The sequence below is a fragment of the Mesocricetus auratus genome, unplaced genomic scaffold (assembly GCF_017639785.1).
Source record: "Mesocricetus auratus isolate SY011 unplaced genomic scaffold, BCM_Maur_2.0 Super-Scaffold_100018, whole genome shotgun sequence".
NCBI lineage: Eukaryota > Metazoa > Chordata > Mammalia > Rodentia > Cricetidae > Mesocricetus > Mesocricetus auratus.
Genome location: NW_024429199.1, coordinates 30,037,481 through 30,109,569, shown reverse-complemented (window position 1 = coordinate 30,109,569; position 72,089 = coordinate 30,037,481).

Here is a 72,089-nt window from a genome sequence, read left to right as displayed (position 1 = left end):
GTGATTTTATCCCTTTCCCCTTCTCCGGGTAAACAGGTATGCCCCTCTTAGCATCTTCCTTGTTTCCTAGCTTCTCTGGAGGTGTGGGTTGTGGCTGGTAATCCTTTGCTCTGTGTCTAGAATCCATATATGAGTGAGCACATACCATGTTTGTCTTTCTGTGACTGGATTACCTCAATCAGGATGATTTCTTCTAGTTCCATCCATTTGCCTGTGAATTTCAAGATTTCGTTGTTTTTAGATTTTCTTGTTTGTTGTTTTATTTTTTGTTTTCCCTGATGAGTAGTATTCCATTGTCCCAATGTACCACACTTTCTTCATCCATTCTTCAGTTGAGAGGCATCTAGGTTGCTTCCAGGTGGTGGCTATTACAAATAATTCTGCTACAGAGATAGTTGAACAGATGTCCTTGTTCTATGAATGTGTATCCTTTGGGTATATGTCTAAGAGTGGACTTGCTGGATCTGGATGTTGACTCCCATTTTCCTGAGAAACCATCATACTGATTTGCACATTCCCTATGGAGGGATACTCTTTTAGCCTAGATACATAGGGGAGGTCCTAGTCCCTACCCCAAATTACTTGACAGACTTTGATGATCCCTCATGGAAGACCTCACCCTCCCTGGAGAGTGGATGCCAGATGGGATGGAGGGTTGGTGGGGGGCATGGGAGGATGGCAGAGGTAATTGGGATTGATGTGTAAAATAAAGAAATTTAAAAAAGGAAAGGATTCTAGAAAGAATACTTAATGGCTAAAGTGTCCCTCACAAAAAGAAAGACTAGGTTTCTTTTTCCCACAAGCCACATACAGATTAGATGGGTATGGGCTCCTCCTTTAATTCCAGTGCACAGAAGACAAAAATAGAGGATCATCAGAAAAAAGCCATCACTAGACCAACTACTTCAGTGAGCTCTGGGTTCTACTGATAGACCAAGACTTAATGAATAAGCTGACAAGTAATCTAGAAAGATTCCTGACATTAACCTTGGCCTCCACAGGAAAGCCGACATGCATACATGCACACATACCACATACATATATACATGAGAATATAAAAGTAAAAGTTAAGGAAAGAGTTAAAGCAAGAAATTACTTTATTTTTTTTACATATTTACAGATATTTTGAAAATCAAGTTTCTGTTTCTTATCTTGTAGAACTGATATTTGAAAACTACTTTTGAATGCATAATTTATTTAGATTGCATTATCCCTATGCATATAGCAACTATTAAAAAATGTAGAGTCAAGTCATCAACAAAACTCTGTCCTAGAAGTAAGTTTTGGTGAGTCATTCACATTTAGCTATGTTTTATTCCTTTGTCTAAGCCTCATCAAATGCAAATGTCAATAAAGCTTTGTTAGGAGATGGCACCTTATGTTCAGTCAATAAATAGAAGGGTCATTCACAACAACACGAAAATAAAAGCAAATAAAACCAAATGATTATCTTTGTGTAAAAGTGATGACATCATTAGCTAAAGATAATTCACATCGAAGTTAGGAGATACTTGTCTTCTTTTTGCTGTTAAAGAGCTTTGGTTTCATTTAGAGACAAATTTCCTGCAGTTTTAAAACAAAATACTCTAAAATAATTAAAGCAACTTAATAATGAAATCTGATATAAACTCATTAATTGTAAATTCTGTATTTACAGTATGGTAATCTGCGTGTTTTGACTCTGGGGTCCAATTTGATTCCTTTTCAATGGCTTCACTTCATTACCCTGTGCTCCTTGTTTAGCAATTTATTGGAGGAGACCTTTACCAAACATCAAGTTCAGGGAAACAGGCAAGAGTAATTAAATTTACTGTGTTGAAAACATCAATTTTTCACTGTTATTTTAAGATCACCAAACGTTTGTTACTTTTGTTAAATACAGAATCACTCTTTATACAGCACCCATATCTCTTAAGCACCTGCAGAGCACAAGAACATTGTTGAGTTTACTGTTGAGTTCCTGCAACACCTTCTACTACTGCATTTCTTTTCTTTTTAACATAATCAAAAGACATGCAAAGGTGTTATCTCAGTCTTTAAACAGTAATCGAATTCTGCTTCCAAGTTTTGACAAATAAAAGCTAAAGGAGTTTGTGTTGCATTAAGCTTTTTAAATAGCCACAATATTACTAATAATGATCATTTAATCTGATTTTTGAACCATTTTCACTTAAGGAAATTCTCTCTTCTAAGAAGTTCTTTCTAAGGTGTTCTGTGTTTGAGTCGAGTTCAATGCAGATTGATGTCATCTGCCTGTACTCTGGGTAACTCTCAGGAGAGCAATCAAACAGAAAGCTAATTTTCCATATTGAAAAGAGTTGAAATGTGCTATCTATGACTTAGCTGTCAACGCATTATGGTAGAATCGTGTAATGGTATAACCATCTTGTAGCCCCCTGGGTTATTTTATAAGAAAACTCAATTGATCCCATATAAGAAAACAAAGATTGAAATTAGTCGTGTGCTTACCTTAGAAAAAGAAATTTTACTATAAGTGTAAGATGGGTTTTACTAGAGAACTACAAGTGTATTGAAATTTATACCATCACCAATAATTCTAGAATAACATGGAATAACAATGTGTTCACTGAAAATCCTTTGATAATGAGCTACTCTAAATTGATTATATATATGAAGAATCTGTATGCATCGGCTTTTATTTGTAAAAAGAATGATGAGACACAATTACTTCAGAATTATAATTTTCTTTCATGTAATCTATCATATACAGGGTACATATTTTCAACTGCTTTATTAGCTGATCAACACATTATTTCTTCTCAAAGTTTCAGTTCTGCTTATGTTTAGGACCCTAACTTTCACATTCCATCTGTAGTCTGCAAAATTTTACTCCCTAAAGCCAACAGATACAACATGATTATCCCTCTCTGGGACTGAAAGCCCCACATGGATAATGTTGCCTTACTCAAGATACAGAATAGAAATGGTCAAATGTTCATCTTCTAGCTTCAGTCATTGTAGGGGAGGGACCTTCCTGTACTTTCCTGGAGCCAAATTTTGAATCTCAATTAAAGAAAATACCTATCAAGGATGTCAGACAATGAAACGGAAGCAAGTGCCTCAAAGGGCAGGGTTGAACAAAGTAGGTATTGTGCTTTGGGGGCATGTTCTTCTGACATGTATAAACTAACCGGTGCTGAGCTAGGCTAAAATGAAGGATGATGAACCAGGTTACATTAGTCAAGTACAGTCTTCAGATTCCTAACTCTGTGGTGATCACAGATGATATAGAGCAAAGATAAATAAATATTCAAAATCTTGGCCTGGGGAGATGATTCAGTAGTAAGTGTGTGTAGTAACCACATAGGGTGCCAGAATTAATCTCCACACCTGTGTTGTGAATCTCACTGCCTTATGTAGCTCCAATCAAGGGTGGAGTGACACCTCTCTCCTCTAGAGGGACCTGCACCCATGTGCACATGCCCACACAGGCACAAACCTAAAACAATAAAAATGAATATTTAAAATATCTACAGGTTATATTTGAATGCTTATAGCCACCGTCACTGAATTCATTACTAAATTAGAAACTGTATATGCGCATACCAGTCTCATAAGAAGACTCAGACAGTTGAAAAAGAATGCTACTTTCCCAGTAAAAACTGTAAGGGATGCATCTGTGCCCTTTACTTAAGTGTTCTTTATTAACTATTCTCCACTAAGACTAATCTATCTGTGCTATACAGACAGTATTGACAGAATCAAAGGAAGTCTGAGACAGAGAAAGTGGAGGTAGAAGAAAACAAAAGAAAACAAAAACACCTTTTCCAAAACAAAACAAAAACCAAACAAACAACTACCTCTTACCATTTCTTCTCAAGTCTTAGTCTGCTGTTCAATAACAGAATGACTGACATGTCATTCCTTGGTATAAAACAACCTTGTCAAATGCACAATCAAGGTTTTAGATATACCCAGATGATTATGACTACTGTCATACTCAAGTTTAGTACATTTTTACCACCATAAAAAAGAGACCTCGCATCTTATCTTTATCTAGTCCCCCATTTAGCATGTTTTTTACATGACAATTATCACTTCCAGCCCCTTTTGTGACCAAATAGTATTGGTGTATGGGCATATCATAACTATATATTTGTTCTTGAATGATGGACATTTGTGCTATTTCGACTTTTTTTCTGTTATGATAATGCTACACATGAATATTAATGACTTTTAAAAATATTTTTATTTTATTCATGTTTGTTTGTCTCCATATATGTCTGTGTACTATATATGTTCTTCATGCCCACAGAAGCAAGAGACAGCACTGGATCAACTGGAACTAGAGATATAGAAGGATGTGAACTGTTATAAGGTACTAGGAACTGAACTAAGGTTCTCTACTATATACTAAGATCTCTTAATTGCTGATCCATCTCTCCATCTCCTCCACAGATTTATGCAGTACATCTTGGAATTTTGAGCATTTTTCTGAGTTCCTCTTCTTCCTCATAATTTTGGTACCCAGGGAATAATTTTCAATCCTGTTCCATGTAATGAAATTTACATCCTATGTTTTCTTCTAAAAGTTTATAGTTCTAGTTCTCAATTTTACTTGACATATTTTGAACTAATTTTATGTAGAATATGAGAGCTGCATATAGAATACAAGAGAACAATTTCCTTGTTCAGCATGTAAAAATTCAGCTGTCCTATCACTAATTGTTTTTCTGTTTATACAGTGTGAACTGAAGTTCCCAGAAAGAAAGATTCACATCTAAATTAGGTTGTTAAAGTGCCCATCCATCTCAACTCTGTGGAGTTAGGAATGCTATAGGTCCAAAGCTAAATAGTCCATATTTGCCTTCACATTGCTGGTCTTGGGTTTGGTTGTAACATCCACAACTACTACTTTGCTATATACACATATATGATATTCCCAGAAATATACTTCTAACATTACTTTTAAAAATATTTTAATTCTGTAACTTTAAGAAGTCACATAATCGGTTCCACATTGGAATATATTATAGGGCAACCTTAGTCCATGCTGTAGGTCACTAACACTTGGCTCAAGTATAAACTATTTCCCATGTACTTTGAGGTGAGAGCTTTGTTTGGTGTCAACACTAGGATGAGGAAAGCATACTCTATCTTTGGCCACAGGCTCTCCTTGCTTCACTTTTAACAATTAATCTAGAGAAATCATTTATTTATTGTGTAATTTTTTATTTACCCAGTTTTAGAAAATGTAAGCATCATATTTAGAATATTCACTGATTTCACAGACAAAGGGTTTCCAGATTCTCCTTGTATAACCATTCTGGTAACAATACTGTGTTTCTATCCCTAAGTTTGATGTCTCAAACTGTTGTTGTCACAAACTGTGAGTACTCAGATGTTCCAAAGCACTGGTAGTTGACATACGATCACCTTGGACAATCTCCCTATTCCTTGATTTAGCCATCATATGCAGAGGGAAATAATCACATTAATGTTAGACTATGATAACAACTTACATGATTCAGACAATTTTTAAAGCCAGTATCTGATAATTAGAAAATAACGTTTTAGGAACTAGGGGGCCAGCTCGACAGTTAAGAGTACTTATGACATGCAAATATAAACATATGCACTTAGAACAATATTATACATCAAAATAAATAAATAAAAATTATAAAAGAGAAAAACATTTTAGTTGTAGATTTTCTTGGGCAACAGACAGAGAATACTAACATAAGCTTATACTTTCTGATTAAAAATATTTAGTGACTTCTATGGTATATCCTTTGCCCTCCAATTTGTAGAAATGTCCTTTTTAGTTGTTCTTAATCTATCTTCTCTCTTCTTTTCCCTCAAGATTTGACTGTGCAACATCTTTATGCTCACACAGCTTGTCCTGTGTTCTTAGGGGTAATTACTGAAGGAACATCTGTATCTTGTCTTTTTTATATCCCTTCATTGGACCAACTTAATTACACGGACTGTTGTATTCAAGAAAATATACTGATGGATCATTTTCCCAGTTGAGTTCCACAACTATTGAAAAGAGTCTTATCCCTCACTTTCATTTCCTCAAATGATTGACTCCAGTGCTGAGTTTAGCATGGCTTCTAAAATGAAAATGTGTTAATGATTTCAGGGAAATGTAAAATAGGAAAATTTGCAAACATTCAGCACACTGCCAAGGGAATGTAATACCGCCAGTAGTGTAACTTGATGAATTATTTCAGATGTTTGGGGTTTCTTTTGGTAGTTTAATGTACTATAGTAGAATATTATATATATTTTAAGTTATTTGTAAGATACAGAAGTCTTCAAAAATAAATCTTTTTCTAAGACATGTATGCTGAAGTGTGCTTCTAGTGTGTTTTCAGAGAAGGAATTCCTTTCACCCTATCAGGTCTCTTGCTCATCACTTTATCTTCAATTTGCTGTCTTTGAAAACATACAAGCAACCACAATTTCTACCATATGTTTTCTATTGTCCTACTTTTGATATTTTTGTGTAATATTCATTTTGGATTCATTTTTTATTTTAATTAATTAATTAATTAATTTTGTTTTTTTCGAGACAGGCTATCTCTGTATTGTTTTGGAGCCTGTCCTGGAACTTGCTCGGTAGACCAGGCTTGGTCTCAAACTCACAGAGATCAACCTGCCTCAGCCTTCCGAGTGCTGGAATTAAAGGCGTGTGCCACCACCACCCGGCATTAATTAATTAATTAATTTTTTAAAAAATTTAAATTAGAAACAAGTTTGCTTCACATGTCAATCCCAGGTCCCTCGCTCTTTCCCTCACCTCCTTTCATGCCCTCCCACCAACTCCCTCCCAAACCCCCTCCCCCTGTCCCCACTCCTTTCCCCAGGGAGGGTGAGGCCCTCCATGGGGGTGTCCATAGTCTGTTATTTCATCCAAGGCCCCATAGATTGCCTAGGACTCCTCACTGACACCCACATTCAGGGGGTCTGGATCAGTCCCATGCTGGATTCCCCGCTATCCGTCTGGGGTTCAAGAGCTCCCCCTTGTTCAGATCAGCTGTTTCTGTGGATTAAATAAGCCCAGTCTTGACCCCTATGCTCATCAGTCCTCCCTCTCTGTCTCTGGGTTTAGCTGTGGCTGTCTGCCTCTGTTTCCATCAGTCATTGGTTGAAGGTTCAGTTTCCCAGACTCTCTAGCTGTGTGATTGTAGGCTATCACTCCCCTGATCCATTTCTAAAATTCATATATGAGTGAGTACATACCATGTTTGACTGGGTTACCTAACTCAGGATGGTTTCTTCTAGTGCCATCCATTTGCCTGAAAATTTAAAGATTCCATTGTTTTTCTCTGCTGAATAATACTAGGATTCATTTTTATAATACTGAAGTCTTGATCAGGAATTGCAACTGAGCTGAGTAGTTTTACAATTCATCCATTATTGTTCAATTTTTTTTGTTTGCTATCTGGGCATGCCAGGTCAGTTTGATAGCACTGAGAATCATTGCCAACCTCCATTTTATTTTGTCCATTTTTTCTCCCTCCCTCCCTCCCTCCCTTCTTTCCTTCCTTTTCTGAGGCATGTCTCTCTAAGTGTCTCAGGCTAGTCTTTACAGAATTCTGCTTCCTCTGACCTTTAACTTGTGATACTCTTGTATCATTCTCCCCATATATCTTGGATTTGCTCATCAAAATGAGACCCAGCCATGCATTCACAAGCTAGGAAAATCAATTTGGAAGTGTTGTATGCAGGTTGATTTCCTGTAACATAGAATAAACAAATCTTCGATGCAAAGATTAAGCAAGATTTAGAGTATCTGAACGATTTACAAAGGCACTAGCAGAGGTGCTGGAGCCATAGCAACAGATCCAAATAAAGCTCCTAACATTCTCAGGCCATATACTTTAGATAAATATTCCCTATAGTCAACATTGTGTTATGTATTAAAATAGACTCACTAAAGGATGAACATCATAAAATTATGTGGGATTCCAGTTACAAAGTTTATATGTGATAATAAGATCTACGGAATGAAAATTGAAGCTTAGTTTTATTTATTATTATTATTAGACAAAGTCTCATGTATCACAGAGTAATCTCATACTTGCAATGTATCTGAGGATAGCCTTGAATTTCTGCTTTGGTCCTCCTGATTTTTATATACCAAACACTGGGATAACAAACATACTGGCAGTGTACCTTGTTAATACACGAATGGATATAAGATATAATATTGCAATGTATTTCCCCTAAATTCTATAAATGTTAAAGTGTTTATTATTCAGGAAAGTGGATTATAATAGTAAATTGTGACTAGGTATTTCTTTTGGTTAAAGATATCAAAATACTATAATATAGATATTTTTAAGTTTGTAAGCAAAGGAATTGCTTGTATTGTACACTGTATAAATAAGAGCCATAGAGGAGCATACTACATAAACCACCCACTTTACAGTCTGGTTGTCATTTACTAATATTCACAGAAAATCATTCATTTTACCTCCTTATTGGTTTATTGATGAGTACTTTAGTTTTAATTTCATATTTACCACAGCAAAGTTTTATTACCAAATATATTTTCCTTGGAATATATGAAATACTTGTAGACAAATATTAAACATAAATCATGTAAGAAAACATTAACTGTGTTTAGGACATATTTTGCCTCTAATGACTATTTAAATATATTAGCCTATGGGCTTTCAAGTCACCTCTTCCTTGCTGTCAGGAAATAACTAACCTCAGCTTCTTTAATTACTGTCTTAAGCTGCATAAATATTTACAAAGATATAAAAATTAAATATATTTCCATTTGGGAAGTCTGAATGCCCTGTTTCCATGGAAACAGTGTTTGAGTCTAAAGCTCTATATAATGTGTAAGCAATAACCAGTAGGAAAGTTCCATTAATCAGCAGTAGCTCATTTTCCATAGTTCATCTTCTTGCTCCTTGACTACTTCCTGCATGAGAGAATTACAAAAGCTTTAAAAAAAACTTTGCATTGTGCATATCCTCTGGTGTCCATTCTTCATGTCAAAACTCCAGACAGCTCTTCAAATCATAAAACATTTTGTAGAACAAGGAAGCTTTTTCCTATTGATATTATATACAAGATTTCTTGTCTTACAGTAGTGTGACTAAACATATAAGAAGAAATTTTCTATGTCAATAAGCCTATTTTGTAGATGTTTTTATTCATATATATAATAAAGTAATTTACATGAAGGAATATATCAACAATTATTCATGGATATTGTTAATATTTAAACAATGATTTTTTCTGCATAGATCATATAATTAAAGAAAAAATAATTTTATATGTAGCATTGACCAACTGTCATACTTTCATGTGCATATTTTTTTGTTTAGCTGTATGGAGGACTTAAGTCTCAGGTGGGAAGATATAGCACTGTGTCATAAATCCATTTTAATATCTATTAGAAACTTTCCTAAGAAAGTTCCATTTAGTGGTGTTCTAGTAAGACAACTGAATACTACGTCAGGTTGGTAAGCCACTGTTACAAACACTGGGTTTTAAACTCAAAATAATGGTATCAGCAAAAGGGGGCATAGAAAACCTTAAGTTATATAAAGGTCCCTATAAGACTGAGAAGCAGGGAATGAGATTTTGCAATTGAAAGGTGTGATTGACTGTCTCTAGATGGAGAGTCTAGTGCTGTTAAGAAGAGTTCTGGAAGAGAACCTGATATTTCATGTAATGGTCTGTAAATTCATAATGATTCCATTCATTTGTGTTATTTTGTAATTATTTGTTATGTTGCCTATGCATGTTATGTATACATGTGTGATATTTTAAGAAAAGTTTGAATTTCATTTAAGAAAAAGCATTTTATATAAGCAACTTATAGGGAAAACTCTAACCTGAGTCAATTACTGAAAACTTGAATAAAGAGTAATTATGTACAGTTGGGATGCATATTGGTGTAAAAACAAAAACAAACAAAAAATTGTATGCATCAATCCTTCATTTACAGTTGGATTGATACAAATAAATTTACTTCAGCATGGAAAAGAAGCATTGTGATATAATTAAAAGATGGAAATACTTTAATACTTTGATTACAGAAATCTTGTTCCTATAGATAAGTATATGACAAATGACATTATTCTGATCATGTTACTAAACCCTGTAGGCCTGTAGGAAACACAGAGCATAGGCTCATAGACAGTTTTTTTTCTTTTGCTTTTGATACTCACGTGCTTTCAAGAGACCCAGTCTTTAATGTCTCTAAAATCAAAAGCACAAGCTTGTCATAATCCACACCAGATTGTCTTAATGTTTCACATCAGGTTGTAACACTTATGTTATATCCCAAAGGTTCCATTGGTCACCAAAATTCACTGATGGTTACTACAAATATATTTTACTCTAAAAATGTTATTACCATAACTTGTTTTTGCCATATATCCAGTTATCTACTTAAATATGTTAAGTAGATAAATTATCTTTGTCCTCCAAAAAGCTCTCTCCTATTTCACATAGCTCTGTCTGGAAAAACAGATGCAAAGGATGCTATAAGCCACACACCCACACACACACACACACACACACACACACACACACACACACACACACACACACACCACCCCCCTGCCGTGGAATCAGAGGGTGAAGTGATGCTAGCTGAAGATGCTCAGAGCTGAAGGATAGTGAGAAGAAAATGAGCAGGAGGCTAGGAGGCTGCCTTCTCAGGAGTGCAGTAGACATGTAGTTCCCTGTGAAGAAGAACTGCTACACTGAAAGGTAAAGTTAGATGGATTGAAGGAGATTAGGGGCCCTGTAACTTTCCAAAGAGAAATAATTGTCTAAATTCAACAGCAAACTTGGTAAGAAGCATAATATGAGCCAACACTGGTTTCTCTGCTCTATTGATTGCACTTCTTCAAAGTGCTGGAATGTTATTCAGTATATTCTCTGTATACAGTGTGGAGAAGTTACAAAACAAAATAAATATTAAAACAAACAAAAAACTGGAAGACAAATGGGAAAGCAATTTCCGGAGACTTTGACTTTTTTAAAGAAATACTCCAAAGATTTCCTTTTAATCTGGCAATACTTCTGAGAAAACTGTGTTTGAATATAAACATATAAACTTTTTAACTATTTCTGAGTAACATGCCCTACAAATTGATTTGTTTGCAGAAGAATAATCACTGCCAGTCCATTACCAACACAGGTTCATAGGACCAGACCAGAAACACTCCATAGTAAACAAAGCTCCTTTTCAATATTTGTGCATGTGGCTATTCTTTAAAGAAAGGAAAAAAACAAAAAAGGAATTGCTTGTGTCATGTAAGAACCAATATCATCTATCAGTCATAGCAAGAATATACTAAAAGAGTATGACACACATGTAAGTTTTTTAAAGAAACACAATAGTTCTCAAAATTCAGAACCTGAAACCTTCAGAAAGATCATTGCAACCTTATACAAGCTTTAGTCTCCAAAGTAACTGTATTCTCCAAACTATCTACGTAATATTAGATTATGCACCCTTTAAACCAGAGAAATAGACCCAAAATATGTAATCCTCACCATTTCAAAATGCTGCAATGTACACTTCTCATAAACATTCTTGTATTTTAGTTAGAGTTTAAATATCTACACACGATGGTTAGCTAACCCCCCTCCAAAATCTCATTATTCCTTGGGTTATCTCTCTGAGACAAAATTAATGTGGCCATTGTGATGCTTAATTTAGATTGCCAACTTGATTAGATTATCCACTGTGTGATTGTGATGGTCTACTTGGAAGGAATTGAATCCAAACTAATGTTCTTCTTGGGAAGTGGTCAAAGATAGAATAGATGACCTAAATTTGAGCATGTGGTCACTAAGGGCATTTCCTTAAGTGTTTCTCCTCCACTGTTGGATGTAGGCCCATTCCTCTGCTTTCTTAATGTCATGGGCGAGCATATCTCCTTCTCAAACTCCATCATTTCCTCTTCTATGCAAACATATTTGGGTAAACATTTTACTTACCCTCTGGAACAGTGATCCCCTCAATTAACTCCTTTGTGTTGAATAACAGTGTCATAGGCTATACGATATGCTCTACCAAACCAGAAGTATACACTATCAATAATTTAATGGAAGTTTGTCATCTTCTTATCTACAAAGTTATTTGAAGTAGTAAGTCTTGGGACATATCTGTGGGTATATACTAAAATACAATATGGATATTTGTGTATTTACATGTAACATATATGCATATCTATGTATACACATACATGTATACAAACAGACACACATACATATAGAGACATATATTACATACACACACACACATATATATATGCATATGAGAGAGAGAGATTTTTCACAAGCAGCATAGTAGTATAATAAAACCCAACAGAAAATAAATTGTATTCATCACCAGTCATGGAGTCTATAAATGACTACTATTTCTCTGATGATGTAATGGACCAAATCTTCCTCTGTACTCTGATGGTTATAAGGAATCCCTAGCATTCTTGGGCCATAAATTAATCTCTCTAGCTCCAGGAATGTCTCCATGTGGATGTCATTGAATGACTCCACATTTTGTTCTTGTTACAAACAAATGTGGGTTTGACCCCAGTGGTTGTAGTATCCTAACTCTGCCATGGCTCGCTTTGCCCAAAAACATGTTCAAAATCCATTACAGATGAGGGAAAATCCAAAGTTCCTGGTCTAAGAAATTAAGATATCTTTTTTTTTTGAGGGATGCAATCCACCCTACATTGACGACACCACACACCGACCTAAGCAAGATTCCTATACTACTCTCTACTTAGTATCTGTCACTGTCTAATCTAAATTCCTTTAGCAAATAAAACCTGATAATCTTATGTAGAGTATTGTAATAATTTCTTTTAAAGTACAAACTTATGGTATACCTCAAACATGTGCTGACCTCAAAACATCAATATTATTGTTCCCACATGCTTTGGTACCCTAGCTTTAAAATCTGGACGTGAATTTTCTATTTTGGAGTTAATGTTTCTCTGTCTTTTCTTCTTCCCTCTCCATCTGGCTTTCCCCCATCATTTATGAATGATCTTAACTTTCCATATATTATACAACTGGGAATATATATCATGAAAGGAAGAGGTAGGAAGGGCATAAAAACTAGATTTTTTTAAACATTGGTAGAGTAAGTTTTAAAATATTAGCTTATGTCATTATGTCTGATACTTGGAATAAATTCTGTTTGTCCCTGTGTTTTATTTGTGTTTCATGTGACTGAGAACACTCTGTTTTATGCCAGCGGTTTAATTGCAGCTACAGTGGCAGAGTGTCTTATTACTTTTGTAAATTTACCCACAGGTTAGGAAGCAATAAGCCTTCCTAATAAATACAGTTTACGGATATATAAAAGTTCCTGCATTGTATTTAATTCTCAAGAGGAGCCACAGATACTCTGAAACCATAAGATGACATATCATTTTTGGATTCTGAATTGTTTCTTTGATGCAACATCAAAGAATGAAAACTGGTTCATCAGAGAATGAAAACTGACACTTACATTTTAGAGAGAGTTATCAATTAGGAAAGCCTGATGCCTTATATGGCTTTTTAAGGAAAACAAAAACAAAAGAAAACTTGAATTGTCATTACCTTTGCTCTAGATATACTCAATTGTTAGTTTTGGTTGTTTTAAACTTTCCTGGCCCTGAGGTATAATTTTAGTTAACATATTTATTTCCTCAAATTTCACATTTAAATATGATTAACACAGTAAAGTAGATTTATTCAGTCATTCACTGTGTTGCCTCATAACTTAATACAATATTTCACGGGTATCATTTATCATACATTATTGCAATCACTCATTTATATAACTGCCTCTGTCTGAAAACTGTGAGGACCTTGAAAGTGGGACATTTCATTTATCTCCATAATCACTACCTGCAATGGTAACATATGGCAGCCATTAAAATAACTGTCTTGGATTAAAAGAAAAACCTGAAATTGAAAATAAACTGGAATAATTCTTAATAATTAGGCAATGTTCATACATCCAATAAAAACTAAACAGGTGATTAAGTGACAATAAATGTTGTTGGAGAAAAGCATTAAATGTATATAAATTGAGACTTGCTACCCATTGAAAGCCAACCATCTGTCTTTGTGAAACTCTGCTTTGTTCAATTTGATGTGAATGATGCCAAGAAATATTCATGGATTTAGAGAAATTGAGAGTTTGTGAATTCTTTTAAGGACTACTATGTTTATAATGAGCAATATATATGAAGAGATGCACCTAGAATGTTTATCCTAAGAATTAGCTTGCACAATTATGGAGGCTAAGAATCCTCACAGTCTGATGTCTCAAATCAGGACCTCAGGAAAACCATGGAAGTCTGAAAATTATGAGTCATACCAGTAAATCCAGGTCAAATGTCACAGAGTGACTTCCAGCTCATCAGGCCTAAAGCAAAGATGCAAATCTTATCCCCCCCACATTCCATTTCCTAACAGGACCCCAATAATCAGACTGGTCATTCACCATGACACGAGGAAAACTTTTTCACTAAGGATTTTAATGATTTATTAAATGTATCATCAAATTCTAATCTCACCTGGAAGAGCTCTTATAGACCAAGAAATAATGTTTAATTTTGTATCCCGAACACCACCTAAACTGATACAGGAAGCAACCATAAATATTAAATAAAACACAATGACATCACCCTCTTTAGTCTTTCTTTCTGGATTACACAGAAATTTTGATTCAGTCTTAAAACTTTGGCTGCAAAATGTAGTGAGTCACTCTATCCTGCAGTCTGATTGGATTTCAGTGTTGAGTTGGCCAGAACATAATGTTAAATAAGGCATAGTTCTCCTTGGTTACTTTTGAAGATCAAGTTAAACAGAGTATAGCTTACCTCAATTATTTCATTTTCTCTTCCTCATAAGGTTGTATGTTGTGTCAATCAAGAAATATGCTGTATTTGTTATGTTCTCTATGGAATATATAATAACCCTGTTTATACATATGTAGTCTTAAAATACCTTATTGAAATAGATTATTATGGTTTAAAAAGTTTTTAAAACTATATAGAAAAAATATCAAATCAAAATAATTAAAAGATAGGTATTCATGGTTCCAAATAACTTGGTTAAACTTCTTAAGACACTTTAGTGTCCTTGTATTGACAGTTGTCTTCTGTTATGTGACTCTTCCTCAGATAGTCCTCAATCCGTGGCTGTCAACCCCTTTGCAAATAAAATGACCCATCTGAAAACATAGATATTTACATTACCATTCATAACAGTACCAAAATTACAGTAATAAACTGGTAACAAAAGTAATAACATGAGCAACTCTTTTGAATGGCCACAGCAATAGGAAGGGTGAGAACCACTGTCCAAAAAAGACTTGAGCAAATTTCTGTTCACACCAGTTAGGACATCGACAACAGACCAAATAAATTAGTCTATCAAAATTCATCTTGGCAAAGCAATAAGTTTGCTTGTGCTGCAAACAGTGGTATGGAGATGGAATTAGTTAGAGGAGTATAGATAATAGCTATATTAACAAAAAGTTAAACATTGTGATGATTCATCAGAACTGAATCCCCAGGACTCTCTGCAAGAAAGGTAGATTGACAGGCCAGTTAAGTGTCTGTGGAGAGCTGCGGCCACGCAGCGCCCTAAAGATGGTGCTGGCTTCTGCCTTCCACCATCCTGATGGTGAGCGCTCTCAGTGATAAACAACTCCTTATTTGGCCTGCTCCCATCCTGCCGGGGTCACGCCATGATCATCAGACTGCTTATGCATTCTACTGAGCCTATGACTTGCGCACACGTGGCTGCTCAGGGTTGGCTGGCCTCGGCTATTTAGGGAGCAGGAGGGGTTTCTCCCATGGCTGCCTCCACATTGTTCATAAGGTCCTGAATAAACCGCTTGTGAGAAGGATTCCTGAGTTGCATCTTCCTTGCTGGTCAAGGTGGTCATGACAATTGGTGGCCCCTACGGGGACGCTCGTACGAAGACATGAATTCAGAACTCACAGTGGTCAGGGGTGCACTGGTAAGTCCCCAGGTAAGGCAGGGATCCGCGAAAAGAGCGGGATTATTGTTCTCACCCGTAGAGAAGGGGAGAACGGTCAGCAGAGCCACATCAAAGAGGATGGGAAAGCAAAGTAGTAGAGCCTCGTCAAAGCGGACAGAGTAAAAGTGAAACAAAGGGTATTATTTTTCTTGGCCCTTTGGGTGGTATTTTTTGGGTTTTCTTTTTCACTGTTTGTTGCAAGGATTGTACTAGGGCAGATCGGTCCAAAAATCAATCTTATTAAAGCATGGGTAATTCCACACCCCACCCAATTTTTCTGGCACTCAACGAGTTGCTGCGATCAAAGAATCTTAGACTAAAAAAGGGACTGCGACAAGAGCGGGGTAAAAAAAGGACTGCGAAAAGAGCGGTTGGTTTGCTCTTCTCTGTATGTAAAGGGAGAGCAGGACAACGGTTTGTGGAGCAGCGAACTGAAAGTAAAAACATTGTTAGTTTGGCTATGGGCGCTTCTCAGTCGCACCCAATTTTTTGGCTCTGAATGAGCTGCTTCGTTCTAAGAATTTAAGATTTTTACAAGTTAGGGAGAGATCTTGATTTTGCATGGGACCCAGGAACAATATGGAAAATACACAAAAAGTCTGGATACTGTATGCTATTGTGTTTTTCAATTTTTTGATTGCTCAGGAAAAATCCACTCTCTCCTAATGGGGACTGAAGAACTACAAACACATTCTTAAGACCAACACAACACTAAACACACTAGCTGCTCCATAGTCATTCCATTGCTTTGAAATCTTGGAACCATGGGTGTCGATCGATACCCACAGAAAAGGTGGGACCTCACAGTGGATGTCCCAAAAGAAGCCACTGCTTTCGTAGATGCTCCTTGAGTGGAAGCCTGGCTCATGGGTCCTCTGAAGTCACGACAGGAAGAGATGTGCTAGGTAGCTACGTGGGCAGGAGAAGAAATAGAAACAAATTCCCAGAGGATGTTTTTGGCCATTTCAATGTTGTTGTGGGCAATGACCAAAGCTCTCTAAATGTCCTGGTAAGAGTAGCCCTGACTCATGAGACGCTCAATCTCACTCGAGAGCTGTGGTGAGGGGGCCGTGGAAGCAGGGTTAGCAGTGGCACCTCCACCTTGTTGACAGCTACTTGCTTTTCGTTCAGAGTTGATTCTCTGAGGGAATGGTTTAGGGGGCCGCTCAGGAACTTGGGAACTCTCATTGAAGTTTCTTGTAGGATCACCATCCAGAGATAACCAGCCAAAGGAGGAGCTGGCATTAGAGATGTTGGACAGAGTCCGGCAAGCCAGTGCAGCCGGCACAGGTGGCTTAGGCACATTGTAGCCATCATCCTCATTTTCTGATTCCTCAGGGCCAGTGCTGGTGTGGGCTGTAGCCAAATTCCCTTCCCCTAAAGTACTGTTTTCCGTTACAGATAGTGCTTGGGACTGAACCTGGGTCCTCTGAAAGGACAATGGCTCTTAGTTGCAAAGATATTAACACGGGAAAGAAAGTGAAATCTTAGTGGGTCATTTCTGTCTGATCATTAATCAGCGCATAGATTTAGTGCAGGAACAGATTGATACTCTATGACAGTTAGCCCAACTGGGATGTGAATGGAGAAGGCTGGACTGTGTGTTACTTCGGTAAAAGATTGTCTCCGTTTTTGCTACAGAATTGGACGTCTGATTTTGAAGACACCATGAGAGAACTCCGGATGGCTATTGTGCATGTGAATTCCACTCGAGTTGACCTGTCCCTTGCTGACGGCCTGACGTCCTGGTTAAACTCCGCCATTGAGCACCTAAAGGAGTGGGCGTGAATAGGGTCCCTACTTGGCCTGATGGCCATAGCCTCCCTGGTATGCCTGTGGTGCTTCTGTAATGTTCAGTCTAATCAGCGCCGTAATGCAATGATGGTCATGCAAGCATTCGCTGCCATTGAAGAAGGTCAGTCCCCCTCAGCCTGCACCCCGACCGGAGAAAATTAGTTTTTAAAGGGTGCAAGGCTAAGAGCACTGCACGAGGGTTTGCTTGTAAGCAGTTAACCTACCCTTGGAAGACATGCCCGATTGCATGAAGGTTGTACCCAAGATCCTTCCCCTGGGAAAACAGATACAGGATGGGTCAGGGCCACCACAGGTGTAGAGTCTGTAGGTATCCCTGTACATTATCCCAGCTTTGCACACCAGGAATCGGGCCTCTATCTTCACCCACCATATTCATATATAAAACAAAAAGAGGGAACTGTGGAGAGCTGCGCCACACAGCGCCCTAAAGATGGCGCCGGCTTCTGCCTTCCACCATCCCGACAGTGAGTGCTCTCAGTGATAAACAACTCCTTATTTGGCCTGCTCCCATCCTGCCGGGGTCACGCCATGATCATCAGACTGCTTATGCATTCTACTGAGCCTATGACTTGCGCACACGTGGCTGCTCAGGGTTGGCTGGCCTCGGCTATTTAGGGAGCAGGAGGGGTTTCTCCCATGGCTGCCTCCACATTGTTCATCAAGGTCCTGAATAAACCGCTTGTGAGAAGGATTCCTGAGTTGCATCTTCCTTGCTGGTCGAGGTGGTCGTGACACGTGTCTTCTAATGTTAGATCAGAGTGTCAGAGAGTCTCCTCTCCCCAGTAATTGTTTACAGCTTATAGAGGCTAAGGCAGATGCCTTATAAATCTTGTATCTTTAAGGAACTTCCTTAGATTTGTGAATTGTTCATTTCCTTAGTCTCATGAGCCTCCCTACTCAATTCAGTTGAAATTAATTCACAATCCACCATATTATATGATGTTTCCTTATATCTATTTATGTCTTTTGCTCTATCTAGTCTAGCCACAAATTAACATTTCATTAATCTTTCATGAGAAAACTAAAACATGACTTCCATTTTGCCTAGCTATCACACATATTTTACCCACATTGGTCTGGAATTGCTAGAATTCTTTAAATTCCCAGTCCATAATATCTTTGAATGCTATGGCATAAAATTCAACCTTTCCATAATTTCCTATGAGTGAAAAGGTTAAAAAAATTGTCATCACCTTTGAATTAATGGAGCTTCCAATTATATTATTTTTGATCAGTTCAGAAAGTGACTACCACAGAAATGCATACCACTCAAATGTTTGTTTCATTAATAATAAAGAAATGTTACTTGGTATTACTACTAGACATTCTAATAGATTTCCCAGAATTAGGAACATCATTAAAACTACTAATATGTAAAATAATACTAAAATTAGGAAGGCAAGTTCCTTATTGTCCTTTTCAGATAGCAAGCATGGCCAGTACCGGGAATGAAGATAAAACAAGAGAAGCACTTCTTCAAGCATTATAGTGTACATCATTGGTTATTCTTATGTTGATTTGTTTACCTGTAATTTAATAGCACAGGAGGGTTTTCATTTCTAGTAGAGTTATCCCATCTTCATAGGATTAAGAGCAAAACTATTGCAACAAAGTGAAGGAATTCTGCCTCTATGACTTGGCTAATAACACTGGAGTGGTTGGTGAAATAAAGGATCATCAGTAGGCATTTCATTTTTCTCATGGATCATAGAACAGGACACAGATAAAATGTATCATTTTGGCAGAAAATAAGCCAGCACATCTGGCTGGCAACTATATTTTCCTAATATGGAAATCAGTTATCTTTATTTTCTTTTAAGACTTTCATCCAAATTGTTGTTTTCTACAGTGAGGGTGGATTTCTTACTGCATTTGTGTCTACCCAATGTCAAAATGAAGCATACAAAATCTTAAAACCCAGCCAGCTATATGTTTAGTTGAGGCAACACTTTCTTTTAAGTCAATTTCTGCTGACAGCTATGTAAATATTTTTCATACAAAGAAAATAGAAATGTAAAAATTATTTTAGTGTACACTACTAAGATGCCTAATTATTAGAAACTATTGTCATATTTCCTTTAAAACTTCACAATTATGACTGAATAGTTATTTGATGAAAATATTATGTCTATTTTGTCAGAATGTTTAAATGTAAAATGTAACCTGAAATCTTGATAAATCTTAAGAATAAATAAGATTCAATAATCTTAAACTTTGTTAGTCTATGGTTAAGATCAAGGGATACTTTAAATGGTCCATGCATTTCAATGGTTAGATAAAATGTCCTTTCTTATACCAGCTGCCTGCAGTATCTGACAGTGCACACATGTCATATGTGTGCATTGTTCATTCATATTGGTTTGTTTTTTATCACTTAAACTTCACATCTAATTTTAATCATTGTGTAATGACTTCATTTAATATCTTCAGTTTCCTGATGGAAATTAGGTTGGGAAAATATGTGTTCAGGTGAATACATTATTTCAGTTTATCTCGAGAACCACACAAAGGCATCCAAGCTTTTCATCATTTTCTCATTTTATGGTGAAGAAATATTTTTATCATAGGTCAATAAATCATTGTTCTGAGTAGGAGAGATGACACAGTGTCTCATGATCTTAAATTATGAGATATGAATCATTCTAATCTTAAGTCACATGTTTGTCTTCCCAAATGCTTGTCATTGAGATGTTGTGCATCTTTGGATAAATTGGTGAAGTTATTTGGTAATGACCATTAATCCATAAATTCTATTTCAGTATACCTTGTGATAAAGATGATAAATAAAGCATAGATTATGTAATAGTAGTATGAACTAGTTGACCTGGCAGAAAAACCAAATTTACCCATTAAATAAATGATTGAGTTTGAGAAAATCCTCATATAATTAGTATAAACATTAAACTAGAAATTCTGATGCTTATACTGTTACCATGTTGACACTGATGTTATAAAGAAGACAAATTCTTCTTTGGGACAAGATTTTTGGTCCTAATTATAAAAATAATAGACATGAGCTGAACATAAGGTTTGTTTTTCCTGAAATAAATCAATCTTATAGAATTTCTATGTTCATCAAGGAAAGAAAGATTAAAGTGGTTTCAGAGTTTAAGTACACCACACCAGTGTCTATTTGGAATGAAACAAAGTATAGAATTAGAAGTCACTTAAGCATGATGTTTAATTATGTAGAAATTATTTAGTGTGAATACTGATTCAGACTTTTAATACTATCTTCTAAAAATGCTATCCCATGAAAAGGATGAAACTTGAAATTCAATTCGAGTCTCTTATATTGTTAAAGATTTTAGAAGAGAAGTTCCTCCAACTGTATTTGTTTCTCTCCCCTGGCAGATACTTTCTGGATATAAAGTAATTCTTGGCATAATCATTTACCTAATGTGCCTTCCAGTCACTTTCCTCCAGGTTGATACTCTAGTAAAATGAAATTAAACATGATTCCAGAAATACTGAAGCTATTTGGAATTATGCACTCTTCAATTTCATAATCCTTTAAATCTTAGACCATTACATTTTTATCTCTTTTTAAGATACTACTTATGCATTCCTTGGAGAAAGCATCCTGATTTGCACTTCAGTTATTTATGATTTACATTTGCATACTGTCTTTCTTCTGAAAAGCTTATGGCATTGAATAAAAACACTTTTAACTTTCATTAAACATCTGTCACTATGCAGTGTAAAAAAAATCCAGCAGGGGAGATTTACGACAATACTGAACAAATATGATAGAAAAAGAAAATAATAAACAGTGTAACATGAGAGATTTATTATACTATTATTCATGCCCTCTGACCCAGCAGTGAAAATATATTAAACTTTATTTAAATTGTATTCATTGTATGTAATTCATTTTCTAGATGAATTCAAGTAGGTGATTCTGAACATGAGGTGCAATTCTTCCCTTTCCTTAGAAAATCTGTTGAAAGCCTTGTTGAAAATGCTTAACCATTTGCATTCTAATTTTCCATTAGTCTTTTGGATATGGAGAATAAAACATCAGCGATACTAGGAAATAATGATTAACTTAATACGAATAATTCTACCCTCCATAGAGTGAGCAGCTTTGGTAACATAATGAGATATCCTACCTAAAGTTATTAAATGCTAGAACAGAGTGAAAATTTGGGTGTTGAAAGCAAGAAAACCAGTGTGGTTACAATATGTATATTGTATATATCTGAAAGATAGCCTAAGAATGACAAAGGGCATTACCCCAATTCTGATAGCAATCAACTCCAGAAAAATTCTTAACCAGCCGTTGTCAAACTGATAGAACAAGAGAGTTTTCTCAGATGAACATCCTGGGAACAGAGACAATGGCGGGGTATTTATAAATTTCTTGCAGGCTTCTTTATAGTATTAAAATCAGCACTTTGAAGACAAGATTTAGGATTTAGCATAGAAATATATTGAACAGTGCACAGACAGTGATCAAAGGAAAGAAAAGAGACATTTGCAGCAAGATATAAAATAATGACAATAAGAGACAACTGAAATCTGAGAAACATAGCTAGAGATCACATAAAATTGTAAGTTACTATGTTTTTGAATAGTATAATTTAAGGATTCCAAGCTGAACACATAAAAGCCCAGGGGCTTCAACCATATACAAAGAACTATAGTCCATTCCACATAGAAGGATACTCTCTCAGCCTAGGCACGTGGTAGGGCCTATGCCCTGCTCCAAATTATGAGACAGACTTTGAAGATCTCCATGTTAGGCCTAACCCTCCATGGGGAGCAGAAAGCAGATGGGATAGGGAGTCAGTGGGAGGCAGGGGAGGAGGGGATGGAGAGGAAACTGGGATTGACATGTAAAACAAGATTGTTCCTAATTTAAATTTAAAAAAGAGAGGAGAAACAATTAGCTATAGGAAACTGAAGAAAGCCAGTATTGGTAAAGGATGTTCTCCCTAGGAAATGGCATTCTACTTGGTTATCCAATACCAGTTTTCTATGAAAATATACTTTATAGTAAATTATACAGTCTGAGATGGTTACATTTGGGAATATATATGACTATACACATACATATATGAGGAAATAACAATATAAAAAAGAAGTCATGGATTTGAAGGAGAGTGGCGAGGGAGACAGAGAGGAAAGGGAAGGGAGAACTACTGGAATTGCATTAAAATCTCAATTAATAAAAACATTAACTTTTAAAAGACACTTAGAAATTACATTTGTCATATTTTACAAAGGGAAACTCAAGAGTTCAGCTAGAATTCTTAGAATAAAGAGCTTAAATTTGACTTGGAATATTAAGCTACAAGGAAAGAAGAGACTGAACAAATGCAACAGTTGTTACAAAATTATCAGAAGATGGAAAAGAGGTGATAATAGAAGAATAAAGGGCAGTAGGTAAAACAGGTAGATAGCAAAGGCCCAGCATACAGAATAAAGAAGACACATAAAACTACAGAAATAACATACACACAAAAAGGTACAATTAATTTGCACACTCTGAAATAAACATGATTAGAACTTATATACCTATATTTTGAGATCACACTGTATCCATTAACAGAAGATTTCTCATAATTAGTCTTAAATATTAAAGTAAAATTTTACAATGAAAAGAAGTCATATTCATTGGCAAGAGGAGGGACAAGAAACTGGCATCAAGTTTTTGACAGCAGAATTTCATGCCAGGAGATAATGCATTGGTGTTCAGGTCTACACAATGTCAACTTAGTGATATCTTTACATCTAAGCACAGTGGTTTTGTAGGAAATGTTGCACACATTTGATATCCATAAGTTGTTGTTATTATGAGTCTTTCCCCATAAGTAGAGAATAAATTTCACACAGTAAATTGGCAATCATTAGCATCAGGTTTGTATTAAATCTTATGAAAATTTGATCACAGAATCCAGACTAATTATTGGCTGGAAGGAAGCCATTGTATTGTCTTACAGTACAGTGGTATATTTTAATAGCATAGAAACTGAATTACAAATGGCACAGACTGACAGAACACATACAAAATGAAATATACATAAGGATTTTAGTGTTTATTGAAAGGAAAATTATATTAATATAAACAGATACAAAATATTCATAATATACAAAGTGAAAAATACACAATTGTTATAAGATAGAGGGCCATACATATTAGAAGATGGGAGGATTTCACCTACCCATGGATTGGTAGGATTCACATAGTAAAAATAGTCATATTTCCAAAAACAATCTATAGATTCAATGCTATTCCCGTTAAAATCCCAACACATTTCTCTACAGACCTTAGAAAATCTTTTAAAATATATTTTTTATTTATTCTGTGAGCCCTTGTCATGTATGTGATATTTTTCATCACAACCCTTTACTTCTCTAACTTCCCTGAAAGCTACTCCTCCAACTCATTTATATACCCAGTTTCATGTTCTTTATGAATATCCCACAGAGTACAACTGGTATTGTCCATGTGTAAATGGGTATAGTGTCAACCCATGGTGTATGAATAACCTACAAAGATCCAAATAACCCTGAAGAAATCTAATTCTCACTCCCTAAACATCTTTTAACTGACAATAACTCCTTAGCTAGTAGGAGGGTTCCAGGAGTTGGGGTAGGGGTGTTCCATTTGATATTAAGTAAGAACTGCACAACACTGTTACTTCCACTATGTAATTTTATTATTTGTGACTCTGTATTAGACTATTCAATAATGAGACTTTATGACTACCATGCCTGCACTTTTACCTCTAGTTTACTATTGTGTTTGATGTTTGGATATGTTTGTTAACATTTATCAAATATGTTTATATTAATTGATATGATTACATACTTAACCTAAGTTATACTTTAAATACTTTATTTATATATATATATTTAATATATATATATTTATATTATATATAAAGTATTTATATACTTTAAAGTATTCATTATACTTGTTTAAATGATTAGCAAAACATATTGTCTGCCCTAGTTAGTTTTAAAAAAAGTATTGGTAGAGGAAATTCCTATATCAGACTGACCTAATGTTTGGACAGGATTGTCCTGATTATTAAGTGAGGTAGCAGAGTCCAGTCAACTTTGAGATACACATTCCATAGGTAAGTGTTTCTAGACTACATGGGGAAACTAGCATTTCAATAGTCACATGGCATACTCCTCCCTTGTTTCCACTTCATTGTTATTATTTAAGTCCCTACCCTATCTTTCTTCAATGTTGAACTGCAACCTGGAAGGGAGTGTCGAATAAATCTTTTCTTCGCCTAAGTTGCTTCTTGGTGAGAATATTTTATCACTGTGACAAAACAGGCTAGAATACTGCCCCAAAATATACCTAGACTGGATACTCTGGGATTACTATTCATATGTAACAGGATGTCAGTATAAAATATTGGGTTCAGAAACTTGGCAGATAAATGACTGGTGAAGTTTGTTATGTAAATGCAGTTTCTGACAGATCCTTGCCAAGTTTTCTTCTCCACTCTCACAGACTGAAAAGTGAAAAGTCTCCTCAAATGTCTTAAGTTGAAATCCATACCTCCGGTCCTTCAGAGTGCAACTAATTTTGAAGACAAGTTCTCTAAAATAGTATGGATGATCTATAAGTATGATGGCATGTTTTATATTATTTCAGTGTTATTAACGTGTGAATGTGATATAGATTTAGAATGGATTCTACTTCAAACTCTTAATATTTATTTGAGTTTCAGGAAATTTCACTCTTGGTTTATTAAACTGGTGATTATATATTCTGCAAGATGCATGGCTCACTCTTCACTAGCCCTGGATATTTTCCAGTACCAGGCATAGTTTCCTTATTGTTGAGCTGAGAAAGGGCAACAATTAAAGGCATTCTATAGAGGACTGAGAAAGACATCCAGGAGCCCTCCACCCTGAATTAGAATTGTAGGTACCTATGGAAATCTGAAAACATGAGAAATAGTCTTGCCAAGGAAGGAACACACTAATTGATTATTCCAATAACAAATGTTCATCCCTGAAATATACTGAAATATATGTATAAGTATATTAAGTTGTGTGTATTATTAGAATTATATATATATATACATATACACATGCAAATGTAACAGCATTGAATGAAGGGGCCATAGATATGTAAGAAAGCATATGGTAGGGTTTGTAGAGGGGGAAAGAAGAAATAGATACAACTATATTTTAATTTAGAAATATAAACAACGAATTAAAATGTGGCACTGAAAATTTGGCTTTGGTTGGATGATGATGAATTTACATGGAGAAACTAGAGTGATAACATTTCATTTACATAACTCCAGTGAAGAAGTTCCAGTAGAGAAAGCATTTTGTGGTACCCAATATTATCTATAGATACAAATCAAACATATAGGCATAAAATTGTAGGGCATGGAGCAATTATTTCCAGCTCAATGTCAGTCAAATCTGCAGAATATTGGCAAATATGCAGACATATGGTGTCAAGCAACATCTGTGTGAATAAGGACCTTAAAGTTTGGACCTTAAGTGCTTCTACATTGCTCAAGTTTATAGGCCTGGTCCCCAGGGGCAGTGTTTAGTAGTAGATTAGATCATAAGGGATCTAACTTCTTATGAATTATGGGTGTTGGAACCATAAATTAATGGTCTAGTGTTCTATGTTAGAAACTTTAGATGTAGCCTATTGGAAGGGAATAGGTCCCTTGGGTTGAGTCCTGGAAGGACATATTTTATCATGGATCTCATCTTTCTATTCTTTTTACTTCCTGTTTGATGAAAGCATCCTTCTTTCACAGGCTTCATCCAAAACACAATTGTTTCCAAAAACAATAATTGAAACCTCTAAAAGGCTGAGCCCAAATAGACACTTGGTCCTTCAAGTTGATCTCAGGTACACTGTCACAACAATGGGAATTTCATGCCACAGCTATCAGTGGAGATTCTAGTTCCATTCAATTCTTCTAATTATGGTATGAGGACATTTTTCTGATTCAAAAATGAACAGAAAAATATGTAATTATAAGAAATTACTTTCTTATGATTTACACACATCTATGCATTAAATGAGGCTACTCACTAGTCACACATTTATCTGCATTTTAAAAAATAAAAGAACCAACTGATTTCTATTTCTGCACATGAACATGAGTACAACTATGACATATGAGAAGTGTATTTTCCCTTTTCCCTTGCAACTCCACAATCCTGAAGGAAATTACTGTACATTATTCTTATGCCTTGTGGCCAAAAGAGAAATGCTAACAAAACAAAACTACATAGAGCATTTTTCACTTATTTGCAAATACTTTTCTTAAGGCTGTACTGGCATATTAAAGTTTGTTTTATTTAAAATCCAATATTATGCCTTTAAAATAAATCCTAAACCTGTACCTCTGCAACAAATTATCTTGTGTATACAGACAATCTAATTTTGATTACTTTTACTATTATGTCTTCTGCTGCTGACCAAAGCAGAAATATAATTTTAATGTTTACAAGAGCACATAAAATTGGATATATGAATGGTATTCAAATGTTATTTAATGGAGAATTATTATTTATTAAATCAAAAAATATGTTTTGGGTTCTCATCAACATGAGTCATTTATGCCTACTTATTTAAATGCATCTCAGATTAATTTTATGCATTTGTTTCTTTTTGTTGAATTTTCCTACTTGGGGCCTGGTTCTATTATGAGGTAGAGACTGATTGTGACAATTTAATTAAATAAAAAATGATGAATGTAACAGAAATTATATCTGATTCATTTTACTTGACTGACACATCTTTTTATTAAAGGTAGCATAATTCAAAGAAATTACGTAAGTAATTAAGTCTAAAACAGGAAGAAAGTTTCCCTTTTTCCCTTAACATGTTTTTCTGTAATTTTATTACACAAAAATTCACATTAAATATATATCTTCTTAATCACTTTATATTTAAAATTTCATGCTATTAAGCACATCCTAAAGTTTGTGCAAGTATCACCATTATCTGGCTTCCTGAATAGTTTAGGAAACTTCTATATGTGAGCACTATGTGAGCCCTCCCTGTCCAGTATCCAACTCCCAGCATGAGACTTCAACTGTCTCTCCCACTCTCGATTAATTACCTTTTCTTCTATATTATTGCTAAACACACACACCCACACACACACATGAACACACTAACAGACAAACACACACCCTAAAAGGGCTCATATAATGTTTAGGTGTTTGGGATTATCCACTTGGACATTTAATTACCTATGTGGAAGCTCCTGTCTGACTCTCACTCTCCCAGCAGGCATTGACTGCCAATTACCCTACCTAAGTGTAGGGCCTTGTGACATTTCTTCCATTAATGCTGGCATGTCAACTATTGTTGTAAAGATAATGCTTAATCAATCATATTTAAAATCCTAGGTGTGCTTTATTGGTCATATATAGAAGATAACTATCTCAGAGCACAATTCCATTCCTGGTTCCCTAGTCCTTAAAAATCCTTCTACCTCTTCTTCCAAGAGGTTCCTCTGATCTTCAGTGTAGAAGCTGTGCTACAGTTTGTGTGTGTGTGTGTGTGTGTGTGTGTGTGTGTGTGTGTGCGTGCGTGCGTGTGTGTGACTGGACACTTCATAATCTCCATAGCCAGCTGGTCTTTGCATTTTGACCAGTTTGGCTTTCTGTAATGGTGTACAACTACTGCAATAATTCTTTGATGAGAATTGAGAGCTATCTTCATCTGTGGGTATAAGGATACATATTTGAAATGAAAGTAGAAATTATGCTTGCTTCAAAAAGTGGTATTATTGTGTTCTCCTTGAGGACCCATTACTTCACAATAGAGGGTAGTTGGATAGGTTTTCAGTACCAGATATGAATTCCCTTCTATTGAGCTAGATAGCTGTTCTTAGCCCCTAAGATACATGTGCTACTATTTCACTTTCTCTAATATCATGTCCTTCTGGTCACTTATATGCTTCATAAATTTTATACCTGAGTTGGACTATTGATTGATTTTCCTATTTTTCCTTGACATAGCTCCTTCACATACTATTTTAAAAGATGGTCCTTTGTGAAGAACTGAGACTTGACAGGCTTTTTGCTATACACATTGGCATGTCTAATAGTGTCTTCCTTGTTCAGCTTATGTATAGAAGTTTGTGGTGATGAGACTTTATGAATATAGTTTATGACATTCCCATGAGACATAATCTAACAGAAAACTCTCTGATCTGCTGACTCTTACAATCTTTTTGCCTCCTCTTTGGCAATGTTTCTTGAATATGAAGTTCAAAAGTTCTGAGAGTGGGAGAAATAATCTTCCCCTTAGAAGAGCACACCAACTGGTTAATCAAATACCAAATGGTCAGTTCTGAAAACATATATAAAAGTACCATTATAAAGATTGAGCAGGTTATAGTTAGGAATATGGATATTAATACATTTACATATATCCATGCAGTAACAAAGACAAAACAATTAACATAATACACCAAATGACTAATTTAGCACTGTTATATTATGTTTTATTTTAAATATTTTCTAACATTTTCAGATTATTTTCTTTATGTTAATTAGAGGTTTCTTTTTGTTATCCAAATCATTGTCATTTTAGCAACAAATTATACGGTGACTTGAAATATTTGAGAAAAAATATGGTAATAATGGTTATTTTATAATTTCATGTATTATGCTGTATTTATCAGAAAGAAAAGCATCCTAGTCTCTCTTGTACCAAGCCTACCATGTCTGTTGTGCTGTGTAGTGTAGAGGTTAAATGATCGAGAAGAAGAAATCTTTGTAGAGCCTATGTTTAACTGTTTCCATATCTACTAAGGAAATTGGGAATATTTGGCATCACAAAAAGAATACTTAATAACTAATAATAACAGTTTGAAAATACTTGAAACATTGTAATATATGAAAGAACATTCAAGTGTTGTTAATCTCCAAAGTACAAAAAATAGTAACAAACCAATAAAATTTTAGGAGGCTACATTCATCTCTGGGTAAGAACATTTTTTGGTACTGAATAGTGAAGTAGTGTAACACTTCAGAAATTGCATAATAACCAGGTAATATGTCCATCTTCCAGAAATAGAAACAATTTCCCTTCTTCACAAGATTAATTTGACATTGTAGATCATTTATATTGTTGGAATTGAAAATATTCATGTCATTTATACTACATTGTAAAGTAAGGTTGAATGATTTAAAAATGGATTTATATTAAAACCATAGGCCATCCCAAAAGTAGGCTTACAGTGAATGATCTTAGAGAAATAAATACGATCCTTACATATTATTTATTCTCTAAATTTATAAGCTAACCTAAGTCCTACCTGCAACTCTGTGATAAGCATATACTGTGGCAATTTCTACAATCTTCCTAGAACAAAGTAGGAGTCATGAGAATGCTTATTTTAAAATGGGGAAAGATAAACATCTTTTAATGGATATTGGATAATGTCCCTGGATATTGTTTATGATGATTCAAAGATGTAAATATACTCATATTGATCCCATTAGAGTCATATTAGCTAAATATCAGATAATAAATAGAGACAGGCTCCTATCGATCTCAAGTCATTTATATTGTACAATTAGCAATTTCCGAAGTTTATGTGTGTGTGTTTGCCATGTATGGGCAAAAGTATTTATATATGTATGATCTCTAGATAGCTCATGATAAATTTTTCTTGTATCTTCAGAAGATGCATATTTACAGAAGTCTCTGAATAAGTATTTAATTTATCACAATTGCTTACGTTAGATCTACAAAAATAGACTTTTACAAACGTAATTAATAGTAAATCTAAATGAAACTGTGATGCTAGATACACAACCTTTTTCCATGATAGCTATAGGCAGATTCTGATATTCACCATAAAGTTCTGGTAGGAATTACTTACATTTCAACTGTTACATGGAAGGATATCAGAACAGACGACTCTCATTTTGGTTGAGATTGGCCCAAAGCTCTGCCACAGTTTACTGTAATGAGATCTACGTAATGCAGTCACTCTACACTGTCACTTGTTTACTCTATTAATGACATTGTGTTATTCATAACTAATAATCAAATTTCTAACTGTTGTTACTTGTACTTCTTGGATAATCCTAGAGGCAACAGATGAGTCTAAGGAATAAAGAGAGTCTTGGCATCATCTATACCATTATATCAATATTTACGTTTCATGTCAACACCATGTTGGTGCCATTTGTGATAAGATGATGGAGGAGGGAAATTTTCCATCCTGATGTACTCACTACAGTCATCAGGTTGTGACCTGGGTCAAAATGAAAGTTGTGTTTGTGCAGTATTACACTGAGGGCAGTCTTAAGTTTTGGTAGTGCATGTGGTTATCCTTTCCCCTAAAGATGAAATCCTCATGGCAATTCTACACACAGTTGAATTGCATTGGCCATCAACAACAAATATGGTCCTGTAACACCCCCTCTTCCCTACCGCCTTATCACTTCTTGTCTCCTGATCTCAAGGGAAGCTGAATTAGTCAGAACACAAATGAAATGACACACAACAGTGGTATAATATTTTATAAAATTTAGGCTTGGTGGGAGCATGACTGGTAGAATAGAAAGAAGAATTGCATGGAGAAAGATGTATGTTTTAATTATGACAGTCATACAAAGTTTGAAGGTCATTATAATCAATGGTGGAAGCTTGATATCAGCAATCTCCTGTCTGTAGATAGGAGACAGGTTATACAGTCACTCACCAGGAAAGTAATCATAGGCCCAGAGCATGTGACATTGCCTTCATGGATACTATTTTCCTAATACTAGAAAGTATGGTTGTATTTTTAAAAGTTATGATAAAAGAAGAGATATACATTTTGTTTGGAAAAAATAAATGCATTTTATGGTAAAAAAATAGCATTTAAAAATTTAAAGATGCTTTATATTTTGAAGTTTTATGTGATAATTTAATTTTTCTAAAACTTTAAGCACAATTTTATTACACAAAGGTTGTCACATAATTGAGTACTTCTCTACTTTGAATGTAACTACTCCCACTCTTCCAGTAAGGCTGCTTCTGAACTACTCATTTGGTAATACAAGTGGTATAATCCTAACAGAACAGTAGAAAGGCCTTGGTGATTTAAGTTTAAAGTAGGAAACTAGCATATCTATCTTGAAATCAGTATTAAGAATATTCAAATGTCTCTACTCAAAAATATAAAATAAATTATCTGTAGGCATGGGCAATGACAGCAGTAAAATATATATATATTTTAAAAAAACAGTAAGTGATGATTTTAATGATAAGTCTGTCATCTTTCTCTTTAGTCATTTTCTTCAGGTGACTTCTCTGAAGTTATTACTAAGAAACCTGCCTTGAGCCTCCTGTCATAGTTCATTAATAAGGGCAAGCCTTTAGACCCTCCTACCACCCATTTGTATGCAGTCTTTCTCTTGGGATCATAGATTTCTATTTATTGTGTCTTTTGAATTTACAATAATTTACGGAGTTTGATATTGGTCGTTTCTATTAATTCACTACATATAGGCTCCCATTTATAAGTCATTGTTGTTAATATGGTGTATGTGTCAGGTGTAATTTAGTTTTTAAAATAATTTTTTGCTGCTTTTTGTTGGTGGTGTTTTTTGTTTGTTTGTTTTCTTTTTCAGTTTCTCATGTAGTCCTGGCTACTAACCTTAGGTTTCTTATATATAAGGGTGACCTTTAAACTCTGACCTTTACTTTCCCATCTTCTGAGCTCCAGGCAAACAGGCATGTGTCAGCATGAATGTATGCTGAGGATAAAACCCACAGATGTTTTTTTTTCTCTTCTCAGTAAGTACTTTGTAACTCTGAACTACATCCCCTATCCTTTAACAGATTTTGAAAATGAAAATAAGAAAGACAACCATAACACAATATTTTATGCACTCAAAACTCTAATTCCAATCTTAGTCATCAGTATTAATTAGTGTAGTGTATTTAAAATTTTAAGGAAGGGGAAAGAAAAGAAGGGAGGTCAGGAAAGAAAAGAAAGAAAGTACCTCATCCTTTGTCATTTTAGGTTCCCTGGTCCATGCTACTTCTGTTCCTTTTTACATCCCTCCTGCTCTGCAGAAAGTGCTCCCAACCTCCAGATAAAGGTTAGGCTCCAAATTTCCTGTGTGTAGAGGTCCTACAGCCCCTTCCTTGGTAACTTTGATATAAGCTATAAACAAAAGGAGGGATCAATAAACAAAATTTAAAAGAAGCTTTCTCAGAAAGAGGAAAAATATCCAATTTTACCTTGAATCTGTAATTATTTTATTATAAGAAAAAGTAAGATTCTGAGCAATGTAATAAAAGAAAAATAAATACAAAAGCCTGCTTCCCCCTGTGTTTTGACCTTATACTTTAAGGAAATTCATTCAACAAAACACATAAAAAGAGAGCATAGCATATAAACTAATGTATCAAATGTCTTGCTACAGATCTTGTCTTCTAAATCTAACATCAACCCATTCCTCAGTTCTTATCAAATTAAAAGTATTAGTTTTAAAACATTTAAAGAGGAATATTAATCTAATGGTTAAGTTGATATAGGAGTAGCATGTATTAGTGACTGCTACCAGCAGGTCTGATAAAGTAATGCTCCCTGAATCCTGTTGCAAATAAACACACTTATCACCCAAAGCTCTAGGGAGTTCACTCATGGAGGACAAAAATAATAAAAATAAGTTTATTATTTTACTGGGCTCAACCCGAAATTCCATTAATATCTGAACAAATTCTGCTGGCACTTAATTTGATGATGTTGAAATCTACATTGCCATGGAATAATGAATGTTTTACCTTCTTTGTTTATCTTGAACTCCAAAAACTACCAACTTTCACTAGTCTAAAGGAAAGTATCAAACACCAGCTTTGGATAGGGAGAAGGAGGCAAGGTTGAAGAAAGAGCTCAGAGGACAGACTGAAATGTAATATGGCCCTGGGTCTACATTCAAATGTGATCATGATCCAGGGTACCAACCTGAAGTCAGCTGTCAAATTAACTAACAGCAGAATGTTCATTCATTACCACAGTTCAGAAAGATTCTCCCCATTAGGAATTCTGAGTGCTTGAATGGCATCTGGCTTTAGCACGTTTGGCATAGTTTTATACATCTTTCAACAACTTTGAAAATCACCATTGATGCAAATAGAATCAGTTAAGTCCACACGATCCATTTTCTTCACATCGATACCCATTAATATTTAATAGTACAGTTTTGAGGAAAAGAGATGAGGGTATCTTTCGATGTAATCATGAGTATCTCTTAGTGTCTGCCAAATCCAAATAGTTACTGGAACATCTTCATTGACTCACACACTCATTGCGCATTGAGAGGGAAAACACAGGTGTTAATAAAGCACTGATCATAATTTTGGAGTCAGTCCCTTGGTCCTTGGTCAACTTCCTCTACTGTCTTCTTTTAAAATGTAACAAATGTGTAGTCAGAATCTTTGATTCTTCACCTGTGGTGTATTTAGAAACTTCTGAAGTCTTCAAATCTATAGAAAATTAGACCAAAAAAAAACCATAAATGCTACTTCCAATCAACCTACATTCTATTTCCTTTGATTTCTGTTCTACTTTTTATGTAGGCAAGATCACAATTTCAGAAACCCTTTGGCACAGCTGAAGGGAACTAAAAATAATACTAATAAAGCATTTTACATTTGTAATTATATCAATTTAAAATCACATTTTAAATTTCTCTCTCAGTCTTCCTATATTATTTGAAACACATTAGAGAGGTTTACATGAAATTATGTATTATTCCAAATACAAGGTGACACTCAAAGAATATGCAGTTCCACTCAGGTCCCCAAGTATTTACAGACTATACTTTTTCAAGCTTAATTAAAGTATCATATAAACAATACATATTAGCCATTAGTCCACAATGTTAGAAAATCACTATAAATTATTTTATCCTTTTGAAATTTAAATTAGAAACAAGCTTGTTTTACATGTCAATCAGTTCCCTTTCCCTCCTTTCTTCCCCTTCTCCCCTTCCCTCCACCTACTCCCTATCCCATCCCCTTTCTCCTTCCCAGGGAGGGAAAGACCTTCCATGGGGGGAGGGGGACTTCAAAGTCTGTTATACCATTTGGAGCAGGGCCTAGGCTGGGAGAGTATCCCTCTATGTGAAATGGGCTCCCAAAGTCCATTCCTATACTAAGGATAAATACTGATCCATTGCCAGAGGCCCCATAGTTTGCCCTTGCCTCCAAACTGACAATCATGTTCAGGGGGTCTGGGTCTGTCCTATGCTCATTTCCCAGATCTCAGTCTGGGTTCCATGAGATCCCCCTTATTCAGGCCAGTTGTTTCTGTGAACTAGTGTGCTATTCATACAGTTCATGAAAATACCAATTACCAATGTTAGTAATTGGGGGAAATGATCAAAGGGTTCTTGGGTTCCCTATCTTATATCCTTAAACTATATATGAATTATAGTTAAAACTTGTTTTAAGAATCTAAACATAGTCAAAGAAGATCATTTTTGTTGATGTCTCAGGGATTTTCTTGCTCCCACCTTGTGCTACGGTTCCAGATACACCCACACCTTTGGCATTTTACAGAAGTCTTCATGCTTGTTCTGTTGTGTAGCACTCTTTAAAATGATTCCGTGATACTTTTGTACTTATTATGGCCTGCTGACTCCGGCCACGTGCTCTTTCGCTGGCAGCCTGTTGATTTCGGCCTGAATTACTCCACTGGTAGCAAACATAACTGCTTTATACAATGTCAACAGCCTACATTATGATGCAGGATGTTAAGAATTTTCTTGTTTTTTGTATGGATGGGATGTTAGAAAGGGTTGAGGACCTACCTGAAAGGTACTTCCTACCCATGATGGTGATTATTAGTTTCATAATCAATATAATTTTGTTAATGAAATGGCTCAAAAATAGGACTAAACTTATACAGGTCATACAGTCATCTCAGGATAGTTTTGAAATCTTAATACAAAGGATTCAGGAAATGCAAAATTCAATGCAGGAGAGTAAGAAAGGGTTGGTAGAAAATATTCAGGATATTAAAAATGATAATGTAGGTCTGACGAACAGGTTTAAAGAGACAGAACACAAAATTGAATTACTTTCAGGAAAAATGTGTTCCACAGATAGAATTGAAAAATTGGAACATAATGTTGAAACATTTAACGAAAAACACGGTTCCATGTTTGATGAGTTCACTAGCAAATTACAAAGACTGGAACATAAAATTGAAATGCTAACAGAAAAGAATTGTTCCATGTCTGAGAGCAATGATAAACTAACTGATAGAATATCATTTGTGGAAGGCAGTTTACATGCTATTGAGGTACTTTCTAAGGATGAGAATATTAGAAATTTGGAATCACATGTAAATGATGAATGTAAAAAAATGAAAGATTCCATGACATCCTTGGAAAATTATTTGTCCCAAGAACTTCAAGAGCTCAGAGAAACAATGATGAATAGACAGCAGGATTTAGAAGACGCTCAATCTGATACTTCAGAATCAGAAATACAGGCAACAGGTCAGGACAGGAGTTTCCCAAAGCTTCTCAAATGCCGGAAAGATCTCCCTAAGGTTGCTATGCGTTCCCCTATGGTTTTTCCAGTATCTGTAACAGAAAAACCAGCAACGAAAAAACAATCAAATGGTCCCATTGCTTATCACTGGGAACCTATACAGATGAAGGATCTAAAGAATATTAAGGAGGCCATTGTCTTGTATGGTCTTTATTCTCCCTTTGTCAGGGAGCTCCTAACCTCATGGGCTACTGTGAATAAAGTAACCCCAAAAGACTGGGCCCAATTAGCCTCTGCAGTGCTCGAAAATTCTTGTCAAATTCAATGGAGAGCTTTATGGAGGCAAGAAGCAAAAGCTAGAGAGATTCAGGAATTACAGAACGGTCATGAAGTACCCCAAGACAAGATTCTTGGGGAGGGTCCTTATGCTGACACGCAGGTTCAATCTGCATATGACGAGCACATGTTGTCTTTGTGCTGTACAGCTGCTTTAAATGCCTTTGATAAGGTTTGTGAAACAGGAGAGATAATGCAACCCTACACCAAGGTATTACAGGGTCCAAGGGAAAGGTTCACTGAATTTTTAGAGAGATTATCCAGAGCAGTAGAAGTACAGGTAGCGAATCCAGAATCCAGGCGTCTCCTTATAGAATCTTTGGCATATGAGAATGCGAATCCTCAATGCAGGCAGGTAATTTGGCCATTAAAAATAAGATCAGTGCCATTGGAGGAATGGGTCCTACATACAGCGAACCTGGAATGTAAAAGTCAGGATACAGGAGCTTGGGTAGGTGAAGCTATTTCTACAGGCTTGAGGAGGCACCAGGATGCCAAATACCCTACCTGTGATGATATAGAGGCCTGGGTAGGGAAGGCAATCTCCAAGAATTTTAATAGGCATAAAGATGCAACATGCTTTAACTGTGGTAGAATAGGACATCTTAGTAGGAACTGTAGAAAACGCATTCCTAGAAATAATGCTTTTACCAGGAATGCATCAAACAGAAGGCCTAAGCCTCCTGGTCTATGCAGGAGGTGTGGGAAGGGGCGCCATTGGACTGATGAATGCTTTTCCACAATAGACAGACAAGGTAGATCTTTAAAGCCGGGAAACCGGGTTCAGGGGCTCAATGGAGCCCCAAAAATGAAGATTATCCGGTTATTCCCAGTGACAGTGGAGGACACCGGAAGTGACGTCACTATCATTAATCAGCAGTCCTGGCCCCCTAACTGGGCTTTAAAAGAGGTTAATGTTCAATTCTTAGGGATTGGAACCCTATCTGAAGTTAAACAGAGCGTTAGATGGATTGACTTTATTGGGCCAGAAGGACAGAGAGGAAGGTTAAAGCCATATGTTGCAGATATTGCTATAAACCTCTGGGGTTGTGATCTACTCCAGCAATGGAATACGCAGATTAACATCCCTACTGTATCAGCTAGGAATTATAGACAAGCTCTTAGTGGAAGAAAGAATATAGTAAGGCAGTACAGAAAACAGATGCAAAATGTACAGGCCATACAGAAGCAAGAGGCTAGTGCCAAATCTACAGAGCAACCAAAAGCTCTACCATTAAAATGGCTGAGAGATGAACCCGTCTGGGTGGGCCAATGGCCTATGACATCTGAGAAGTTAGAGGCTTTGGAGAAGTTAGTTCAGGAGCAGCTAGATGCAGGACATATTGAGGAATCAACAAGTGCATGGAATTCGCCTGTTTTTGTTGTCAAGAAGTCTGGTAAGTGGAGAATGGTTACTGATCTTAGAGCCATCAACAAGGTAATTCAGCTTATGGGGTCTCTACAACCTGGGATGCCGTTACCTTCTCTAATTCCTAAGGATTGGCCAATTATAGTTATAGACTTAAAAGATTGTTTCTTCACCATACCGTTACAAGAAAAGTTCGCCTTCACGGTACCTACCTATAATAATTCCCGTCCAGTACAGAGATTCCAGTGGAAGGTACTACCTCAAGGTATGTTAAACAGTCCAACTTTGGGTCAATATTTTGTGAATAAACCTCTAGAAATAATTCGTAAAAAATTTCCACATTCGTTAATATATCATTATATGGATGACATGTTATTGTCTGATTCAAATAAGGATACTTTGGAAAAGATGTTTGAAGCAGTAAAAGAAATTTTGCCTCGCTGGGGATTACAAATTGCCCCAGAAAAAATATAAAGAGGAGATTCTATTAACTATTTAGGTTATAAAATAGATGCTCAGAAAATTAGACCGCAGAAAGTACAGATCAGAAGAGATCGTTACCGGACTCTTAATGATCTTCAAAAACTATTAGGAGAAATCTCTCAATTACAGACAATTATCGGTGTAGAAGGGCATGATTTAAAACACCTGAAAATGGCTTTGAAAGGAGATAAAGACCTAAACAGCCCACGAGTACTATCAGCTGAGGCTGAAAAAGAATTAGAATGGGTAGAAAAGAGAATATTAGAAGCACATTTGGACCGTGTGGATCCAAATCTGGACTGTATTCTAGTTATTTTACCATCTAGAGAATACCCCTCAGGAATATTAATGCAGAGGGAAGACATCATTCTAGAATGGGTATTTCTGCCACATAAACAGAATAAAAAATTGAAAACATACAAAAGATCTCCGATTTGATATTAAAAGGTAAATTAAGGCTTCATCAACTGACTGGGAAAGACCCAGCTGAAATTATTGTACCTTTAACAAATGAGGAAATTTCCTCCTTATGGAAGGATAATGAGTATTGGCAAATAGCTTGCAGCAACTTTTTGGGAAGTATTAGTAATAACTCTCCCAAAACAGAGAGAATCAAATTCATAAAGAAAACAATTTGGATTCTTCCACGTATTGTGAGGCAAACACCTATTTCTGGAGTTCTTACCTTCTACACAGATGCAAACAAATCAGGTAAAGCAGGGTATAAATCAGGAAATATAAGTAAAGTAGTTCAAATCCCTTACAACTCCGTACAAAAGGCAGAGTTATATGCCATTCTCATGGTACTTAAAGACTTTACAGAGCCTCTCAATATAGTCACGGATTTTCAGTATGCAGAAAGAGTTGTCTTGCACATTGAGACTGCAGAATTTGTTCCTGATAATACAGAATTAACCTCATTGTTTTTACAATTGCAGGAAATCATCAGAAACAGGACTCATCCTATATATATAATACACATCAGATCCCATACAGGTCTGCCAGGTCCTCTGGCACAAGGCAATGATGAAATTGATCGTTTATTAGTAGGTAATGTGTTGGAAGCTTCAGAATTTCATAAAAACACCATGTTAACAGCAAAGGTTTAAAGAAGGATTTTTCTATCACCTGGCAACAAGCCAAAGAAATAGTAAGAAATTGTCCCAGTTGCTCATTCTACAATCAAACTCCATTACCAGCAGGTTGTAATCCTAAAGGTGTTCACAGAAATGAACTTTTGCAAATGGATGTATTTCACTTCCCAGAATTTGGCAGTTTGAAATATGTACACCATACCATTGACACATTCTCAGGCTTCCAATGGGCTACTGCCTTCAGCTCTGAAAAAGCTGATTCTGTTATTACACACCTCTTAGAGGTGATGGCTGTTATGGGTATAGCTAAAACAATAAAAACTGACAATGGTCCAGCATATGTCTCCAGTAAATTGGAACAATTCTTCAAATATTATAATATAAAACATGCAACTGGTATACCTTACAATCCCACAGGACAAGCAATAATTGAAAGATCTAACCGAACCTTAAAAGAGATGCTTCATAAACAGCCAGGGAAAACAAAGACACCTAAACAGAGGTTACACAATGCTTTACTAACGTTGAATTTTCTTAATGCTGATGAAAAAGGACAAACTGCAGCAGAAAGACACTGGACTACAGAGAAGACTTCTGAACTGAACCAACCGGTGTATTTCAAGGATGTTATGACCTCAGTCTGGAAACCAGGATATGTGTTACGTTGGGGAAGGGGTTATGCTTTTGTTTCCACAGGAGAAGAAAAGGCTTGGGTTCCATCAAAATTAATTAAAATTTGATCAGAACAGAAAACATCTCAGGAGGAGGCAGATAACAGCCCATCTACAAATTCATAGTCCACCATGGGTAAAGTGACCTCCTAAAAGGAAAGAGAAGTGTTTTGTTTTTTTGTCTTCACAGGTAAACTCAGCAAAGAATATTGGACATATGGATTCCTGTAGAAGAATGAATAGCTACCCTGAGGACAAACAAACAGTAACTCACTGTGTGGTATCAAAGTCTAAATCTCTCTATATTGTTTTTTCATAGTACCCTTTTATCTTTATTTCTTCACATACCTCAGTCCCCATTCATTTAACTGAAGCTGGCTTTGGAGTTGGATTGGCTCTCCTACTCTAAACTCAAGCATATTATTTAAATACGATTCAGAATTTCTGTATTATATCAAAGAGCCATTGATATAAGACAGAAGAAATGAAATGAGGGACTGTTATCTGTGGATTTCTTTTTCTGAACAGTCTAATTTCCTCCAGGTTTTCAATCTTCCCTATTGTCACCTCTTCCGTATGCATACATATGAAAATTAACATATTTCTTTTTTAACATTAATGTTTGAGTTTTCCAGAGAACAAGGGATTTCCTGACAGCAATCTTCAACTACTTCAGAAAGAGAATGAGGATCCACTTCCTTGACTTCACCTGATTCGACTGGAGGCATCTTAACTGCCCCACATCATTGACTCCACCTGACAAGCACTATCCTGAAATTGGCTTGAAACTACATCACTCTACACAACTCCGGACCAAGAAACTGAAATAGTACATCTTCTACAATCTGGCAAGAGCTTCAAGATGAGAGCTTCAATCAACACTAGAACCCCAGTCAGGAACTTCAATCAAGCATCTCCTGCCATACAGAGACTGTTTGATCTACTGAGATTTTGTTATACTAACATTTTTCTTCTCACAGGTCCCCATGAGATTATCATCGTCCCATCTCAGCAGGAAGTAGTTTTGAGAATTCTACGCCCCCTCTCCCTACTATTGATATTATAAGATAGTTTACACCTGTTAGTGCTAGTTTTCAATTATTTTAGAGTTGGGATTGGAAGGAGGTATTCATATTTGGATGTTTCTTTCAGATAAGTTGAGGTAGATAGAATAGATGTTTGATACATTTTGTTCATGGACACAAGTTAGTTGTCCTTTTTTAGACTAAAAGGGGAATTGTAGGAGGAAGTGTGTATGCTGCCATTAAACATGTGACTTATTAGAGGCACATACAGATGAGGTAATAAAAGGGCAGTTTACCACACCGCTAACCACACCCACTTTAGGCAGGACTAAAGACGTATACGCCTGGACGTAAAGACGTATACGTATGTAGGCAGAACTACGTCACTAGCCAGGCCCACTTTTGGGCATGGCTAGGGGGCGTTACAGGGGAAGGTATAAAAGACAGCACACATGAAGTCTCACTCTCTTTTCCCGGAGTTCGGCTTCTGGTTCAGCAGCGGGAAAACTGCTTGTCTCATCTGGTTTACTTGTTTGGTATCTTGTGAGCAATTTCTACAATAAATACTTAGTTTTACTTCCAGTAAGTGTCGCTTATCATTACAGCGTCCTTTGGAGTTTACACGGGTGACTGGCTGGATGACTTCTAAATTGATGTCACAGATATGCGTCTCATAGTACTTCACTCCTTTTTCTCCAAAGAGCCAGTCACTTATATTCTGTCCTCGTTTTGCTTTTGGTAATTGTCAAAAAGCAAGCCAACGTGTGCTCTGTTGATCACTGTTGCAAAGTTACAAGTAGATCTGTTTTTCTCTGACTGTGGCATATATCTAATCAATATGCCTTTATAAAGTGTATTTCCTCCTTCACACTTTCTTGTTTATTATATTATATTATTAGTACAAGCTGGTTTGAAAAATGGTGCATATTGCATTTCTTAATCACCTCACATTGCATTGTTTCACAAAGTACATCCAACTTAACTCTGTTTCATCTCTGTAGACCTGCAGCTTCAAGGTGCTTTATTTCCCAAAACCCTACTTAGTCCCACCTTGTTAATTTTATCTCCATGGTTTGTTGTGTTCTTTAAATAGTAAGTTTCCAAGTTAGAAAGTGGTTCTATCACAGATAATCCTACTTCAGGAGCTAATCTGCCATCTAGGAATCAAGGACTTTATTTTAAGTTTCTTTCTTTGAATAACTTACCAAGAAATGGGGATAGTCTTTCAATTTAGGTATGTCAAATATTCTTCACACAGAACAGAGTCAGTAATTTAAGAAAGATTCATGATAGATGGTTGATAAATGTTAATGTTATTACTTTGAAATGGTAAATATACTAGGTGAGAATATTTTGAAGATATTCACATTATTTACATTATTTATCAGACCAGGTGTGTTATTTCATAGTACTATAAGTATAGATAATGACAATATACCATCAATTTTGACCACAAAATAAAATAATTCCAAATGCTTTTGCCATGCAAAAATAAATATTTTTGAAGATAGGTATACTTATCCCAAGTTAAAACTTCAGTTAATGTGTCTATGGATCACAACCTCATGTAATATCTGAACAATAACCCCAGTTTTCTTTCTCTGATCTATCATTTTATTAATAATATCTATTATTATTATTGAAAATAGATTGTTCTCTCCCACAATATATCCTGACCACAGTTTACCCTCACTCCACACCTCCCAGCTTCAATGTACCTCTCCTCTCTACCAGATCCACTCCCTCTATTTCCCTTCAGAAAAGAACAGGCCTCCAAGTGTCAAACACAACAAAACAAGGTAAGCAAGACAAGGCAAAAGCCTTCACATTAAGGCTAGACAATGCAACCAGTACATATGTTCAGAGGACTTGGTGTAGACCCTTGCAAGTCCCATGCTTGTTGCTTTAGTCTCTGAGCCCATAAGATTCCTGCTTAGTTCTAAGGGAGTACCCATCCCCTCTTTTTATGGTTATAATTGTGAGTTAAGAATCGGGGGAGGAGGGAGGAGAGAGGAGATCAAGAAAGAACAGGAGGACTGAGACAGGGGAGGAATACAGGAAGGCAAGAAAGGAGATTCCTTGATAGAGGCATCAAGTATAGGTTTGGAGAGAGTTCTGGCACAGGGTAAAAGTTAGGGGATCCACAGGGAAGACCCCCAACTAAGAATCTAGTCTGTAGTGGAGAGGCTGCCTTTGATGCCCTTCCCCTATAATGAAATTGATGGCTACCTTGGTTGCCATTCCTAGAACCTTTTCATCCAGTAGCTGATCCAAGCAGAAATGGGCACCCACAGCTAAACACTGAGCCATACTCCTGGAATCCAGTTGTGGAGAGAGAAGAGGGATGAGCAAAGGAGCTAAGACTGTGGTGGAGAAACCCACAGAAATAATTGACCTGAACTAGTGAGAGCACAGAAACCCTAGTCCTAAAGCTGGGGAACCAGCTTTGGACCGAACCAAGCCCTCTGAATGTGGGTGCCAGTTAGGAGACCTGGGAGGTGTATGGGACCTCTAACAGTGGATCCTAGAGCACAAATGGACTTTGGGCACTCATTCCCTATGGAGAGATACTATTGCAACTCAGATACAAGAAAGAGGGCCTATGTCCTCCCCCAAATGATGTGAAGGACTTTGATGGCCCCCTGTGTAGGGCCTCACTCTCCTTGGGCAGTATATGGGGGTGGGTTGGGAGGGTCAGTGGAGAGCATGGGAGGATGGGAGGGCAAGGGAATGGGGGGGATTGATATACAAATAAGAGTGCTTCTAAAATAAAAAATAGTTAGATTTGGAATTGAAAGATACTGATTATGATCACTCATTCTTTATAAGTATATATATGCTGTTTCTGGATCTTATTGACTTCAAATTTTTTATTTATTCATGGAAAAAATGAGAAAAGGTAAAACTAAAGCAAATTTCCATTGTTCATACTGAAAATACGTCTGAAGACTAAATAGTAAATGAGGCCTAAAATGAACAGTCAGTTTATACCCAGCAGGAGAGTTCCTCAGAAGGAAACACATTTGGAAACGAACACTTTCCCATTTGAATTGTCTCCACAGAGGTGTAAATTTCTAGGAAGTCCCACAAGCTGCTTAAATGGGATGCCCTGCTGAGTGAAGAAAATTCAGCTTTCCTAGTGCTGCCCCAGGATCTCTCTTATCAGTAGACTTTATGTGTCAGGATTTGCTATCTCATTAGGGTACTCCCTATAGATTCCAACTGACCATTGTTCAATCACTTAGTAATAAGTAGTGTTTGTAAATGTACATTCTATTTCATCGTTTCCTTGCCAGAATGTTCTCCATCCCTTCAGTTTCTACTGTCTTCCCAGCTACTCATCTTAAATTCATGATTTCTTATTTTGTATTTCTCTCTCTCTCTCTCTTTCTCTCTCTCTCACATACAGAGACAGAGTGTGCATGCATGCACACACACACACACACACACACACAGAGAGAGAGAGAGAGAGAGAGAGAGAGTCAGTCTAGGTAGTGTTCCCCTTGTTTGTTTGCATATGTTTAGGGATGAAACTTTAGGACTGAATTCTTATCTCCAAATACACAAACATATATGAAAGAAATCTGGCTCTCCTACCTTCAACAGGAATAGCTTTTCATCTAAGGGGTGAAAACTACTGAATTTTTTTCTCCATATATGTTGACATATACACAATTTTGGTTTTTGCAAGTCTTGTGTGGGCAGCAATATCATTTGAGAATATGGGAGTAATATCCATGTTCTATACAGAAGACACTGCCAAACCACAATTGTCTCGTCCTTTTCTGCAATATCCCCTAAGCCTTAGGTGCAGTTTTGTCTCATAGATACACAATTTTTGAGTAAGCATACCATGATTGTTTATTCTATGTATATTTTGGAAAGTTGTGGATACCTTTGTGAGCATTCAACTACTTCAAGAAGATGCTTCTTTAATATGATGTAAAAGTATGAATTCCTGAATAAGTAGGCAAATGAAGCTGAAAGGGTGATGTAGACACCAGCAAAACACAGATGATGTATGTGCTCGTAAGTTTCTGAAGGCTGTGCACTCGAGGTTTTATGATTTCTAAGCCTAAGCAAGTATCCTAAGGATGAATTACTGGGACTTTTTACCTGATATTCATGCATTATTACTTCTGGCAATAATCACAATAATGATTAGATGAGATGGGATTTGAGAATGTAGGAGAGGAGAGTAGGAGTCTTAAATGAAACCAAGACTATATGTAAAAGTCTAAGAAACTCTCTAATTAGTAAGTTAGTTGGAGAATACAATTTTGAAAATTTTGAATGTAATAAACTTGGATTGGTAGACAATTTTCCCTGGAAGACAGGCGCTATTAAATGAAAATTGCTGTGCAAAACATTGAGTACATTCCTATGGATTATTGACCAGTGCTTCCCCAGAGGTTTCTGGAGCTTTACAAGCTATTGATGTTACCCTTGATTACCCTCCTTAACTACGTGGTGAGAGCTTATATGCAAAATAGTCAAAACATTATCTGTAGGACATAGAGACATCAGACTGATAACCAGCTGATAACCAGACTTCCTTTCTGCTGGCTACCTTTCCTAATCACAAAAAGTGATATGCAGTTTGCCAAGGAAGAAAAGGAAGCAATGATCTTACCCATGGCTGGATCCTGCAGGCTACACTGCAAACCTACTAGAGAGGATATGACTACAAGAGCAATAGTGGCATCACTGTTAAGAGGTGACTAACTGCTTTCTGATTGGATTTAAAGTTTGTTTCATAGGAGGGAATTTCCTTCCTACAATTGTGACCGCAGTCAAAAGAGGATGGCTGGGCCAGTCATGGGTGTTAACATAGAACCTGCTATTGTAAGTAAGCAAAAATAATAATCCAGGTACACCCGGCCCCACCCATTGGGGACTTGGCAAAGTGTGTCACCCGTGAACACATGGCAAACAGTACCCTGGTCCGCTGTGTAGCCCTTCCAAAGTAGAACTCTGCCTCTTCCTCCTCCTCTTTTTCTTCTTCTTCCTCCTCCTCCTCCTCCTCCTCCCTTTCTTCCACTTCCTCCGTCTCTCTCCCTCTGTCTTTTCTCTTTCTCTCTCCCCTTTCTCCCTTCCTTCAGTCACTGCCTTCCTTCCTCTAATGAAACTTCCAAAGTAAGCTCTGTATGTATGGTATGTTTGACCCTCGCCTACAGAGGGGCTTCTCTCAAGCCCTAATATAACAGTAATATGGTCCAACTGCTTATTACTTACATTTATGGCCATGGGGCTCAGCTGCCCTCAACTTTGGTCAAAGAACCTTCATGGAAAAACTCACTTCAGAGATATATATCTAACCAAATTGCTCAAATTAAAGACTTGGTTCTTTGCCCTTAAAAGGATATCTATATTAATCCTGCCACCAATGAAACTCAAGTACTAAGGAAGAGAAGGGAGAATGAATCTAAAATCCAGAGGATGGTGAAGAGTTCCATGAAATAGTGTCTTCTTGACATGACACGGGCATTGCACTTATGAATTCATAACAACTGGGATTACTTGTGTAATTCCTGAAGAATGTCAAGCAAATCAAAATGTCAGTATATATGAGTGGATGATGTAAAAGTCATACCCCATATTGCTCTGGCAATAGATAGTATCTGGGTGGGGAAAATCACTTTTTATTGAAAATCTAGCTACTTGTCAGTTTCCCAGGCTCCAGTGATAGCATCAAACTCATGGACATACATGAAGTGCTGACTAGATTAATGATTTATCAAAAATCAAAAGATAAATGATGCTCGAAAGGGGACAATGTCAAGGAGGACATGGCGGGAGTTGATGAGGTAAAAGAGAGTAGTTATAATTCTATATCATTGTGTACATGGTTGAAGTTCTCAAAAATAAACCAATTAAGCACTTGAGAGAAGTACTTATAATTCACTCAATAAATACTACAATCTGATATTGAAGTCGATTTCTAACATATAAAGTTCATTTTTATTCTCATAGGCACAATTTGAAATTTTTTGACCCATTTTATATATGAAAATACTAAATTTTAGACAATGGGATACAGTCCTTAAAGTATCTCAGGTGATGATTTATTCATAGAAAATTTCTCAGAATCTGAAGTTCTTGATATCACTATTGCTTCTCATTACTGTCTTAGGCTACAATCTGTAGCTGGAATACATTGATAATATTTATATGTGGTTTTGCATAGATGACAGGCTGAGACAGAATAGCTCCAATTTTCCAGATAGTGGGTCTAACATTTCATAATTGAACTTTACATTAATTATGTCACTAGAAGCCTCTTCAAAAAGACAAATGTTAGTTATGTACAGGTGAATGAGAAAAAATGTCAGCTCACATTCCTCAAAAGAAAAAAAGTAGTAAATGCCTGAATACCACAAAAGAGTATTTTAATAGAGGGCCACATATCCTGATTGGGATAAGGCACTTAGAATTCAGGCTTTCCATCCCCAGTCCTATTATGAAGAACAATCTCAGGATCTCCCATTTCTCTGTTTTATTTCCTCAAATATTCCCTTTCTTATTTGTTACACCCCCTCTCCATCCTGCCTTCCTACTCCCTTATCCTTCTTTCTTCCAAAGTTAAGTCCTACATATTCCTTTCAATGTAACAGACTGTACAGTGTGCCTACTTATGCTTGTTTCATTCATATTTGCTTCATTTAGAGCAGAGATATTGGAAGACGTAATATCTTTATCCTACCTTGGGGACAGATTTAGCACCTAGACTCATCAGTGGAGATGTTGGCTCCTCCACAGTTGTTCACTTATAAAATCAGATCAGAGAAAAACAGAGATATGTTGGAAACATTAAACCATTTCAAAGATTTGTTGAATCCATCAAGATTACAGTGGCGTCTTGGGAGGCACACACTGAGTGTGCTGATTCTAGAGACTGATGTTGAGAATCCTAGGTTTCTAATTGGAAAATATTTACCAATCTGACAAACGGAAGTTCTAAACCAGGATTGAAAACTTAGTCTATCATTGTCAGAGTGAATATTTCTTTTCATCTGTAAGAACTATGGGAAGGACACAGTTTGTAAAGAAATGCCAAAAGCTTTGGTTTCATATGACTCTATTTACAAAAGGTTTAGAAAACTAGATTTGACCTACTATATGTGATTGCCTGCCTTCTCCTCTAGGTTAACTATCATAATCCATTCATTAAATCTAATCAGTTGCCATATTTGCCTTTACATGGGTTTATCTATGATTCTTCCTACAGGATTATTTCTTGAGGTTCATTAAGCAGTCCGTGAACACACTGTGTTATTTCACACTACATGTCGTGTGCTCCTACTCTTTCCATTTTAAAGTTTAGAAGGAATAAGCAACCTCTTCCACACCATGCTGATGTTAATCTAGTCCTGGAATATATGCAGCTGGGTGGACTTGGCTTTTGCATTTTCTTCTCTATTGCCCCTCTAGCGGGCTTTGGATTTAGAGAGGTTTTATCTGAGTACCATCATGTTGCACATGGCTGTTGTCACATCCAGATAAACGCCAAACTCAATCATGCTTCTCTTGGTATTAAGCTCTTCAGAAAACTGGCTCTCTTGTACCTTCTCAACCTTGTAGTAGTAATCCCCTAGATCCACATGCACTCCCTTGCTCCCACATACATACTCGCATCTGACAAGAGTTCAACATTACCAAGCTACATTATATGTAATGATCTATGGTTGAATGTGAATTGTACTAAAAGCACTGATGAAATTTAATCACCTTTGCTATATTTAGAGATAGAATCAGGTGAGACGTGTAGAATGTGACCTCTGAGCCTTGGGAAATGACTCAGTTAATTAATACAATTATTCATTCCCAAAACACAAGAACCAGAGTTAAAAAATCCAACAAGTGCATAAAAAGCCAGGCATGACTATACATATATGTATCCTCAGCATTGAATAGACAAACACAGGATGACACAGGAACCTTACAGATCACCTGCTGGCCCCACTAGATAAATTGGGACAATTAAAGGTGGAACTTTCTAGATGAAGACACAGAATGTCCTGCTATGGTATCTGTATGTGCACAAACAAGCATACCTACCTGTACATTAATATGTATGCACCACACACACACACACACACACACACACACACATACACACATACAATTGTACATTCGTATACATATGCATTCCCTCATTAATCAGCTTATATACATATAATAAGGATACTAATGACCATTCAAAAACTCTAATATTTTTAGGATCATGACTTACAAATTTAAATATTAGAAATGTGCTAAGGTACAGAATAAAAAAGAATATTAAAACAAAATGGAAAATCTTTTGATGTGCTTAGCAGAAGATTTGGTTTTTTTGGTGTTTTGGTTTTGGCAGCACTAGATGAATCCATGGCTTTGTTCATGCTAGGCAGGCATATCATCACTCAGCTACACCTCCAGCCCTGAGCATCTTTAGAAATATTTATGAAGTTCATGAAGAAAGAAAACAGAGGAGTAATTCAGTCTGATCACATTCAATGGGAGTTTTGTATCATTAAGAGAAAATATTTACACAACTTAAAAATGATATTTTTTTTTTTTTGGTTTTCCATAGCTCTCCTTTATCTCTTGGGAATGACTACCTGGTGTTCTAATGTTTGTTTGTTTGATTTGTTCTCTTATGTTTTGTTTTAAATAGTTAGTTTTAGGTCAGATATAGCCTCTGATACCTGTAATCCCAGCACACAGGAGGCTGAGCCAGGAGGATCCCCATGAAATCAAGCTAAAGACAGTTTGCATAAACATTTCTAGTATAACCTGGACTATAGCATGAGACTCTGTGTCAAAAGGAAAGGAAATAAACAAAGAGGCTATTAGAAAAGGGGCAGTGGACCTGGGAAGCTATGGAAAGGAAAGTGAAAGAATGTGATTAAGATGCATTTAAAAATGAAAATGAAAGAAATTTTAAATCTTTAAAACCCAGTGATAACACTGAGTATTCTGAGACTCTGTTGGAAACTCACCTATGGGGATAGTGAAAGGGTCACATGGAGAGCAGTTACTATGGATGAAAAATTGGCAGAACAAGATTCCCCAGTCCTGAAATTTACACTGCTAGGGAATTGTCCCAAGAGATGGCTGACCTGGGCAAGAGATGCTTCTTTGTGATTAGAATAGTATTTATTTGTGAACTCTCCCCAAAACATTAGTGGCTCAAGGGAGTCTTGCCCATGTCTCAGAAGTATAATGTGCACACGTTTTATTCCTGAGAGTCATGAGATGATACCAGCCTGCAGTCAGTCCTGTCTCCTAACAGGGATGCAAGGAATCCCTGGGGATTCACTTCCACATTGTAGCTTCTATTATCATAAAAACAAAGAGAACAGAAATAAAGCTGTAGTACCTTATACATCCTATGTCCCAAAACTTTTGGAGAAAATGGTGTGTCAGCCTTCAACCTTTCAAAATGTGTTGTCTTTGATCAGGCTGGTAGTGAGAAATACTGTGTAAAGACTCACATCTCATGAAAAATAACAAGCCTCCAATTGTCATGTCTAATGTTGTAGCTAAATCTCTTGGTCTTCATCAGTAAGTAGCATGTGACAAACCAGGAGACAGGGCTTAAGAACACTTTAAATATAAGTAATTTAATCTATAAGAAAACATGAAAGGGAAAGGCAGCCTACTAACTGGCATGGGAAATCAGGTCCATATCCACTTGAATTGGCAGAAGTATTTATATAATTTGTATGACAGACTTTTAATATGGTATAAATTTTAAAATGCATACATACATGAACCAAACCTATAAAGTACATTTAATATGGATCAAAGTAAACATAGTAAACATAAACAAATACCCTTGATATGTTAGTGAACTCTAGGTCTGTGGGCCTTAAAACCCATGCAAAACTGTCAGTCATTTCCTGTAAAATTTTGAGTTTAAACACAGACAATGAATCTACTTATAAGACATTTTCCATTTAACATTCTTTTTGATGCTGGAGCAACTCTAGGAGTGTGGAGTTTCCACATAAAGTAAGAATTACAAAAAAGTAAGTCATGATGAGTCCCAAATTTTAAGATATTACTAAGTGTTCAAAGTTTGTATTCATCTCAGAGGTAGCTGTAGTTATATAAAAATAAAATAGACCTCATATCCCTTCAACTTATAACATTATGACTTTTATAATATTTCTTAAGTTGTTCAAACCTACTGTTTAGTAAATGTTTTGATATATTTGGATATATATGCAATAATGTGTCTGCATATATTATATGCATTTATTTCCTAATCTTATGACAGCATTTCAACTAGAAGAATTGAGACAATAAGGGTGGTAGGCGTTGTGTTTAAAGATCCTCTCTGATTTCATAAGGCTATAATAAAATGTTCCCCAAAGACAAAGAAGCACAAAAGTTCATAGTTGAATATTGGAGCATTATTAAAAAATATTAGAACCAAAGCAAATGGTAAGAATGCTTTCGTCATTATATTCCTTACTACTGCTTACTTAATACAAGCACAGACACTGAGAGCAATCACCAGGATTTTGCTAATTGTATGACTGCAGAATTGAAGCCTCAGAGCAATCTCTAATTAAAGACATAAATGGTTTTGATAAGAGTAGCCAATGTGTTCAACAAAACCAAAAGAGTAGGTGGTAGAACTCTCATTTTGCAAATCCAATAACTATTTCAACTACTTGTTTGTCTTTTTATGCTAAGAGCACTTGGCACTAGGAGTTCAAAACAAACGCTCAATTCATTTTTAATGTTTTTAGCTTGGTGACAAAACTTCAAGACAAGAACTGGTAAATAGTAAAAAACCTGGAGTACAGCAACAGGGACTTGAATATTAAATACATTAAAGAATTACAGAAGAAAGTTGAGTTTTTTTTGGGGGGAGGGTTAGGAGAAAGTGGGTTTTGTGGAAGCAAATCAATTTCCCAATATTTGAAAGATGATTGAAATAAGGAAACCTCATATTGACTTCATATACTAGGCTAAGAAAAAATGACTACAAGAGAGGAGACAGAAAAACAAAGATTTACTGTTAAGAGAAAAATCTCATGTGAAACGTTTTTGGGAGATAAGGGCAATTCTATCTTGTAAAAACAACGGAAGCCTTCAGGTCATAGAAACAAACCAGAGCAGTCTTGGAGATGATGGCTGAGTTAAGAAACATTTGAACTAGAATATATCTAAGTCATTTCCAAACCTTGTGACATGACAACAACATGACCAGTCACCATAGTCAGGGCTGCCCTGCGACTCTGGTGGGTGGACTCAGTGCCTCCCTTTGAAAGCCGGTGATTTAATTTGCTTGAATTAAGCAAGCAAGCAAAGGTGTTAAGAATCAGAGAGAGTAAAATCCAGAGGGAATCAAGTTTGAGAATATAATGAGGGGAGCAGAGTAAAGAAAGTGAACCTCAAAGAAGAGCAAGCCAAGAACAAGGTGGGCATGTGCAGACCTATGACTTGAATTTTAGTGACAATAGGTTTGTCTACTTGAAATTAGATGAGCAAACACTGTTGGCCTGGCTAAAATATCACTCACTGTGATTGTAATCTTATTAACAGAATGAGGTTAGCTGCTTTCTGTTTTAACTGGCCCCCAGGCATCCAAGATATTTTTATTCCTGAACGGGCTTTTTTACCTGTTTAATTGAAATGAGGATCGTGTTACTAATCTAGTGACTCAAACTGGAAACTATAGCAACGATTTTCAGATTGAATGAATCAAAAACAAATTCAAAAACCTAGTCACCTGGTTATCTGGTTTAAGTATTTATTTTGGTTGTGGAGTAACGAGGTGGATGATTTTTTGTTGAATAACAGAATCAAGGATAAGAACTGTGAAAGGGTGTGCCTTCCTGCCACACATCCAACGCCAGCTATAAATCTCCTGACAGATTCAGTAAGCTTTAAGCAGTTTTCTTCCTTAGAATAAAAAAAACCCCAGATTTCTCTCACAGGGGATTTCTTGAATAAAACAACAGGGGATTGCCAGCCATCTTCAGTCTTATACTAGACTTTTCAGGAACACACATAAGAAAACATACAAATAACTAGCTCTAATCCATATTGCCTTAGAACCTAAGTCCTTTTTAAATAATGAAGAAGTGTGAGGAGTGGCTGATGGTGAGTAATCAAGGCTTGGCACAAGAGGAGTCAATGGGAGAACTCTAGAAAAATTTAACTAGAACTAATAATGGCAGTTTGTGTTTTCTAACATAACTTCTCTCTGCAAACAAGTACTGGAATGCAGAGAGCCTGGTGTAAGGATGGGAGCTTCAATATTAACAGCACAAAACCTAAAGAAGATGTCCAACAGGACTTTCTCTGCTTATCTGCTTAAAAGGCCCCGACAGTGTGATGTGCCTACTCTATCTGATTGGGATGCAGTTGTCACCAGGTCCACCCTGTGGCTGGCAATTAAAAATTAATCATGGCATTTTCACGAAAGGAATGGCATCATTCACGTGCAGCTTCTCCCCACTTGATAATCCCTCTGAAGAGCATTTGATTTTTCAAGTCAAGACAGTTACATACAATAAACCTCTTTTGTGTCTAATGTGCAAAACTAGGTCATCAACACACCTGCCAGAAAGAAGGAAGAAAAAAATACCCTTACTCTGGGTAAACTCATTTCCAGGCTCCTACTGCTGTCCTTTGAACATCCCAATTACCTCCTCTTGCCCTTACAAACAAGTGGTGTGAATTTTAATCAGCTGATACAGAACCAAGCTCCAAAATAAAGAGCATTAAATCATTTTTACAGAGAAAAGCAACTTACATACCTGTATCTCTGGTTTTCACAAGGGTGAAATGCCCTTGCAATGGACTGAAACAAACAATGTTTTATTTTTGTTTCAACCTCTGTTGACTTTCCTTTGCATTCCTTTCCCCTAGTATGGCAGAGCCTCAGTTCTGAGAATAATTAGCATCGCCCACTGGTGATAACAGGACCACAGCAACCTAACAGCGATATCTTGCCGGCGCCAGCTGTGCTTCAGTATTTATTTATTAAGATCACAATATTTACACAGTATGAACTCGTTGAGATGGTGGGGGGATTGAGCAATGCTCCAGCAGCCAAATTTCATCTGTATTTTAAAATGGAGATTTTAAAAAAGTAATAATTTGTAGGCTGTGTTCTGTTTACTTCTCTGGATAGAAATTTCAAGTGTCTCATTCCAGTCTGGTTCTGTTTGCTAGCAGCTTGGAGTAAGCACCCTGGAGAAGCTGTGCAGGCATGAACCACAGCAGCTGCTGCAATGAAACCTGCTTGGCCAACACAAAGACAAATCTCTGTACCGCCACAGATGCATGAATTGACAAAGCAAGGAAATGAGGCCGTGAGTTTCCAACAGCTGATAGCCACACTCAGCCCAGGGCTTTCACTAAATAATCTCCACTTCACTTGACTTCTTACATCTTTTCCCTTTGCTTTTCTGTAAAACTAGCCATCATGCTGGGAAGTGGTATGTGTTGTGATGTGCATCTGAGAAGTGGGTTACTAGGTACAGAGAACGATTTGACATCAGTAGGCCACTTTATTATTTTTTTTAGTATTTTTGTTGTCATAGTATGAGAAGGTTTTTGGATGAGAAATAAGTTTTTAAAAAAAGGATGATGAACAAGGAAAGGTGTGGGTTGGAGGAAGAAAATAAAGGAGAAAAGGCATATTTTTCAAAAGTTTTTACTGCCAGCTTGACACAACTACAGTTACCTGGGATGAGGGAACTTCAACTGAAAAATTTCCTCCCGACAAAAGTAATGGTGGACATGTTTTCAGGGAATTTTAATAACTGCCAATTGGCCGGGCAGTGGTGGCGCACGCCTTTAATCCCAGCACTCCGGAGGCAGAGGCAGGTGGATCTCTGTGAGTTCGAGGCCAGGCTGGACCGACAGCCTCCAAAACAATACAGAGAAACCCTGCCTCATAAAACCAAATAAATAAATAAATGAATAACTGCCAATTGATGTAGAAAGGTCTAGAGCACTGTGGTCTGCTATCCCTAGGCAAGTGTGTCTGACTTATGCAAAAGAGAACTAGTTGGGTGTATACCAAAGTGAGAGCGAGTCAGTACACAGAGTTCCTTTGTGGACTCTGTTTTCATTTTCTACTTGAATTCCTGCCCTGATTCCATTCAGTGATGTATTATAACCTGGTAGTATAAGTGAAATCAGCACTTACCTCCTCTGTGGCTGTTCTTTTTCTCAACAACAACAAAACAAAATGAAACAGAAACAACACTAGGAGAATATGTAGTTGCTATCATAGGCTTGGCCATGTTCTTGTGTTTTGGAAAAGGACTGTGGAAGTATTGGGTACTTTGGCCTGAAAATACTGAGCTTAATGAGTTGTTGTGGGAATTTTGATGATAGTGCTAAAATGAAAATGGACAATAGAAACATGGCTAATGAAGTTTCAGCAGCTCATCACTTTAGTCACTTGGCTACTTCCTCTCACAAAGTTTCTGAAAGGTGCAAGAACTTAGGAAATTGGTTAGTGGTTATTTGTGTGATGGTTTGAATCATAAATCTAATGCATTGATTATCTGGGGCTGAGGGATTTACTGGGATTAGTAATAAATCCTTCACCATGTAGTAAAAACTCCTGGTCCAATAGATAGTGATCATCTGAGAGTTTTGTGGATCATGATTAAGAGATCTGCATCATCGAGGTAAAATCTCAGTATTTCTCAGAGTCACCACAGAGAAGAGATGGTGTGGACAGAGGCATTCAAGCCAAAATTGCCCATGTGTAACAATCAACCACCTGGTACTGCTTTCAAAATCATGGAAGTTATAAGATGAAAAGAATCACAGAGAGTAACAGAGCCTTGGCACCAATGGTAGAGTTAGAGTTCCTGAAGACAGGCCCTGTGGCATTGGTGAAGATGAAGATACTGTTTCAATGGAAAGAGCAGGTTTGAAGGGATAACATAGAGAATTACAGGATGAGATGATCATGAAGAGAGACCAGAAGAGGCCACTGGTAAAAATATAGCCTCTGTTGCAAAGAAGATCTCAGGATATCAGAAATGCAAGGTCCATGGACATCCACTAAGGAATTTAGCAGCAGGCCTGAGCTTACTAGAGAAACTCTGTGTGCTACAAAAGTTGGTAGACTTGGAATTGCTGGAGTCGTTTGGAGGATATAAGATCATGAGTGACTATGAAATGATGGGCACTGAACTATAGAATTTGGATTTAATTTGTGGGATTTGGGTTTTGCTGTGATAAAATCCCTTATATTCCAACATTCTATCATATTGGAATGAAAAGTATTTAACTTGGTTTTGATTTTACACCAACCTACACTTAAGAGACTGAACTTTTAAAGAAATATTTAACTTTTAAAGTATTGGAAAATTTTTAAGACTCTAAGACCAATTAAGATCACCCTACGGGGATTTTTGAAAGTTACGCTTTGTTTTATATTGTAATACTAACAAAAGATATCTGAGACAGGAAAAAGAGAGGATTTAACAGTGGTGTGTTTATGTATCACATGGACAGGGAATGGACAGTGGATTTGACTATCAATGTGACACAAAATAGAGTAATGGGGAGGAGAAAACCTCAAATGAAGAACCTGCATATCTTTGAAAAATCATGTTGATTGAATGGCTCCATCCTTAGGCAAATAGTCCTGAGGTATACAAGAAAGCTTACTGAGCAGAAGCCAGAATAAATAGCATTGCTTTATGGTCTCTGATTCAGTTTCTTCCTCTAAGTTTCTTCTTTGATTCTGGTCCTCAAGTCCCTAAGTGATAGTCTTTTGCTTGTAAGTGTAAACTGAAATAATTATATTCCTATTCCAAGTTGCCTTTGGACTTGGTGTTTTATTACAGTAACAGGAAACCAAAGTAACTGAACAGAGAAAAAAACTGCAACTACGGGTCAGTGAGGAGGCCTAGGGAATCTATTGAGCCTTGGGCAGCAGATCAGTACCCATCCCAAGTATACACACGGACTTTGGACTCCCATAGAACAATGTGAGGTGCACTCTCACCCTGAACTCTTGGGGAAGGGTCTAGGCCCTGCCCTATATGAAATCACAGACTATGGACACCCCCATGGAGGGCCTCAGCCTCCCTGGGGGAAGGAGGGGATGAGGGGGTTGGGGGGAGGGCACGGGAGGAGGGGAAGGAATGGGAGAGGGACCTGGAACTGACTTGTGAAGCAACCTCGTTTCTTATCTAAATTTAAACTGGAAAATAAAATATTAAAAAAAATTAGCATCACTTAAATTTAGATTGAAATGAATTTTTGAAATTTAATTTGTTTACTAAAATTAGCATCATTTTATATCATTTCTAAATAACCCAGAAACCACATTTTTTACTTTTTACTTATATTAAAAAACATAGTCGTATATAAAAAAGACAAGAAAGTCATATACATGAGTAAACCCTCATCATATCCTAAAATGAAAAAGTATGTAACTTTTATTACTGAAGGAGTTATGAAAAAATAGGACCAACAAAGGAATGGACACAGTCACTGCCAAGTATGAAACAGTGATGAATGTTGTCCCATGTGTAATTTACTTGTGACTTTTTTTTTAATTAAGCCAAAGGCAAAACTGACACTGAAGTCTTCTCTCTGCTAATTATTACAATTTTCCATTAAGGAGCTTTATTTTGCTTTGTTGTTTTGGTGTTAAGACAGACTCTGGAGATCCACCATGGAGGGCTTCACACTACCTGGGGATTAGAGTGGAGACTGAGTGGGGGACTGGGAGGTCTGGTGGGGAGGGATGGGGAGGAGGAGAGGGAGAGGGAGACGGAATTGACATGTGAAACAAACTTGTTTCTAACATAAATTTAAAAAAGGAAAAAATATGGATAAGGAACTTGCATAAGTTAAAGAAGGATTTTTATCCCTGGTGTTTGGTTTTAAGAGACATAGTCTTACAATGTAATCTAGGTAGCCTTGTAGTCACTATGTAACCCTGGTAGACGTTAATTTATAATTCTCCCTACTCTACTTTTCCAGTACTGTCTTGACAAACTTTTAACATCATATTTCAAATTCCTACTGGAAGAGTAGGGCTTCATTATAACATTTAATAAAATATATTCTATTCTTCCATATTTCCTCAAGAATCATTAATGAAATACTAGGTCCTCGAATGTTCTCACTATGAATAAATTATTGTGTGAGGGGTCAATTTATTAAGCTTGATAGTAATTATGCACATTGTATATGTGCCTCAAATCAGAACATTATGGATATTTTAAATACATGTCAATTAACCTCCATAGGCTGCATGAGTCCCGAAAAAAGTAGCATTGGTAAATGCAACAAGAACTCAAAATATGAGCCTACGGTGGCCATTTTCAACACAAGCCACAACACTCTACCCATAGTCGCAAGACTAATTCATTATGAAAAGGGTATCGATACCATTAAAATTTCAGAAGCCACCACACACTTTGCCATGACAGTGATGTTTAGAACCTAAAGTTCAAAGTTGTTAATCACAGTACATACTACTGAAGTTTAGAGGCTAATAGGCCTATTTCATGAGGAAAAGGGAGACGAGGATTCATATAATTTTAGAGTAAGAGTCAATTATTCACAGGGGAAAAAATAAATCTGAAAAACAATGAACTAAGACAATGTCCATGTGGGCGCTAGGTGTGTGTGTGTATGTGTGTGTGTTTGTGTCTGTGTGTTGCCAATTTGGTTCTCTGTGATTTTTCATCTTCTCTGTATATTAAGATTATAGAGATTGTGGCCAAGGCAATTGCATTCAGTGTGGAGGAACTTCCACAGCCAAGTAAAAGAACTTGAGAGAGAATTGTATTTGTGTTTGAGGGAAAATAAAGGTAAACTTTCCAGAGATGGAGAGAAAGAAGCAAGACCAGAATGACCACTACACTATAGTTATACTTCAAAGTATTCAGTCTATTAAATGTAATAACTGGTTGTATTACTTCTGATATACAGCAAATTGTTTACTTTGAATGAGACATACACATATATACATATGTGTGTCTACATAATAGACAAAATTATTCATCAATACACTTCCTTACAATAGCTACAAATGCTTTCTTCTATTTTAAGAAAAATTTATCAGATAGCAATGTAGCACAAAGTCATAAATTACAAAGCTATTTTCAAACACCAGTTATTGTCATGCAAGTCTTGCCATTTTTTAAAAAATTTAAATGGGATAATGTAGCAGTTCAGTTGACATTTAATATTGTATTGTCCTATCGTTTCTTCTTTCATTGGTCTTATTGCTTTTATATTATTAAAGTACCCTAGGATTCACCAATATGGATAAGGTTGCTAAAGTTTTATACAAATCAAACTTTTGTTTTGTTAATGCAAAGGAATATGACTACTGTTCCATCATCTTATTAGTAAAGTACAATATACAAACGGCAAAGTGAAAAAGAGACATAGACTAATGAATGTTCTTGACCTCAAGAAATGTGTGGATCCAGCCTTTTACAGAAACCCACATTAATAACATGAAAACAATTTAAATTTATGAAATATACTGATCACATTAACTTGTGTTTTAAGCTTAGTAATGTTCAAAATATTAATGTGTACAATAACTGACATAGCTGGAAATAAAAAGTTTGATTTTAAGAAGATCATACATGTATCTGAGTATAAATGACTGACAGGGAGAACTACTATTTATGACAGAATATAATCTTGTTCTAGCTTTACTTCACTACAGACAAATTCATAATTGCAGCATTAGATACTGATGATATGATCTAAATTCCTCCAATTTTATTTATTTCAAAAATTATTTTTGAAGTGTTCTTCCATTCTAAGTAAACAGAAGCAATATATGAAAACTAGATATTTATATAGCTATCCATGACTAAATGCTATCGTTTTTAATTTTAATTTATTCAAGAATATTTTTGGTGGTGAGTCTATCCTTTAGTGGGACATCTCTCCAGCCCAGATTCAAGAATATTTTTAAGTATTGGAATGTTCTCATTTTTAAACAGGTTTCATTATTACTTACTACTGGAAATAGGTATGCAGAAATCATTCATGATAGCCAGCAGAGAGTTATTGTCTAGAATATACAAAGAACAATGGTAACAAACAGCAACAAAACAATCAAAAAGCAAACAACCCATTTAAAAACTGGGGCATACAACTAAGCAGAATTCTAAAAAAAAAAAAAAATGAAAATGGCCAGGACCATTTAAAATTGTTTAACATTCTTAGTCATTAGGGGAATACAAACTAAAACTTCTTTCAGTTTTCATCTTACCCAAGAATAATGGCTGACAATATAATATCAGATGATTATATTAGGAAGGGTTAAATGGGTGGGAGATTGGAGGGAAGACCTTTGAATGATGATATGGATACAGAATTCATCATGGAAGAGGGCTCAGAAAGATTGTAAGAACTGGAGGTACTGTATGTCTGCAGAAAAATATTATTTGAGAGGAAGGAAATGCCCATTGTACATACAAACCAACAGAGGTTAACACAGAATGTGCAAGATTTGATATCCCTAATTGGGATAGCATATGGGCTCATGAAGTCCCAACTTATTCCATGAGGTATGGTCAATTGATAGCTGTTGGGTGGTGGAGAGTCATTTTTCTCCAAGGATAATAGCCTTGAGAGACTTACAATGGATGGCCCCATATGCATGCAATACATGTAATATTAAATACTCCCAATGAGTGTTGAGGCAGACAGTCAGAAAAGGGGAAGGGAGGGACTGTACAAGTGAATAAGAGCACATGAAATTTGGGAAATTTGGTTGAGGGCATAGGACAGGGATTGAAGTTTAGAAAATTTAATTTAATTTGATTAAAAATATATTGTATGCATTTATGAAAATTAAATAAGAGGTTAAAACAAAAAATAATTTAGTTTAGAGAACATTTTCTACATGAAAAGCAGTTCATAAATGAAGATACATAAAATATAACTTAGAGAGTCACATGATCCCATGTAATTAGAAGATCCACTTGAGTATATAAATATATGATTTCCTGACTCCATTACTGACATTTTTATATTTAGTATCTTTGTACTTTCTCACAAAGTAATAATCATAATAGTAACAATTTCTAGCAAAACCCTAAAATTGTTTACATATATAAAAAGCAATCTACCAGCAAATTCCAACTCAAAGATAAAGAATGTTTCCTCTATTTATACAGGGAAGTTCTGGAGTAAAATCTTCCAGTTGCATCTGGTTTTTGGCAAGATGTAATTGTGTGATTCTAAAGACAAATGGACACTGAGAGCCTTCAGGACAAATCTTAATATCCTGAATATTTTAAATACGTATTATCTCAATGTAGTATTCAACATTTATCTCATTTTTCAATTAGACTGCCACTTCAAATCCAGAAGACTTGGAATTACAGCAGCAAGCAGCAGGATAAATCTGGTTAATTATGACTGATTTTGTTTATTGCTCCTTTTTATTCATTCGGCTTAAGGCAACTCTTCCTCATTTCCTCCATTATATCAATTGTTTATCTAAAATGAGTGATTATAGTAAAATGAGTGATTATGCATACATGGTCACTAACTAAGTTTTACTGCATGTGGATAGGATACTAAAAGGGTGAAAAATATTTCATATTTTGAAAAGGCAAAATAGAGTTTATGCTTTCATTGTTGAATGACATGGCTGTGAAAAATGTAGTTAATGCAAGTTCATAATTATCCTAACTCAAAATAGGAATTCTTTTCAGATGAATTTATGCTATAAGGCAGATAATTAACATTTTATTATATTGCCAAGTAGGATAGGTCTCCTAATATTTCACATACTAGCTCACTGAATTCACTTTGTCTAAAAAGTGATTTATGCTTATTCTGATGGTGACTTTTACATATAAGCTTGATGAGTTAAGTGATAGATAGATGGTTAAATAATAATTTGTGATATGTGTGTGCAGGTAATCACAGAGATAATAACATTTAAAACTAATTGAGTAAAGGTGATGGCAATTGTCAGTGTATGGGTTCATGGACTGACTTGAAGAAATATGCAGAAGACATGGGCTTGACATAAATATTTAAGGATCATGAGCCTTTAAACATGGAGTTAAGTCATTGTTCTATTCCCACCATGAGTGTTGATACCCAGAGGTGTGGATTTGAATGAACACTTACAGTATGTACTCCCCTTATCTCATCTCCTGTGAGTAAGAGAAAATCATAACACTGACCTTCTTAGTTTTAGAGTGTGGATGTCAGAGGTTATCAACTTGTGGGTTGCAAGCCCTTTGGAGATTCAATGACCTTTTAACTTGGGTTGCATATCACAAATACTGTGTATCAGATATTCACATTATGATTAATAACAGTAGCACAATTATACTTATGAAGTAGCAACATAAAATTTTATTGTTGGGAGTCACCATAACATAAGGAACTGTGTTAAAAAGTTGCAGCATTAGAAAAGTTCATAACCACTGGTGTAGGCAAATGATTGTGTGGTTCAAATCCTAATAAATCTCTACACAAATATATATATATATGCATATATATATGTGTGTGTGTGTGTGAGAGAGCACTGTCTACTATCTGTATACAGTAATTGATATATCTGTGAAGTATATTCTCAATATTGAAAACTAATGTTTACTGTGTAAATTAAGCAGATGTCTCTCTGGTGCCATGCCACTTATAATTTAATATACTATGTGTTGAAAAGTATTTATGATATAAATTTATAAACAGATTAGAAAAAACTTCCTTCATTAATTGGATCACTTTAACAAGTCCGATATTTTACCCTTCATCGTTGTCAGTAACATGCAGTAAAAGTCTCTTCTCAGTTAGCATTGCCGCATAACAGAGTTTAATGCTGGGTCTCACTAACTCAGCTTCTCTGATTTCTAATGAAGTGAACTCTTCTTTTGGGAAATTCTGTTTTTTTATATTTTTTGTGAATAACCACTAAATCTAAAAATGTAAATCCATGTTAATTTTATTACATAGACATTTTGTATTGTTGAATACATTTCTTAATCTCCTTAATCATGTTTCATTTGTGATAGCAGGCAATTCATGAGGATTTATTTTGCAGTAGCAATAAACTAGACACTATTTCTCTTCCATTCCATATTTAGCTCTTTAATCCATTGTACTATTGCTTCTATTCTTATAGATGTAGTTATCTCAGTCACTGAGTAAAATTTAACTGAGACTCAAAAGTTGAACAAACCAATCAGAGTCTCTTTGTAGTCTCTCACCTGGAAAAAGCACACAAAACCTAGAGAATGTCTCATACTTTGCATTAAAAATAACTTGCTGGGAGTTCTTTCACACTATCCAGTTATAAATCATGCTAGTGTCAGCCTCCCTAGTATTAATGATCCTGAGTCCTTCACTTGCTGAAGCTCCCAAACCCTGAGGCTTTCAGACCTGAGGCCTGAGAATCAGAGGCTTAGGACTCCAAGCTCTTAAAGCCACACACTTGGTGCCTCAAGTGCTCAGGGAAGAGACTGATTACCCATGATCAGATCAGGATGACCAGTGGCCAGAGTTAGGACTCCATAGCCTTGGGTGCTGGGATCTCTAGGCATGCTATCCTTAGAGTCTTAGATTCTACCTTCTGCTTTTCATACCCTTTCTGTGTTCCTTATTCTCAGTTTCTCTGTTGTCTTCTGTCTTCTCTACTCTTTCAACATTCTTAGCGGCTGCTTGTAGGTGCCATGCTTGCTCATCAGGAATCTCATGACACCTCTCAATAATGTGTTGAGTTTTCTGGTATTAGGACTCAGAGTTGATGACATTTTTATGAGCTCTTTTACTGAGTCCCTATTGTTGTCAGCCCTACTTGCTTTTTGTGAAACTGGCATTGATTGCTGTACCTGTGATAAAGATGACAAGTAAGAAACTGGCCATTAAAGACATCCTGATGATACAAAAAAAGTGTGTGTGTGTGTGTGTGTGTGTGTGTGTGTGTGTGTGTGTGTGTTGGTAGACATTACTGTCTGGTAGAGGTCACAGTCTCTCCATGGCCTAGAACTTTATTTCAATAGCTGTGAAACAGGTAGCTCCACTCCTAAAGCAGAATTTACCGCTTCTACCTACCCTTATCTGGAGGAGGACTGACCTTCTCTGAAATCTCTCTAAACAAGATTCCTGTATCTAAACTAGATGCCTGATCCATCTCTGGCACCAATTCCTGCTAGAAGCCTTGAACTTGTGCTAGGAGCTCTGCTGTAGGACCCTACAACCACATAATAAGCCTTTTGATGATAGGAGCATGGCACTTATTGCAAATTATGAATCGATTCCAGGCTACCCAGTCCTACATATTCCTTATACTCTGCAATAAAGTTGAGTTGATTCTGTCTGCTGGAGGGCTGTCTCCATTTGTGATCATGGGCCATGTACTATGCTTTCTGTCTTTACTTCTTCCTCCTTTCCCTCTTGGGCTGATGGCCAACAGGCTGAGAGAGAAAAGAGGACCCTTTATAGATCAAGGAAAAGGATTGTAGCATATTTGTATTCTGACTATAATTCCACCTATCAGAGCATAGCTTCCAAATCTATCAATCACAAGACTTTTATATAAGGCCCAATTTGAAGACTGATAGTGGTATTTATTGGCTTTTTTCTGAGTCCTTGAGACTGAGTTATTGCCCCACCAACCTGAATTAAAAGAGCTACAGGGCAAGCAGCTCATATCAAATCCACCAATCCTTGTCTTGCTGTAGTAGTTTTCCTAGTCTGATAAAATGTCCTGGAGCCTTTATGAATGAAGTAAGGCTCTCTGAAACAGAAGTCTGTGGTTTCAGCAACACTGTAGTTATAGGGTTACTTCAACCTGGCAGTTTTCTTTCTGAAAATCATCCCTAAAAGACTCAAGTAGATAGGCTGCTGCAATATCAGTGTTCTAGTTGCCAATAGAAATTCTTAGGTTGACAGTACCCTGGCAAAGCAGCTGGGCACAAGGAAGTGTTTGGCAGCTGTCAATAAAAGGATCAAATTGACCAGGTCTCCAACAGCTTAACTTAATTAAAGAAAAACATAATTTTTAAAATGAGCTTGCAATAAGGTCCTATAATTAACACTAACATTCTCAACACAATTTAACAGTTCTTAACTCATATTCAACTATGTTTAAACAGAGTTGGATCCTCCTTGTCTATCTTATTCACAGAATTTTTATTCTAGTATTAGATGATCATTTTGAGCTTTTCTGATACTACTTCTTTAATCTTAGTATATACCATCTGGGTGTTTTACAGTTTGACATAAATCTGAAACTAAACACGGAAAGTTAGAACAGATCCCATAGTTTAACTTCTCTATCTAATCTGATTGTTCAATAACTCTTTTGGGTACCAGTTATTTATTGGGCCCCAGATGACTCACAACTTATGACTAATTTAACTGTGAAGGAGAGGTTCCTTCCATCAAAGCCTAAGGAAAGTGGTTGGCTCCTATTCTGGATTCTTACCATGGAACTTATAAGTGTACAGATGAACAGCCACATGAAGAAACACATATGGTCATATTCTTAGTCACAAATATATGGATTTCTCTTCCTGTGCATATGGTTATGTAACTTCATTTGTTGTTCCTCTGTCTCTGGGACAGAATTCTGAAATAAAATGATGTAGGGGAGGGATGGTTTACTTTGGCTTAAACTGTAATGGAAGGTCCTGATGGCAGGAAGCCCTGGAAGTAGGAATGCGTGGCTTCTGGTCACCATGCTTCCAGTCAGGAAGCAGTGAGAGATGAAACTCTTTCCCAAATTAGTCTTCATTTTGCTGAATCCAGAACCTCAGCCAATTCAGTCAAAAGTTGCCCACCTTTAGGATTCATTTTCTGCCCTCTGATAATCTAGTCAAGGGAATCATTAATGTACAAGGGTAGGGTGATAGGTGATCTGAGACTCAGTATGTAACTCAATCACTTTACTGTGAATTCCTTCAAAAGCAAAACAAAACAAAAAGTCCAAACCTCCCAATATAAAATAGCATGGAAGAAAATTGTCTCATTCCCAATATGAAGAATTGAGACATAAGAAGGGATAGTTGGGGCAGAGATGAGAATAGATGAAACCCAGAAGGGGAAACAAAATTCCATAGCATTGTGCCCAGCCTTTGGGACCCATTTTGGATTCAAAGAACCTGGGTAGTTTTAACCTCCAGCTCAGAAACCATCAATATACATCCCTTCTATTGGGGAAGCTCTATTCTGTTCTTTAGCTTCCTTGGTATATGGACACCCTATGTTCTGGGTACCTCCAGTATCCTGGAGATTCCATTGCAAACTATTTCTTTCCTTCACAGCTTCATGAAACAAACCCCCAAAGGTCTTTTTTTGGGAACACTGACCTTGCTTCACATTGCCCAAATTCAACCCTTCTTGGAGACCATTAATGAAGATGCCATGACTTCTTAAAGTCTCCTTCTTTCATGTCTGTAAACCCAGTACCATGTCCATGACAATGTCAAGTTCTGATGCCAATTACAGATACAGCCTTACTCTGGTGGACCACAGTTAACAATTGCTTGTTTGTGTCCTTAAGGATAGTCAAGGAGAACTCCTTCCTTAGGTGGTTGTTTTGAATCAGGAAACCTCTTAGTTCATGCTCTCTTCTTTCAAACAATTTTCACAAGCTGGAGCCATTAAGAGGCAAGGCCTTGCCACCAGGACACCTTTCCCACAGTCCCACTACAGAGTGAGAGTTTTCTCAAGATAACGTATAGCTGTTCATCACTACTAACTTTGGGTGCAACTTTAAACTTGCTTTTTCTCACGAAATTGCCCTTTAAAAAATTTCTTTCTGTCCCAACTTTTGTCCATACTCATTTTAGAAATCCTACAAATTACTTCCTAAATCCCCTGAGAACAATAGTCAGATTCATCATTTCTTGATACCATTTTTCTGTATTAGTTACACTATACACTGCTAGGTTCTTTTGGTTTACAGTTTGAACAGTTTGAAAAGAAGTTCAACATAACATTAGGAATGTGAGGTTTCTGGTCACGGTACATCTACAATCATGAAGCAGGAGGACATGAAAGCTAGTGTTTATCTATTGTCTCCTTTCTTAATGCAGACTAAGACATCTGATAAGGGAACACTCCCGTTTTATTGCCATTCATTTTTAGTGCCTGTCCTCCCATCACAATTGACCTTTTCTAGATAATTCCCCATGGGCATGTGCACAGGATGATCTAATCTAGAAAATACTTCATTAGCATTCCAAGAAGCTTTGCATCTACTTGATTCTGTAATCTACTGTGAGATTAGCTTTCAACATTACCAATCCCAGCGGCCTCTCTACATTCTTACTAACCCACCCAGAAGCTCCCTAAAGCTTACTGTTTTGAATTTCCATAGAAGTTTCAATTTATAGGTGTTGTTGATTGACTAGTTTGTGTTGGTGACTCTGGATTACATCTCTTCTCTTTTGAGATTTGGGTATTTAGATCAATATTTTGGCCTTGTGACATGTGGCTTCCTCTCTTGACAACAGTTCTGTCTTTTGAGGTTGAATAAGGGTTGTTAAAAACTAAAGATATTCAGACTTTCACTACGGTTCCCATCCTAGCTGGAGCCAACTCACACAGAGACTGCAAGCATCGAAGTACCTTTCCCCACCCTGGGAGTAGGTAAGCCTGGGCCTGTTTTCAGCCTGCCTTCCTGTGCTGAGGCCTGGGGAATGCATATTGCCTGCTTGCACCCACCGGAAGGGAACCCTGGACCCTTACCCATCAGGAGAGGAAGAGACTCCTTCTGCACCCACTGAAAGAAGGAATGGGAAGGAGATAACTCAGCAACAGAAAAACCAATGTAACACCTCTACAGTCTAGAGACCAGTAAGACAAGAACATCCCAATTCAGATAAAGAAGAGAATGACCTTAAAAACAACTTCTTGAAAATGATAGAGGCCCTCAAAGAGGGTAGGAAAAAATCCCCTCAAAAGAAAAAACAAACCAAAAAAGGCATGAAATGGAAGAAAAGGCAAAGCAAAAATTGCAAGAAACAGCAAACAGTGCAAGGGTTGAAAGCTGAAAATAGAAAGATGAAGGAGATCATTTCATACTCATCACAGGAAAAATCCACCAGGATGAGGTCTCAATTCTGAACATCTATGCCCCAAATGCAAAAGCATCCATGTTTGTAAAAGAAACATTACTAAAACTCAAATCACACATTAAAAACTCACAAACTTATAGTGGGAGACATCACACTTTACAATTGCCACAATCAACATAAAATACCTTGGGGTAAAACTAACCAAAGAAGTGAAAGACCTGTATCGCAAGAAATTTGAGTCTTTAAAGAAAGAAAATAAAGAAGGCACGAGAAAATGGAAAGATCTCCCATGCTCTTGGATAGATTGAATCAACATAGTAAAAATGGCAATCTTGCCAAAAGGAATCTACAGATTCAATGCAACCACTATCAATATCCCCGCACAATTTTTTACAGACCTTGAAAGATCAATTGTAAAGAGAAGCCTTCCCACCAGCCTGGTTCCAGAGGCACATCAGTCCCAAATAAACACACAGGAGGCTATATTAATTATGAAGCTGTTGGCCTTGCCTGTTTCTTACTGGCTAGCTCTGACTTAAGTATTTATCCCATAATTGTTAATCTAAGTATTTCTCTTACCAGAGAACTTTCCGGGCTTCTTATCCCTATGGCAGTTACATCTTGGCTTCCTGTATTTCTCCTTCCCAGAGTCCTCCTGGACTCCTAGTCCCACCTATCTTGCTTCCCTATTGGCCAACAGTGCTTTATTTACATATATACAGGACTTCCCCCATCAATCAATTATCAACTTTATATGAAAAAACAAAAGACCTAGGATAGCCAAAACAAACCTGTTCAACAAAGCAACATCCAGAGGCATCATCATTCCTGATTTCAAGCTCTATTATAGAGATATAATCCTGAAAACAGCTTGGTATTGGCACAAAAATAAACAGGTAAACCAAGGGAAATGAATTGAACACCCACCCTGCTATTAAACTTGTACGAACACATGATTTTTGGCAAAGAAGATAAAACTATACTTGGGAAAAAAAGAATATTCAATAAATGGTGCTGGCATGTAGAAGACTGCGGATAGATCTATGTCTATCACCATGCTCAAAACTTAAATCCAAATGGATGAAAGACCTCAACATAAATCCAGCCACACTGACACTCTTAGAAGAGAAAGTGGGAGGTACCTTTGAACAAATTGGTTCAGGAGACCACTTCCTGAGCATAACACCAGTAGCACAGACACTGAGATTGACAATTAATAAATGGAACCTCCTGAAACTGAGAAGCTTATGTAAAGCAAAGGACACAGTCAACAAGATAAAAAGGAAGCTCACAGAATGGGAAAAGACATTCACTAACCCCACTGTATATTTGGACTGATCTACAAAATATACAGTGAACTCAAGAAGCAAGTCTCCAAAACACCAAAGTATCCTATTAAAAAGTGGGGCACGGAACTAAATAGAGAATTTTCAATAGATGAGTCTAAAATGGCTGAGAGACACTTAAGAAAGGGCCCAAAATCCTTATCCTTTAGGGAAATGCAATTCAAAACAACTCTGAGATACCATCTCACTTCCATCTGAATGGCTAAAATAAAAAAAAATGACAGTTTGTTCTGGAGAGGATATGGAGAAAGAGGAACACTCCTCCACTGGTGGTAGGAGTGCCACTTTGGAAATCAGTATAATGGTTCCTCAGGAAAATGAGAATCAGTCTAAAACAAGATTCAGCAATTCCAATCTTAGGCATATACTAAAACAAAAATGGACTTTCATATAACAAGGACATCTGTTCCACTATGTTCATCGCAGCAATATTTGTAATAGCCAGAACTTTGAAGCAACCTAGATACCTCTCAACTGAAGAGTGGATAGAGAAAATGTGGTACATTTACACAATGGAGTACTACTCAGTGAAAAAAAAAACAATGGAATCTTGAAATATGCAGGCACATGGATGGCACTAGAAGAAACCATCCTGAGTGAGGTAACACAGTCACAAAAAGACAAACATGGTATGTACTCACTCATATATGGATTTTAGACATGGATGATGGGAGTGCCAGCCTACAATGCCACTGCCAGAGAGTCTGGGAAACAGGGAGAACCATAAGAGAGATATGCATGGTACCCCAGAAAAGGGGAATGGGACAGGATCTTTTGAGTGGATTGGGAGCATCGGGGGGAGGGATCTCTGAAAAAGAAGAGGGTGAAGAGGAGGGGAGAGGAGCATATGGGAGAGCAGGAAGATTAAATCGGGGGAAGAATAGAGGAGAGCAGGATGAGAAATACCATAATAGAGGAAGTCATTATAGGTTTGAGGAGAGATCTGGCACTAGTGAGATTTCCAGAGCTCTACAAGTAGGACACCAACTGGCAATCTAAGCAATAGTGGAGAGGCTGCCTTAAATGCCCTTCCCTGATAATGAGTTTCACGACTACCTTATATGCTATCCTAGAGCCTTCATGCAGTGGCTGATGGAAGCAGAGGCAGACACCCACAGCTAAACACTGAACTGAACTCCTGGAGCCCCGTGGCAGTGGGAGTAGTGAGCAAAGGGGTTGAGACTGGGCTGGTAAAATCCACAGGGCCAGCTGACCTGAACAAGGGGGAGCTCTTGGTCACCAGACTGATGGCTGAGAGGCCAGAATGGGACTGATGCAGACTCTCTAAATGTGTGTGTCAGTGAGGAGGCCTTGGTAATCCATGGGGTTTTGGATAGTAGATCAGTATTTAGCCCTGGTGTACAAATGGACTTTGGGAGCCCATTCCACATGGAGTGATGCTCTCTCAGCCTGGAGACATAGGGAAGGGCCTAGGCCCTATCCAGGATGATAAAACAGACTTTGAGATTTCCTCTTGAAGGACTTACCCTCCCTGTGGATCAGAGGGGGATTGAGTAGGGGGTTGGAGGTTTGGTGGAGGGGATGGGGGAGGAGGGGATGGAGAGGGAGCTGGGATTGTCATGTGAAGCAAACTTGTCTCTAATTTCAATTTATAAAGGAATAATAATAATAACAACAACAACAAAACTCTAAAAATATTCACTTTATCTCAATATTCCGAAGCTCTTTGAGGAATTTAGAAGTAGTATGAAAAAATACCATTAAACATTATGCCTTTAATGTCAGCACTTGGAAAACAGAGATACGTGGATCTTATGTGACTTCAAGGCCATCCTGATCTACAGAGTGAGTGTCAGCACAGGCTCCAAAGCTACATAGAGAAACCCTGCCACAAAAAATATTACAACTTCATGGGTAGAAGGCAGCCACAGACCTAACCAGCGCCCAATGGTCTATGTGGGTAGGCACCGTTTCTATGTGGTGTAGAAATGGGAGATAACAAGAAGTTTCTTTCCAGTGGAAAGAAGTGGATCTGAAGATGTAACTGTGGAGAGGAACAGGATGATATGGGGGGGCTTACTCTGTCACCTGGGGCCATATGATATCCAGGCCTGTGCTCCCACCAAGGGCCATGTTTTCGTCTATGACCCTTTTGCAGCCAGGGTCTCCACTGAATGTCCATGGCCCATGCTACCTCCAAAGTCCATATGGATGCCAGTTGTATGGGGCACCACCTGAGGCCATGTTGATGTCCTGGGCCCACAGTGTCACTAGAGCCATACCAATCTAATTAGCCTATGCTGCTACTAGGTCCGTGATGATGTCTGGGTTGGAGCTATGGTCAAGGGCCTTGCTTGTGTCCAAGGTCCTACTGTAATCAGGGTCTGTGTTGATGTCTGCTGCCCTTGCAGTCCATGGGAGGCTGGCACTGGTGGCCTGGGCACCAGAAAGCTGGTCCCACACCTTGCAGACAGTCTCAGCGGCAAAGCTGGTTCCT